At 50.2% G+C, this 70927-nt stretch overlaps 2 protein-coding genes and 2 pseudogenes across 4 annotated transcripts; 1 reads left to right on the forward strand and 3 right to left on the reverse strand.

Annotated features, from left to right (window-relative positions):
• Positions 1-1818: 1818 nt before the first annotated feature.
• Positions 1819-2751, forward strand: LOC311216543 (olfactory receptor 14J1-like; the record flags this gene model as incomplete). The annotated part of the gene is made up of 1 exon (XM_084298071.1): positions 1819-2751. One exon carries the CDS (start codon positions 1819-1821, stop codon positions 2749-2751), a length of 933 nt encoding a protein of 310 aa, XP_084154197.1.
• Positions 2752-10991: 8240 nt separating this feature from the next.
• On the reverse strand, positions 10992-11921 carry LOC311216544 (olfactory receptor 14C36-like; the record flags this gene model as incomplete). The annotated part of the gene is made up of 1 exon (XM_084298072.1): positions 10992-11921. The coding sequence occupies one exon, from the start codon at positions 11919-11921 to the stop codon at positions 10992-10994; it is 930 nt and encodes a 309-aa protein (XP_084154198.1).
• Positions 11922-17354: 5433 nt separating this feature from the next.
• Positions 17355-38513, reverse strand: LOC311216545 (olfactory receptor 14C36-like; annotated as a pseudogene). Its single transcript has 3 exons — positions 38435-38513; positions 37815-37876; positions 17355-18310 (listed from the first exon to the last, which is right to left on the reverse strand). The product of its transcript is annotated as an olfactory receptor 14C36-like (transcript).
• An 8507-nt stretch (positions 38514-47020) lies between these two features.
• On the reverse strand, positions 47021-47962 carry LOC311216546 (olfactory receptor 14C36-like; annotated as a pseudogene). The gene has a single exon. The product of its transcript is annotated as an olfactory receptor 14C36-like (transcript).
• Positions 47963-70927: the final 22965 nt, after the last annotated feature.

Below are 70927 nucleotides of genomic sequence, written 5' to 3' on the forward strand. Positions count from 1 at the left end.
CCTCCTTACCCCCACTCATGAAGCAGGCAGGGGTCGTACCATTCTCCTCACTTGGCCATGAACATCCCCATCTCCTACTGCCCCACAAAGAGACCCGAGTACTGCATGAAGGGAAAGGATCTCCCTTCCCAAGCGCTTGAGGTGAAGGCCTGGCCCTTGTGCTTGATGACACACATCCAGTTTGTCTACACATCAGTGTCACCTTTACATTGCCTTTGTCTCCTTGTCCTCACTGCCTCCAGGGTTCTGCACTAACGAGCTCTAAGGGAGGCTGTATCAGTGCTGGCCCTCAGGGGGACACTGCAGGAAACTTGCCTCTGACTTGGACTTCTGGAGAGATGTCTTCAATTGTCTCTGAGTGCCTGAGGTTCGTGGGCTCATCAGCAAAGCCCCCAGAGGGGTGATTGCAGTGCCTTGGGCTGGTGCTGTGCTGCTGAGCTGGGCCGGGCTCGTGGGACAGAGACAGCTCATGGCAAGAGGTCCGTGGTGCAGAGAGACAGCTGTGCCCAGGAGCAGCTCCTCTGCACAGCGCAGCAGGGCTGGGGACTCTGACCACAGCACAGAGAGAGGAGACAGAGAGGAGAGAGGCACACAGAGAGGAGAGGAGAGAGGGCTTGGAGGCAGTTGGGAGTGGGAGGATGCTGAGAGCTGCCTGCAGGAGAAATCTGCACAGCCCTTGACAAGGTAAGTGTCTGGCTGCAGGGCCATGCAGCTGCAGGTCCTGGAAGGGTCTCGTGCTGGGTCTTGTTTCTGGGAGGGCAGTGGGCAATGCAGTAGGCTTTGAGAGTCCTGCTGGGTTGCCCTGCGAGGTGAGGAAGTCTGGCAGAAGCCCCTTGGAGTGCCCTAAGCCAGCTGCCCTGTCAGCCCAGAACACCCTGCCCTGGCTGGCCATGCCGGGCTCTCTGTCAGCTGCCCCGTAGCTCCTGCAGCCATGGAGATGCCCCTTGGCAGGTCCCTGTTGGTGGCAGGGTGCTGCAGGGCAGCGCTGAGCACAGCCGAGTGGGATGGAGTTTGTGAGCACGGGCAGGGGGAAAGAAGAGGTGGGCGCAGTGCAGCAGCTCCTGGCAGGGACAGCTGCAGGCAGCACAGAGGGGCAGGCGGCCAGAAGGAGCTGTTGGCAGAAACGCCGTGGCAGGGGGGATTCGGGCACCTCGTGGCCATGCCCTGCAGTGCAGACACCTTCCCCTGGAGCAGCCCCTCCCTGGCCTCTTCTTCCCCTGCAGCCCATGGGCTGTGGGGCAGGTGGGGGTAGAAGAGAAGGTAGAGCTCAGAGAAGGAGATGCTCCCAAGCTCTGTCTGTGTGAGAATTTCACTCAGAGACAAGGTGAGGTTTCTGTCCAGCTGCACTTGGACTGGGGATTCTCTGCTCTCAGTTCTCTACAGTTTCTTCTCAGGGACACTCCAGAGCTGGTTGGACCTGTGGCTCAAAGACAAGAAACACAGGGTAGATTAGAACACAACTTGTGGGCAGTGTCCTGTGTAACTCTGCATTCAGATGAGTTGTTTGAAATAACACTGAAAAGCTTATTGATCTGACCAGTGAACTGAACTTGAGCTTCCCCCATGTTCCTGATTCCTTCCTCCTGTATACCAGAGAGGACTCCTCTGCAGCCTACAGCAGCCCCTGCTCCCAGTGCCACTCTCAGCCAGCACCAACCACAGCTCAAGCAGGAGAGATGCCAAAAGATTTTTGTGCAAAGAGAGAGGCTCAGGTTACGGGGTGCTTTAAGAGACACAATAGGTTTTCCTCAGAGAACTCTGTTTTAACATTCTTCTGCATTTTGCTCTTTACCTGGAAAGCATGTGTAAGGACAGCAAATGCCCAACATCAGCTCTGTGAGTGAGTTCCTCCTGCTGGCATTCGCAGACACGCGAGAGCTTCAGCTCCTGCACTTCGCACTCTTCCTGGGCATCTACCTGGCTGCCCTCCTGGGCAACGGCCTCATCCTCAGCGCCATAGCCTGCGACCACCGCCTCCACACCCCCATGTACTTCTTCCTCCTCAACCTCGCCCTCCTTGACCTGGGCTGCGTCTCCACCACTCTGCCCAAAGCCATGGCCAATGCCATCAGGGACACCAGGGCCATCTCCTATCAAGGATGTGCTGCACAGGTCTTTTTCTTTTTGTTCTTTATATCAGCAGAATATTCCCTTCTCACTGTCATGGCCTACGACCGCTACATTGCCATCTGCAAGCCCCTGCACTACGGGAGCGTCCTGGGCAGCAGAGCTTGTGCCCAGATGGCAGCAGCTGCCTGGGGCAGTGGCCTTCTTTATAGTGTCCTGCACACAGCCACTACATTTTCCCTGCCCCTCTGCCAAGGCAATGCTGTGGACCAGTTCTTCTGTGAGATCCCCCAGATTCTCAAGCTCTCCTGCTCAAAGTCATTCCTCAGGGAGGTTGGGCTTATTGTAGTGAGTGTTTCTTTAGTCTTTCTTAGTTTTGTTTTCATTGTGCTATCCTACACGCAGATCTTCAGGGCAGTGCTGAGGATGCCCTCTGAACAGGGCCGGCACAAAGCCTTTTCCACATGCCTCCCTCACGTGGCCGTGGTTTCCCTGTTTCTCAGTACTGGTATGTTTGCCTACCTGAAGCCCCCCTCCATCTCTTCTCAATCCTTGGATCTGGTGGTGGCTGTTGTGTACGCAGTCTTTCCTGCAGCTCTGAACCCCCTCATCTACAGCATGAGGAACCAGCAGCTCAAGGATGCCTTGTGGAAACTCTTCAGATACATGCTTCTTCATCAGTAATATTGAAGCCACCAATCCAGTCAAGACTCATGTTTTTTCTATAAAATTGTTAGAATACTGTTTTTTTATACTTCTTTGTAATATATTATACCGCATCTTTAGATTTTCATTTAATAATGGTATCTTTATTTTCATATATCTTAATTACTCTTATTTATTTATTTATTTATTTTTCACACAAATATCTCATGTGCCTGTAGAACCATGCCTGCCTTGTAGATAATTGAGAATCTGTCAGAGCCTGATTGGTCTCAGTATTCCTCTCTTCCCACCTCCTCTAGAGCTGGGGAGCACCCCCAGCATGCAGGAGGGCCTCAGGGCCAAGAGCCCAGCTGATACATGCAGGAGCAGCCCCGGTAGCCCTCGGGGCTGCCCCTCCCTGCCCGCTGGGCTCTGCCTCTCTGCTGCCTTCCCCTCCCTGCCCGCTGGGCTCTGCCTCTCTGCTGCCTTCGGGTCGGGGCTGCTGCTTCCCTGGAGCTATGGCCATGACGAGCAGCAGGACGTGGCCTTTTCACTGCTGCTCTCTTTTGGCTTCCACATTTTGCTTCTTTTTTTCTGGGTAAGCCCTGATATCTTGTGTACCTTGGTGACAGACCTGTTTTCTCTGCAGTGACATCGCTGCGGCTGCAGGCAGCAGCAGGCACTGTGCAGCCCTGGGTCACAGCTGCCTCCCTTCTAGCACCACAGTAACAAATGGGGTTTTATTTGGGACATCCTGGAGTGAAGAACATATAGACTTAAATTCCAAGGACACTCTGTGAGGGACCAAGGGCTTGACCAAGAGCTTTATGGCAGCACCTGACAACAACTGGTCTTGGACTCATCTGCATGGCACTTCCCCCCTGCAGTGGGGCTCATGGCCACTGTCAGCATGGAGAGGAATCTGGAGCTGCCAGGAGATGTCAGGGGATCTGCAGGGAGAACATGCAACGCTGAGTTGGTAGGGATTAGAACCTCATAAAATTAATGGCCATCCAAAGAAGAGTTTGGTAAAGAAAAAGGGGAATATGAGGAGTCCATGGGCTAAGGACAGCTCTGCCATGCCAGGAGTGGTGGTGAAGAGCCAGCAGACAAAGGTCCCTAAGAGTGTAGAGTAATTGAGGATAACCTTTTTGAGGCCTCATGGACCAGATCTGGTGCAGCACTCGCCTGCCCTTTGTGCCCGCAGAGACACCCCATGGCCCTGCCCAGCACTGCCCTGTGCTGCTGAGCCATCACGGCAGATGGAAAGGGGGTCAGCAGCAGAGATCCCCATGGAGTTGGGTCTACTGCCCACCCTGAGCAGCACAGGCAGGGGGAGAGACCCCCGGGGATTCAAGGTCACCACAACCCCTGTCTCAGCACAGCAGCACTGCCAGCTCAGGGCCCTGCAGGGAGCACAGGGCAGGAAGCAGCAATGGCTGGCCAGGCCAGCACGGACACACTGCCCTGGGCAAGGCTCTCTTGGAGCAAGGATGGCCCTTGGGAAGAGCAGGGCAGCATTGCTGGGCCTGCACTGATGGGGAAAGGGCAAAGGGAAAGCTCTTTGTGCAGGCCCCTGCTCGGGGCAGGCTGCTCTGTGGCTGGGCCAGGCCTCTTGTGCTGGCCTGGGGAGCGGGGCTGGCCCTGCGGGGCACAGGCACTGTGTGCTGGGGATCTCCCAGGCAAGAGAGCAGGGCTCCTGCAGCTTCATGGACCTCCATCTATTTGCACCATGGACACCTCCTTGCTCAACGCATCCAGCAGATAAACACCTATCGGCCACCTGCTTTGTCTTCTTCTAGAGGAACTGGGGACAGAATAGCAAAACCAAGTAAAACTCACAAATTGTGAGCCACAGAAGGCCCTGATGCTGTGCAAGAAATGCTCAAAAACAGCAACCACAACTGTGGGTGACCATCACTGGTCACACAACCAAAACACGGTACCACAAGGGGCTGCTTTGCAGAGAGTAACTCCGTCCCACCAACAGCCAGTACAGGGCCCCTGATGGACAAGAAGACTCCCTCTGAGCTCTGGAAAGACCCAGGAAGGTGCTAATAAGCACCAGGACAATTGAGGAAGACTAAAAGCCCTTCTGAAGGGTCACTGAGTACCACCTGAGAGGCAGTGCTGGGCAGTGAGGAGGGCCAGGAGAAAGACTTGTGAGAAGGCTGTGAGAAACAAGGAAATCCATGGCTTTAGCAGATCCTTAAAGTCCTGCCTGAGTCCCCAAATGGAAAGCAATCTATGTTTGTGGGTTGACGAGAAGGAAGTGGTGAGTCCCGAATGGGGGACAGAGCTGAAGGGCCCTTCGTGAAGCTGTAATGATGGAGAAGTGTCCACCCTGCATGTGTGCCTCAGCCTGGGAGCAGGGGCCTGCCCATGTTTTGGGATGGCTGGGCTGTGCTCAGCCATGCCCCAGGAGATGACCTTGCTCTCTTCCTCCCCACCACTCCCCACACGGGGCAGGCCCTCAGGAAACACCCCTGAGCCTGGAGATGCACCAACCTGCTGCAGTGAGGTGCCACTACTGCAAGAGAAGAAGGGAGGGTTGGAGAGACACATGGGGCCTGCGGGCAAGAGTAGTGTGGTCTGGGGAACTGAGTGCCTGGGAAAAGTTACCCTGGAGCCATAGAAGCCATTCTGGAAAGAAAACTTGTAGGCAGGAACCACACTTTTGTGGCAGTGCTGAGCTGCTGGGCACATTATGCACAGTGCTCTGATGGACTTGTGTGTCCTTTTCCATCATGTCTTAAGTGACGCTTTTCTCAGGAATAGAGTAGCCAACAGAGCACTGACAGATACAAGGCTATTCCCCGGCTTCAACCTGTAAACTTAATTTCTAAACCTAAATGCTACTCAGCACCCTGACAGGAATTCACTACTCTAATGACTGACCTCAACGTATCCCTAGAAGACAAAACTCAGCCCATAGCCGCTTCCCCCAGCTCTTACTCTCTTAATCACTCTGATTTCTGCTCTTAATACTAGCATTAAAATGGCCTATTTAACACTAGAAAACTGCTTAAGAGACCTAAACAAAACCCTAACTCCAAATGAATGTGTTGGGCCATGGACCTGATCAGCTTGTGGGCCACAAGGAGGAGATGGGCGGGAATACTATGAGGAGCTCAGCTCTGCCTCAGGATCTCCTGCCCCAGCAGGAGGAATGTGACTGTGGCAGGGACTGTGAGGTCACTTCTGTCTCTGCACTTGATAGGGCAGCAGCAGGAACTTGTCACGGAAAGGGACTGTGAGGTCACGTGTCTGGAGGTGGCAGGTCACCCTTGAATTCTCCCTGGCATCTGCAGTTTTGGGCTGACATCTGGCAGTGGCCCTGCTAGGCCAGCAGAAGGCACCTGCTTGGCATGCTGACTGGGGGATCCCCTCTGCCTCCAGACCAGGAAGAAGGTCCCCATATGGGTTGTCCTGTCCCTTCTGCTTGAGTCCATGACTGCACAGCAGCAGGCACAAGGCTTGGCTGTGTCTAGCCAAGAAGCTGCAAGGCCAGCAGCAGGCCCATGGCTTGGAAGCTGCTGCTGAGGTGACTTGTGTCTGGTTGGCTGAGAGGCCGCAAGGAGCCTGCTGAGTTGGGATGCCTACTTCAGGAGTGGTTTCCACCCTGATGGAGCTTTCTGTGGTAGTAGTAATGAGCAGGAGAGAAAAAACTGCTACAAAATGCACCATGGAAGATTTGCACTGGTCACGAGGAGGAAGAAATGTCCCTCAAAGGTTCATGCTGTGGTTCCAGAGGTCACCCAAAGAGTGTCTGTGATCAGACCCTAGCTTTGTGCTTCAAGGTACAGCTGGTGAGTGTTGACAAGACATGGGTGAGATGATGGAAATGCTGGGATTAGATCAAGGTGGTAAACAGAGATGAGTGTCTGCAAACTTTAGGGAAATAGGACAAAGTGTGACACAGCATAGGAAATTCTTAAGAGGACAAAGAGTTGGGTGCTGGCAAGAATTGAAGAATTCAACAGCTCTGAAATCTTTGTCCCTTTGTCTATAGCTTATGAGGAGACACGTTATGCTCATTGCGATGGGCCATCATTACTTCCTTGCTACCCTGTGGAGAGGCTGGGAGGTGTCTTACCAGTGTTCCTCTCGTGGCATCACACTGGCCACCATATCCCACAGACCCCAGAAAAAACCCTGAACCAGATATGGGGGTGCAGGATCTCCCCTCTAGTAGCCTTGGCCCTTCTGCTTCATCGAAGCAAACCAAAACTTTCATCAGCACAGTGCTTTGCCTGTCTGTAATCATGGCCTCCAGTTACCTGCCCTAACAAGTCTCTGGGGAGGCTTTGTTAGTAACAGCCCCCAGTGGGGCCCATTAATACTCCAGGTCACTTCAACTTGTCCTTCTGACTTTACTTGCTCAAACAATTGCATCATTCTCCTCCCAATACCTGAGCTTCATAGACAGCTCCAAATTGCACCATGGAACTCATTAAAATGCAGAAACTCCTAACATCTCCTCTGTAGTTTTATTCAAGACTTCAAGACTTGTAGAGCAAATTGTAGAGCTTTCATGGTGTAGTTAAGGAGGAATAGCACATAACAGAATCACAGAATCACAGAATCACAGAATTTCTAGGTTGGAAGAGACCTCTGGATCATCGAGTCCAACCTCTACCTAACGCTAACAATCCCCACTAAACCATATCCCTAAGCTCTACGTCTAAACATCTTTTGAAGACTTCCAGGGATGGTGACTCCACCACTTCCCTGGGCAGCCTGTTCCAATGCCTAACAACCCTTTCAGTAAAGAAGTTCTTCCTAACATCTAACCTAAAACTCCCCTGGCACAACTTTAGCCCATTCCCCCTCGTCCTGTCACCAGGCACGTGGGAGAACAGACCAACCCCCACCTCGCTACAGCCTCCTTTAAGGTATCTGTAGAGAGCAATAAGGTTGCCCCTGAGCCTCCTCTTCTCAATATAATAAAAATATTTTCTCATCTTAAAGGTTGCATTGAGTTGACTTTTGTTTGGGAGCATTATTCCCTAATTGATATTGATCTGGGGTGTCTCCCTCGGAGATGTGCTTGGGGAGGAAAAGCAGACTCTGGAGGTCTGACACTGCATGGACAACCTTGCTCCTCACCACTCCAGCCCTGCCATTTCTCTCATTGGCCACCTGGTGCTTGCTTCTCATTTCCTTACACCAGACTTCACTCAAGACTGCAGCTGGATGTTACACCTCCTTTGCACCAGCTTGCACCTTCTTTCCTTAGAAACCTGGCTGCACATAGGTGCAGAAGGGATTTTCCTATTTCCAACCAAAGAAAATGAAATCATGCAGCAATTTTCAAACAAACAAACAAACAAACAAACAAACAAAAAACAGCAAGATCCTCATGTTGTATGCCTTCTGTGAGGTTGACCTTCCCAAAAGGATGACTGTACAAGAACTGTTTTATACTGATACATAGGACATTAAAAATAACAGTGTAAGTATTGATTCATATCATATGAATTCAATGAGTAATGATGAGGTTCTTGCTAAGGAAACAATTAGACAGACGGCTGACAGATGGACAAGCTGGGCTGCTTCTACCTGACACTCAGAGCAGCCACTGGGTCAGTGAGAGCAGTCTGACTGATCAAAGAGTAAGGGGAGGGCAAACCAGGAGAACCATGGGATGTACATGGGTCCAGACAGGCTGCTGGAAAGGGGGCATTCAGCAGGGTCTGTTTAGTCAAAACTTGTGGATGTGCCTGGAAGATGAGGGAGCACATCACGACAGGAAAAGAGATGACTGTGAATACAGGTGAACACCAGTAGTTCTTCTCCTGCAATGAACATACATCCTGAAAATTCACATTTCTTCATGGTAGAAACTACACTGTGTGACATTTCATGAAAGGGATTGAATCATTTGAAGTGATGAGTAGTTGCTCTATTAGTTAAGTACTAATGAAATTACTGGGTACTGAGGCAGAGCTTTGCTGTCTGACCATAAGCAATCAGGGAAAACCGCCAGAGACTCCGTTGTATTTGAGGTACTTCCCTGGATTTGCAACTATCAAAAAGGGCTTTCAGGAGACCAGAGCCCTCTGAGGGATTCAGGTGGAGCCAAGTGGAGATCCCAGGGTACCTCTACTTCTTGGTCTTTATCCCCGCTACTACAGTCCAGCCCAGCACACAAAACCTCTTCAAAGACAACACCCCTTCTGCAGTGAATTTCGGAGATTGACCTAAAGTTGAGATGACCATTGGGAACCCAAGATATTCTCCTTTCTTCCTAGTAGACAGCTGAGCATCCATTTACCATCTTGGGTCATCTGCAGCAAATTCAGTTTACAAGACTCAAGAACAGGAAACGTCAAATAGCCAGGATACAACCCATCAGCTTGCTGCACTTTGGGAATCCATCCCCTTCCAACTACGGGTATGAAAGTGCAAAATAAGAGATGACCCATCAGGTCAATGCACAGAGTAAGGGAAAGTCATAGGTATTGTGCTGGAGTGGCAGAAGGCAAAAGGCATTGCGTTGGGCCTCAGACTAATCAAGGAGACCTAATCCAGTTCATCTCTGAGATAAAGCAAACGCTTTAAAAATTGTGAAGGACACTGAATCATGACCTAACATGAAGAAGGATGTACATCACTGGTGAAGGAACATTTTGTGCCATCAAAAAAGCAAACAAAAACTACAACACCTAAGGGTAACGTGTCCCACCCATGGCTCTCTCATCCCATGGGGTAGGAGAGAGGGAATTGACAGCCAAGGGACGCATTTGGGTGTGGAAGGTGGGGCCCAGCAGAGACAAGGAGTCAAGGCATTGGGTTGGGGGAGGCCAGCAGAAGCAGCCCAAGGGGTGGTGCTGCTTGTGAGGACACGTTTGTGGCAGCAGCCTGAGTGGGCAGCAGCTGTGCGCAGGCGAGGGGAGGCCAGGAAGCGCATGCCGAGAGCGCTCCTGCCAGCAGAGCCAAGGCCAGGGCCGAGCCCAAGAGCAGAGGCAGGCCCAGGCCAGGGGGCTGCAAGGGCCCTGTACTTTTTGGTACAAACTAATACAGACGAAACATGGAGTCCCTCAGCCCCATCTCTTTCTGCTGACTGTGAGACATGGGTTTGCTCTCAGATCTTTTCCTCTGACAGTCTCAGCAATGCCCAGTGATTGGACAAGACATGGGAACTGCACACAGGAAAACACTTTTACTGTGAGCAATATCAAGAACTGGATCATGTTTCCAATACCAAGCACTCGATCAGGTTTCCCCAAAAGTGGGGGAGTCCTACTCAACTGGAGATACAACAAACCCAACTGGAAATGGGCCTGGGCTGCCTGGTGTAGGTGTCCATGCATGGCTAGTGGGGGTGGCTAGATGGGCTTTGGAGGTCCCCTCCAGTCTCAGTGAATGTATCACTCTGCAGAGCCTGGCACTGTTTCTGAGAACTTCTGTACAGTATCTTCAAACCATCTGGACACTGGGTGCTCATGGGCAGAGGATCTTCTGGGGATGAACTCGTTCATGATGTAACCCTGAGGACAACATGAAGCAGAGATTAGAAATGTCAGCAACACCTCTGCCCATAGCAGTGTTCCCTCCCCCTGCCTCCACTCTCCTGCCCCTTCTTTCCTTCAGGATTAGAGTCATAAAGGACCTCTGGAGGTTTCCAGTGCTAAGATCTGCACTGAGCAGGGAGAACTTTCACATCAGATCAGGCTGCTTCCTCAGTGCTTCCTCCACCTCACTTTTGAAAGCCATACTCCTAGGGGTGCTAGCTGGAAGGCCAGTTCTGATTAAGTGGTGCTACAAGACAGCAGTGTGGAAGAGAAGGGTGACCAGCACCAAAATGACCATGTCCTGCTGCTCTCAGTGTTCATGGGTCCAAGAAAGTGGTGACCCTGACTCAAAGGCTGCAGGGAGAGAGTGTCTGCCAGGGCAGAAAAGGGCAGCCCCAAAGGAGGACACCAGGGCTTTCCAGCATGTTGCAGCAGGGATCTTCATCCCACAACCACTGCTGTACCTGAGAAGAGTGTATGAGAAATGAGATCCACAGAAACTGACTACCTGCTGGTTCCTTTATTTAGTTAGTTACAAAGAACTTAGCAGCACCTCTACATGAGGTCTTTGGCTTAGAAGAAAAGGTAGAAGGAGATAGAAGAACAAAAATAACTTAAATTTATAAAATAAAATGATAAAAATAATATTTAGCATATTGGAATAATATTGAAAAGGATGAACTATTTTTGAAATATAGGAACAAAGATGTTTCTGCCTTCTCCAGCTATACTTCAGGGAATCACATGCAGAAGATGGCTTCTTCATCGAAATACTGAATATAGCAACAACATCCCCAGTGCCTCCTTGAGGTCTTTATTCCTCATGCTGTAGATGATGGGGTTCAATACGGGAGGCAACACTGAGTACAAAACAGCCACCACCAGGTCCAGAAATGGAAAGGAGATAAAGGGGGGCTTCAGGTAGGCAAACACGGCAGTACTGAGATACAAGGAGACCACGGCCAGGTGAGGGAGGCACGTGGAAAAAGCTTTGTGCCGGCCCTGCCCAGAGGGCATCCTCAGCACTGCCCTGAAGATCTGAGTATAGGAAAAAACAATAAAAACAAAACAACCAACACCTAAACAGGCACTAACCAGAAGAAACTTGACTTCTGTGAGGTAGGCATCTGAGCAGGAGAGCTTGAGGATATGGGGGATTTCACAGAAGAACTGGTCCACAGCATTGCCTTGGCAGAGGGGCAGGGAAAATGTGTTGGCCGTGTGCAGGACAGCAATGAGAAAGCCACTGCCCCAGGCAGCTGCTGCCATCTGGGCACAAGCTCTGCTGCCCACGAGGCTCCTGTAGTGCAGGGGCTTGCAGATGGCAATGTAGCGGTCGTACGCCATGACGGTGAGAAGAAAAAACTCTGCACCAATAAGGAAGATTAAAAAGAGCACCTGAGCAGCACATCCTTGATAGGAGATGGCCCTGGTGTCCCAGAGGGCATTGGCCATGGCTTTGGGCAGAGTGGTGGAGATGCAGCCCAGGTCGAGGAGGGCGAGGTTGAGGAGGAAGAAGTACATGGGGGTGTGGAGGCGGTGGTCGCAGGCTATGGCGCTGAGGATGAGGCCATTGCCCAGGAGGGCAGCCAGGTAGATGCCCAGGAAGAGCGCGAAGTGCAGGAGCTGAAGCTCTCGCGTGTCTGAGAATGCCAGCAGGAGGAACTCACTGACAGAGCTGACATTGGGCATTTCCTGCCCTTCATCAAGGACACTGCACAGAAGGAAAAATAAAGACTGTTAGGGGAAATTTCCCCGAACAATACTCATTTCTTTTCTCATTAGAGCCTTCATATTATCTTTCTTTCAAGGTGACCTTTGTGTGTCTCCCTGGTTGTAGCCCTGCTTTGTGATTGCTGAATGTCCTGTACACAGCACACAACCACACAGCTCCACTGCAGTGGTAAATGTCGTTGCTATGGGCAAAAACCTCAGCCAGAAGTCACTTCCAGGAAGGCTGCTCTGTCCATCCCCTAGTGCCCAGCTGCTGGCTGCTTGAGGCACTCAGCTGGGGGATGGATGCACACAGAGGTTGTGCTGAAAAACCACATCTCCTTGTCTGCAGATCATGAAGAACAGCTCAGAAAAGCCGTGGTGCAGTCTGTAAGCAGAGTGAAAAGAAGGGATATTCTCAGGTTCGTCACTAAACTGTTTATGTCTCAGTTCAATGCAATAGGAAGCTCAGTCACCAGTGCAAATCCAACTACCCCATTAACATCGAGCCTGCCCCACAATCAGAGCAGGAAGAGGCAGGCAGAGAGTGCAGAAAGTGCCTTCTCTTTGCAGGCACCTCCTGCCCTTCCCTTCCCCTGCCCAAGCCCCTGGGCTCCCCAGGCAGGCTGAGTGCAGGGACCCTGCTCTGCACCACAGCCATGGGAAGCCCTTCCTGCACCCCCAGCTTCTCCTTCCTCCAGGACCAAAAGTTGCATTGCCCTCCAGCCAGAGACTTACCGTGTTCAGGGCTGGGAAGTGCTCTCCCCTAGTGAGCTCTGTGCATCCTGCCACTTCTGCTTGCCTTTAAGCACTCTGTCTCTGCAGGCAGTGCCCCCAGCCCTGCTGTGCTGTGCAGAGGAGCTGCTCCTGGGCACAGCTGTCTCTCTGCTTCATGGGACTTTTTAAAAAGTGTTTTCTCTGTCCCAGGAGCCCGGCCCAGCTCAGCAGCACAGCACCAGACCAAGGCACTGCAATCACCCCTCCGGGGGCTTTGCTGATGAGCCCACGAACCTCAGGCACACAGAGACAATTGAAGACATCTCTCCAGAAGTCCAAGTCAGAGGCAAGTTTCCTTCAGTGTCCCCCTGAGGGCCAGCACTGACACAGCCTTCCTTGGAGCTCGTTAGAGCAGAACCCTGGAGGCAGTGAGGACAAGGAGACAAAGGCAATGTCGTGAGGAATGTTTTAACAATTCGTGTCCATAAAGAACAATTCTGTTTGAATCCTGTCTGCCTCTGGGCCCTGCACTGGCAATTTAATTCTTGAACCACAGATGCAGTGTGTCCCAGTCTCCCCCTCATTCTAGTCAATTTATCAAGTCTTCAGAAAATACTCCTTAAATTTATGAACCTGTTTGCTTTTGTTATTCTGGACTTCTATTTCTAAAAGTTACAGCCTTTTTTCCTGTCTTCTTCGAGATTAACTTAACACTGCTATAGATGTGTCTGTAAATGGCTGGGGAAGAATGTTTTAATTACTTGTGAGGCGTCAAATAAGAAAGCTGCTTGTGTTTGATGTCTGGGAGTTTCAGAACAACTGATAACAACTAGTGACTGTTATGGGATACTATGCGGATCTTTGGTATCTGGTTAGGGGGGGCGAGAGATTAAGAGGAAGGAAAAAGAAGCTGAAGGACGGCTGGGAGACAAGACCGGCAGAGAATGTTCTATAAACTTGGAATGGTGCCAAGTAAGTACAAAGGTGGAGAGGAAGACTACGAGCCTTCAGCATGAAAGACCCCTAGAGACCCCCAGAAGAGACCCCCAGAGGAGACTGCGCATGCTCTAGTAGGAGGGACTGGACCCCGGAAGCTAATTATAATAATCTATTTTTTTGGAAGTAGTAATGAATATGTATTAGTCTAGGAGCATAAAAATCATCTGCTTGATGTAACTGGTGTGCGTCCTGGTGGAGCAGAGACTCCCGGTGCACCCAGCGCTGTTTGCTTACCTCTATTGCTTTATATTCTTTTAATAAATCCTATTTTTTTATTTAATCCTAATTTGAATCCTGAGCCATTTATAACAATATGAAGGTGATAGTGATGTGTAGGAAAACTGGATGTGTTTCACCAAGCACAAGGGTCAGGCCTTGTTCCGTGGCCCATAGGAAGGGAGATCCCTTCCCTTGACAGGTTGCTCAGGGCTCTTTGTGGGGCAGTAGGAGATGGGGATGTGCATTGCCAAGTGCAGGAGAATGGTATGACCCCTGCCTGCTTCATGGGTGCGGGCGAGGAGGCAATGAGGCCCTGGTGCTTTAACGATAAGCTGTCTCTTCATAGGCCTCAGTGGCAGAGACAACAGCCATAGCCATGGACACAAAGACCTGGGTCCTGTTGGGACTTTCAGCCTTTCCACAGCCCTCTATCCTGTCTAAACCTGGCTCTTAAAAGGACTCCCATACCTGCACATCGTTCACTGCCGGCTGCATACCCTTGTCCGTGTGGTGTCACACCAAGTCTGAGCTGAGTCTGGGAACTCAGATCTTCTTGGTGGCCATGCTCCTCATAAGGAGCTCTGTAGGAAGCTGACCTGGTTCCTGCTGAGCAGGCACCACTGCTCATATGACATCCCTCGTGGTGCCCAGGCCCTCCTCCTGCTGGACACTGCTCACTCAGCAGTGTCCCAGGCTGCCCTGATGTGTGGGGTTTCTCTTCCTCTGGTACAGGATTGGGCTCTTCTCCATGTGAAAGTCAAGAGTTTTCTGAAGTCAAAATCCTGCAATTTCTCAAGGTTCACCCACAGTGATGCTCCATTCTATCAGCTGTTAATGTCAGCAGGTTGACAGTTCAACCTTCCTGTGATTGTGTTATCTATGACTTGACAGCAACAGCAGCAAGAGCTGTAGGGAAATTTGGATAATTCAGGAGTAAGCACCTAAATGGAATTGCAGCATAGAATCACAGGAGAGTAGGTGATGGAAGGCTACCAGGTTCCATCTCTTCTGTGCTTCCTTCTCATGCATGCTGTCAGTTTATCTGCAGCTGTGTCCTGAATGTTATGGGGCTGTGCAGGTCAAAATTAGAAGGGCCAAAGCCCAGCTGGAGCTCAATCCATCAATTACTGTCAAAGACAATTAAAAAAAAATAAAATAAAATGAGATAAAAAATACATAATTAGTTTAAATGAAGGAGGATTAGGGAGAATCATAATGCTTTATTGGATTTTGGGGGGAAAACCTAGTGACAAGGGATGAGGTAAAGGCTGAGACACTTAAAGCCTTCTTTGCCTCTGTTTCTAGCAGCAAGACCAGTTGTTCCCCTGGACATTTCTTCCTCCTCATGGCCAGTTCCAACCTTCCAAGGCACACTTTGTGGCAAGTTATTCTCTCCTGCTCTTTCCTACCAACAAAGAAAGCTCCATCAGGGTAGAAACCACTCCTGAAGTAGGCATCCCAACCCAGCAGGCTCCTTGCGGCCTGGCAGCCAACCAGACACAAGTGACCTCAGCAGCATCTTCCAAACCAGGGGCCTCCTGATGGCCTTGCAGCTTCTTGTGGAGACACAGCCAAGCCTTGTGCCTGCTGCTGTGCAGTCATGGACTCAAGCAGAAGGGACTGGACAACCCTTCTGGGGGCCTTCTTTCTGCCTGGGTCCTCCTGGGTATGTAGGCAGAGGGGATCCCCCAGTCAGCATGCCAAGCAGGTGCCTTCTGCTGGCCTAGCAGGGCCACTGGCAGATGTTAGCCCAAAAGTGCAGATCCAAGGCAGAAGGCAAGGGTGAACTGCCACCTCCAGACAGAATTGACCTCACAGTCCCTTTCTGTGACACGTTCCTGCTGCTGCCCTATCAAGTGCAGAGACAGCAGTGACCTCACAGTGACATTCCTGCTGCTGGGGCAGGAGGTCCTGAGACAGAGCTGACTACTTTGTAGTTCCCACTGGACTGGGGCTCACCTTTCTGGGTTAGAGAGTAAACAAAGGTTTAATGGGAAGGTTTGGTGTTCTTCTATGTTTAGGGTATGGGCAGGCTCTGTGGTTTAGTTCATTTTTACATCTGCCTAGACGACAAGGTTTAAATAGAGCATTTTAATACTAATGATAAGGGAAGGGATTAGGGTGAGCAAGAGAGTAAAGGTAAGGGAAAGGGGCTATAGGCTGAGCTTTGCTTCAAGGGATACTTTGTGTTCAAGCATTAGAGAAGTGGATTCCTGTCAGAGTGTTGGAGGAGCATTTAGATTTAGGGATTAAAACTACAGGTTAAAATAGTGTTAGGGCCATATATGGCTGTACAAGTCAGTGTTACTGCACGATCTACATTGCATGATGCCTCTTCCCTCTACGAAATCATTATTTTCTGCTGCCCATGCTCCTCTTACCACCCCCAAAGATCAAAACTTTCATGTCCAGGTGTTGTGGTTTAATCCAACCACAGCTAAACACCACTCAACCATTCACTCATCCTCCCCTCTCCCTCTCTGGGATGGGGGAGAGAAACGGGAAAGTGAAGCCTGTGAGTTGAGATAAAGACAGTTTAGTAAGACAGGAAAATAATAATAACAATTACAATAATAACAGTAATGATGATAATAGTGCTACTAATAATAATGTGTACAAACAAGTGATGAACAATGCAATTGCTCACCACCCGCTGACCGATGCCCAGCCTAACCCCGAGCAGTCCGGCCCCCCTCCCCCTGCTAGCCACCCCTATATATTGTTTAGCATGACGTCAGATGGTATGGAATACCCCTTTGACCAGTTGGGTCAGGTGTACTGCGTCTGTCCCCTCTCAGCTCCTGCTGCACCCCCAGCCTGCCCATTGACAGGACAGAGTGAGAAGCTGAAACATCCTTGGCTTGGTGTAAGCACTGCTCTGCAACAAGTAGACATCAGCGTCTTACCAGCACTCTTCTCATCCTAAGCCAAAACATAGCACCCTACCAGCTACTAGAAAGAAAATTACCTCTGTCCTAATTGAAACCAGGATATCTATCCACCCCTTACTCCATACCATTTATTTCATGCTCAGGTTCCATTCCTGTCAAGACTACATCCTGCTGCTGGCCATGGCCATGGCTCCAGGCAAGCAGCAGCCCCAACCCCAAGGCAGCAGAGAGGCAGAACCCAGCGGGCAGTGAGGGGCAGCCCCGAGGGCCACCCAAGGGCCACCGGGGCTGTTTCTCCATGTGGCAGCTGGGCTCTTGGCCCTGAGCCCCTCCTGCGTGCTGGGGCTGCTCCCCCAACTCCAGAGAAGAGGGATACTGAGATCAGTGAATTTCTGATTCTGGCTTCTTTATTGTCTTTATTTACACTGGAAAACTAGTCCTATGTGTAGATTAGATGATTTGGTCAAAGTAAATAAATTAATTAACAGGCAGGATGCTAAGAATAACATTACCGAAATAATGATAAAAATTAAATGACATGAATCACAGTAATTTCACATAATTACGAGTATATATTATAAACTCATTATTGATGTTTAAGAAGCATGTATATGAGCAGTCTCCTCACTCCATACTTTAAGTCCTTGTTTCTCATGCTGTAGATGAGGGGGTTCAGTGCTGGAGGTACCACTGAGTACAGAAATGACACGACCAGGTCCAGGGATGGTGAGGAAATGGAGGGGGGCTTCAGGTAGGCAAACATGGCAGTGCTGACCATCAGGGAAACCACAGCCAGGTGAGGGAGACACGTGGAAAAGGCTTTGTGTCGGCCCTGCTCAGAAGGCATCCTCAGCACTGCCCTGAAGATCTGCACATAAGAAAATGAAATGAAAATAAAACATGCAAAGGTTAAACATAGATTAATTTCAAGAAGGACAACCTCCCTGAGGCATGTCTCTGAGCAAGATAGCTTGAGGGTGTGGGGGATTTCACAGAAGAACTGGTCCACAGCATTGCCTTGGCAGAGGGGCAGGGAAAATGTGTTGGCCGTGTGCAGGGTACTATACAGAAAGCCACTGGCCCAGGCAGCTGCTGCCATCTGGACACAAGCTCTGCTGCCCAGGAGGCTCCCGTAGTGCAGGGGCTTGCAGATGGCAATGTAGTGGTCGTAGGCCATGATGGTGAGAACATAAAATTCTGATGCAATCAAGAAGACAAACAGAAAGACCTGTGCAGCACAGCCTTGATAGGAGATGGCCCTGGTGTCCCAGAGGGCATTGGCCATGGCTTTGGGCAGAGTGGTGCAGATGCAGCCCAGGTCGAGGAGGGCGAGGTTGAGGAGGAAGAGGTACATGGGAGTGTGGAGGTGGTGGTCGCAGGCTACGGCGCTGAGGAAAGGCCGTTGCCCAGGAGGGCAGCCAGATAGACGCCCAGGAAGAGCGCGAAGTGCAGGAGCTGCAGCTGGCGCGTGTCTGAGAATGCCAGCAGGAGGAACTCACTCGCAGAGCTGATGTTGGGCGTTCTCTGACCGCACAAAGTTGTCTGTTGAAGAGGAGAAGGCAGAGCAATGTTAGAACAGACTTCTCTCAGGCAAACCTGTTGTAAGTCTTAGAACATCCCCAGCCCGAGCCTCTCTCTTTGCAGGAGAACCTTTCTGCATTTCTCTTGCTTGAGCTGTGGCTGGTGCTGGCTGAGAGTGGCACTGGGAGCAGGGCTGCTGTGGGCTCCAGAGGAGTCCTTCCTGCTGTGCGTAGGAGGGAAGGGCAAGCAAGGGGAACTCAACTTCAATGCACTGGTCAGACCATAAGCTTTGCAGTGTTGCTTCAAAGAAAGCATCCAACTACAGTGTAGAGCAAGGGGCATTTATTTGCTTTATTTTCTGGTAGCTACACCTGTACTGTTTCGAAGGAACAATCCACTTGGTGCTTTCCCTAAGAAGAAGCTACAGAAAGCTGAGAGCAGAGAAGCCCCAGTCCAGTGCAGATGGACAGAATCCTTGTGTGCAGGTGCATGAGCAGGATCTCAGCTCTTTCCTTCTAACCAAGGGTGCAGAGGCCTCACTCCAGCTGCCCACAGACAGCCATCCAGCTGTATGGACATGGCCTTAGTGTGGAGGTGTCTTCTCCTTGGGGCACCTGGATAACACAAGGATGCCACAGGAGAGCTGCATCCTGCTGGAGAGCAGCCTGCAGCCCAGGAGGACACCGCTCAGACAGAGCTCGATATTCGCAAGCTGGGGTGTGCCAATATTCAATCTGTATCCCATACAGTATCTTTAGAAGTTTGGCCAACCCTGTCTTATCTGACCAGGGGTAGCTAGGTTATGACACTCCAAGTGGCTACTGCCAGACTTCCTCACCTCGCAGGGCAACCCAACAGGACTCTCAAAGCCTACTGCATTGCCCACTGCCCTCCCAGAAACAAGACCCAGCAGGAGATCCTTCCAGGAGCTGCAGCTGCATGGCCCTGCAGCCAGACACTCACCTTGTCAAGGGCTGTGCACATTTCTCCTGCAGGCAGCTCTCAGCATCCTCCCACTGCCAACTGCATTCAGCCCTTCTCTCCTGTTCTTCTCTCTGTGTCTGTGCCTCTGTGTCTCTTTCCTGCTGCGCTGTGCAGAGGAGCTGCTCCTGGGCACAGCTGTCTCTCTGCACCACGGCCCTCTTGCCACGAGCTCTCTCTGTCCCACGAGCCTGGCCCAGCTCAGCAGCACAGCACCAGCCCAAGGCACTGCAGTCACCCCTCTTGGGGCTTTGCTGATGAGCCCACGAACCTCAGGCACTCAGAGACAATTGAAGACATCTCTCCAGAAGTCCAAGTCAGAGGCAAGTTTCCTGCAGTGTCCCCCTGAGGGCCAGCACTGATACAGCCTCCCTTGGAGCTCATTAGAGCAGAACCCTGGAGGCAGTGAGGACAAGGAGACAAAAGCTGTGTGAAGGTGACACTGATGTGTAGACAAACTGGATGTTTGTCACCAAGCACAAGGGCCTGGCCTTGTGTCCCAACTCAAGGAAGGGAGATTTTTCCATTGTCAGGTTGCTCAGGGCTCTTTGTGGGGCAGTAGGAGATGGGGATGTGCATGGCCAAGTGCAGGAGAATGGTACGACCCCTGCCTGCTACATGGGTTGGTGAGGAGTTAATTAGACTCCATTGCTTTAGTGATTAGGTGTCTCCTCAAAGGCCTCGGTGTCAGAGACAACAGCCACAGCCATGGACACAAATATCTCATAAGGCATCTCTGTAGGAAGCTGGCCTGGTTCCTGCTGAGCAGGCACCACTGCTCCTATGGCATCCCTCGTGATGCCTAAGACACTACTCAACCTGCGCACTGCTCACTCAGCAGGGTCCCAGTCTTCCCCATGTGTGGAGTTCCTCTCCCTCTGGTGCAGGACTGCGCTCTTCTCCTTGTAAATGTCAAGAGGTTTCTCTAGGCAAAATCCTGCAGTTTCCTGAGGTTCACCCACACTGATGCTCCATTCTCTAAGCTGTTCTGCAAGCAGATGGTTCATCCTTTTTGTGACAGTGCTATCTTTGGCAAGACAGCAGCATCAGGAGCTTCAGGAAAGTTTGGATAATACAGAAGTAACCAGCTGAATGGAATTACAGCACAGAGTCACGGAAGGGTAGGGGATGGAAGGCTGCCAGATTCCACTTCTTCTGTGCTTCGTTCTCATGCATGCTGTCAGTTTGTCTGGAGCTGTGTCCTGAATTTTATGGGGCTGTGCAGGTCAAAGTTAGAAGGGCCAAAGCCAAGCTGGAGCTCCATCTGCATGTTAGTGTCAAAGACAATAAAAAACTCTTTATATAAATACTTTCATTAAAGGAGGATTAAGGAGATTCGTCATCCTTTATTGGATGTGGTGGAAATCTGGTGAAGATCTTGAGATAAGATAAAGGCTGAGGTACACAATGTCTTCTTTTCCTCAGGCTCCAGCACCAAGACATGTTTGTTCCTCCTCATGGACAGTGCCAACATTCCAGGGGACATTTTGTGGCAGTTTTATCTCTCCTGCTTTTTCATACCAACAAAGAAAGCTCTATCAGGGTGGAAACCACTCCTGAAGTAGGCATCCCAACCCAGCAGGCTCCTTGCGGCCTGTCAGCCAAGCAGACACAAATCACCTCAGCAGCAGCTTCCAAGCCAGGGGCCTGCTGCTGCCCCCTCATGGACTCAAGCAGAAGGGACAGGACAACCCATATGGGGGCCTTCTTTCTGCCTGGGTCCTCCTGGGTCTGGAGGCAGAGGGGATCCCCCAGTCAGCATGCCAAGCAGGTGCCTTCTGCTGGCCTAGCAGGGCCACTGCCAGATATCACCCCAAAAGTGCAGATTCCAGGGAGAAGGCAAGGCTGACCTGCCACGTACACACACGAGTGACCTCACAGTCCCTTTGCGTGACACGTTCCTGCTGCTGCCCTATCAAGTGCAGAGACAGAAGTGACCTCACAGTCCCTGCCACAGTCACATTGCTCCTGCTGGGGCAGGAGATTCTGAGGCAGAGATGAGCTCCTCAGAGCATTCCCACCCATCTCCTCCTTGTGGCCCACAAGCTGATCAGATCCATGACCCCTTACATTCATTTGGAGTTAGGGTTTTGTTTAGGTCTCTTAAGCAGTTTTCTAGTGTTAAATAGACCATTTTAGTTCCAGTATTAAGTGCAGAAATCAGATTGATTAAGAGAGTAACAGCTAGGGGAAGTGACTATGGGCTGAGTTTTGTCTTCTAGGGATACTTTGAGGTCAGTCATTAGAGTAGTGGATTCCTGTCAGGGTGCTGAGTAGCATTTAGGTGTAGGAATTAAGTTTACAGGTTGAAGCCGGGGAATAGCCTCATATAACTCTTTTAAGTCACTGCTACAGCAGTATCAGCAGAACCTGAACCCTCTTACCTCTACAAAATCCTTGATTTCTGCTGGCCAAGCCCCTATTCCCTCCCCCAAATCTCACATTTCTCCTGTTCATTCTTCTCCTGATCTCTCCATTTCAGTTATCGCATTGGTATCAGCTTTCTGATGGCTTTCATGATCTTAGAGTATCCATCACACCTCTGTTGGCTACTCTATTTCTGAGAAAAGTGTCACTTAAGACATGATGGAAAAGGACACACAAGTCCATCAGAGCACCCTGCACAGTGTGCCCAGCAGTTCTGCACCATCACAAAAGTGCAGTTCCTGCCTACAAGTTTTCTTTCCAGAATGGCTTCTATGGCTCCAGGGTAACTTTTCCCAGGCACTCAGTTCCCCAGACCACACTACTCTTGCCCGCAGGCCCCATGTGTCTCTCCAACCCTCCCTTCTTCTCTTGCAGTAGTGGTACCTCAGTGCAGCAGGTTGGTGCATCTCCAGGCTCAGGGGTGTTTCCTGAGGGCCTGCCCCGTGTGGGGAGTGGTGGGGAGGAAGAGAGCAAGGTCATCTCCTGGGGCATAGCTGAGCACAGCCCAGCCATCCCGCACCACAGGCAGGCAGGCCCCTGCTCCCAGGCTGAGACACCATGCAAGGTGAACACTTCTCCATCAGACCAGATTCACGCAGGGACCTTCAGCGCTGTCCTAGTCCCAGGAGTGACCTCATCCTCCTACTCCATCCATAGACAGCTGCTAAAGCCCTGAATTTCCTATTCCTCACAGCCTTCACACAAGTCTTTCTCCTGGCCCTCCCCACTGCCCAGCACTGCCTCTCAGGTGGCACTCAGTGACCCTTCAGAAGGGCCTTTGGGCTTCCTCAATTGTCCTGGTGCTTATTAGCACCTTCCTGGCTCCTTCCAGAGCTTCTTGTCCATTGTGGGGACACTGGTTCTGTCTGGGACAGAGTTCCTCTGCAGAGCAGCCCCTGCGGTACTGTGTTTTTGATATGTGACCAGAGCAGTGTTGGTCACCCACGGCTGTAGTCGCTGTTCCTGTGCAGTGTTTGCACAGCATCAAGGCCTTCTCTACTTCTCACTCTGCCCCACCGTCGAGTCAGCTTCCACTAGACAAGGTTGCTCAAAGCCCCATCCAACCTAGTCTTGAATACTTCCAGGGATAGGGCATCCACGGCTTCCCTGGGCAGCCTTTTCCACTGCCTTACCACCCTCTAAGTCAAGAACTTCTTTCTAAAAGCTAATCTAAATCTACTCTCTTTCAGTTTAAAACCATTACCGCTCGTCCTATCATGACACTGATGAAGAGTCCCTCCCCAGCTTTCCTGTAGGCCCCCTATTGGTACTGGAAGGGCTCTTCAAGGTCTCCCCAGAGCCTTCTCTTGTCCAGGCCGAACAAACCCATCTTCCTCAACATGTGCCTAGGAAAAGTGCTGCAGCCCATTGATCATCCTCATGGCCCTCCTCTGGACTCCTTCTAATAGATACACATCCTTATTGGGGTCCCAGAGCTGAGCACAGTACTCCAGTTGTGGCCTCACAAGCCCTCCTAACAGATCAACATTCACTCCAAACTCGGTGTCATCTGCACACTTACTGAGGGTGCACTCGATCCCCTCATCCACATCATTGGTGGAGATATTGAAGAGACCTGGCCGCAGTACTGGGCCCTGGGGGACACTAAGGACAGGCCTCCATCTGCATTTATTTGCATTTACCATGACTTTGGGCCAGTTTTTAACCCCACAAAGCGTACACCCGTCCAAACCTTGAGCAGCCAGTTTCTCTGGAGAATGTTGTGGGAAAAGATGGAAAAGCCTTACTGCGGCCTAGGTAGACCACATCCACAGCCTTTCCCTCATCCACTGCGAGCATCACCTTGTCACACCTTGAGATCTGATTTGCCAAGCGGGACCTGCCTTTGACAAACCCATGCTGTCTGGGCCTGATCACCTAGTTGTTCTGGAAGCGCTGTGTGATGGAATTCAAGATAATCTGCTCCAAGAGCTTCCCCAGTACCAAGTTCAGACTGACAGGCTTGTAGTTCCACGATTCTCCTTCCAGCCATTTTGTAGGTGAGCATCACATTCGCTAGTCACCAGGTGACTGGGAACACCCCTGATAGCCAGGACTGCTGATAAATGATGTAAGGCAGCTTGGTGAGCACTTCTGCCAGCTCCCTCAGTACCCTCGGCTATCTCTCATCTAGCTCCATAGACTTGTGAACACCCTCCATGAGGGATGCCATACGAGCAGTGGTGCCTGCTCACCAGGAACCAGGCCAGCTTCCTACAAAGCTGCCTTACGAGGGGCATGGCCACCAAGAAAATCTGAGTTATCCGACTCAGCTCAGATGCGGTGTGACACCACATGGACAAGTGTCTACAAATAGCCAATAAAGAGGTACAGGTCTGGGATTCTCTAGGCAATCCTGGTTTGGAGAGGATCAAGGGCTATGACAAGGCTGAAAGTCCCAGCAGGACCCAGGTCTTTGTGTCCATGGCTATGGTTGCTGTCTCTGTCACTGAGCCCTATGAGGACACAGCTTATCGTTAAAGCACCAGGGCCTCTTTGCCTCCTTGCCCGCACCCATGAAGCAGGCAGGAGTTGTACCATTCTTCTGCATCTGGCAATGCACATCCCCATCTCCTACTGCCCTATGAGGATCCCTGAGAAAGTTGTAAAGGTGTGAAGGGAAAGGATCTCCCTTCCCAAAGGTTCAGGGTCAAGGCCTGGCCCTTGTGCTGGTGACACACATCCAGTTTTCCTACACCTCAGTGTCACCTTCACACTGCCTTTGTCTCCTTGTCCTCACTGCCTCCAGGGTTCTGCTCTAACAAGCTCCAAGGGAGGCTGTGTCAGTGCTGGCCCTCAGGGGGACACTGCAGTCTGACTTGGACTTCTGGAGAGATGTCTTCAATTGTCTCTGAGTGCCTGAGGTATGTGGGCTCATCAACAAAGCCCCCGGAGGGGTGATTGCAGTGCCTTGGGCTGGTGCTGTGCTGCTGAGCTGGGCTGGGCTCGTGGGACAGAGAGAGCTCGTGGCAAGAGGGCCGTGGTGCAGAGAGACAGCTGTGCCCAGGAGCAGCTCCTCTGCACAGCGCAGCAGGGCTGGGGGCTCTGACCGCAGCTGGCACACAGAGAGGAGAGAAGGAGAGAGGGCTTGGAGGCACTGAGGAGCACAACAACAGAGGGCAGCGTGTGTCAGGACACAGCTGCAGGCTCTTGACAGAGTCTCTGGCAATAGGGCACTGCACGTGGTGTTGCCAGAGGGGTCTTCTACAGCTAGCACATCTGATGGCCGATAGTATCTGTCTGGATGGCTCTTATTCTACCTGTAATGTGGAATAAAAGATGTTTTAGAGAATGGTATTTTTGAGGGGGCATTTTAACAGGAAGACCGAGGTTTGGTTTATTTGAAATGGAAGACTTCCTTGGATTCTGTACTTTTAGATTCTTGGTGTGGAGGGGATTCAGGTTTCATGACAATGAATTTTCCGGATTGTAGAGGATATGGAGACTCTAAGATTATTCCAGTGAGAGATCAATATGGCAGCAATTAAACTTCAGGCACCTCAGCCTAAAGACTGAAACAGCAACGTTTGTTGTCTCCTCAGGACTTATCAGGTCTTTAGGAGCTGCAACCCCTGTGATGTCCTGTACTCAGAAAGCACACAGCTTGTGGGATGGGGTCTGTGAGCAAGGACATGGAAGATACGTGGGGACAGAGATCCTGTTTCCAGCAGGGACATAGGAAGGCAGTAGAAATATGGGCAGGGCAGGCGGTGAGAGGGAGCTGCTGCCAGAAATGCTGTGCGGGGGAGGGCTCAGGCACCTCCCTGCCATCCCCTGCAGGGCAGGCGCCTTCCCTGGGACACCCCCTGCTCTCCTCTCCCACCAGCACAGCCTCTGCCCTCAAGCCCCCGGTGTCCCCAGCAGGAGCTGCCTCGTCTGCAGGCAGAGCTGCAGCACAGGAGGGTGTGCTGAGTGTCCGTCTGTCCCTCCCTGGCCTTGCCTCCCCTGGCAGCAGCACGCTGGCATTTCTCCTGGCTTCTCCAGCTGGCCATGCTGCTGCTGGTCTTGTTTGCAGGCTGGCTGGGGATGGGGGTTTCACATGCCCATGGGGTGAGCACTCAGTCTGCTTGGGGGAAGTTTGTATGGGGACAGAGTGAGGGGACTGGAGATGGGCACTTTGAGCCTGGATGCCTCTGCTCTCAGCAGTGTTCAGGTTCTTTTCAGATGAACAACTGAGTACAACTTTCCTGCATCTCTCACAGGGCAGCTGAGACCAGCACTGATGGACGGATTGTCTGTCCTCACTAAAGGATACTTTGCACTATAGGGTCAGGCCCTTTTCCTCTGAGGATCCACATAGTTTCCCATCAAGTGCAGGAGAAATGCCCAGGATTTATGTTTTAGAAACACTCAGGAGGTGTGCTAGATTAATAAAAACAAAAAATCTGACCCCAAAAAAGAAAAATTAAAAAAATCTGTATATATATATGTATATATATCTGCTCTGAAGTTTGGTGACCTTGGAGCAACATTGGGGTAAAGTTCTTTGATATCAGGAGTGAAGTGAGTCTGAGATTACCCCATGTTCAACCTTACATCTGGCTTTAGGGCATAACTAACTCTTCTTTTTCCCACAGAGGAGTCCCCTGCTCCCAGGGATACCCTTAGAAAGCATCAGCAAGAATTTATGAAAGGGACCTGCCAAATGTCTTCCTGCAAGTGGACAATTTTTGGTGATTTTAAATGAGAAATGGGATGAGTTTTTCTCTGATAAGTCTGTTGTAGATTATTACTGTTCTTTCTCTTCTATGTGCAGGATCATATCCCCAAAAAAGCAGATGTCCAACAGCAGCTCCATCACTGAGTTCCTACTGCTGGCATTCGAAAACACGCGCGAGCTGCAGCTCCTGCACTTCACACTCTTCCTGGGCATCTACCTGGCTGCCCTCCTGGGCAACGGCCTCATCCTCAGTGCCATAGCCTGCCACCACTGCCTCCACACCCCCATGTACTTCTTCCTCCTCAACCTCACCCTCCTCGACCTGGGCTGCATCTCCACCACTCATACAGGAGGGGCTCGGGTCCAAGAGCCCACCTGCCACATGGAGGAGCAGATGATGAGGTCAGGTGTGCCTCAGGATCTGCTACGCCTGCAGAAGGCACATGGCTGTGAAGGAGGCTGGGAGGTCACTTCTGTCTCTGGAGCTGACGGACCAGTAGGAGGAATGTGGCACAGAAAGGGACCATAAAGGACAGAAGCATGCACGAGGTATTGAAGATGATGGTGAGGCACCTTCTGTCAGGTGAGAGACCCCAGGAAGGCTGATGGCATAGGAGTCATGCTTGAGGTATAGCTCGTGAGACCATAGAAGCAGAGAATGGCTCTTGTTGGAAGGGACCTTAAAGGTCATCTGGTTCAAACCTCCCAGCCATAAGCAGGGATACCCGCCATGAGATCAGGTGGCCCAGGGCCTCATCTTAACCTGCTCTTGAACAGTTCCAGGGATGGGGCATCTCTAAGGTCACTTGGCAACCTTTTCCAGTACATCACTACTCACTAATTGAAGAATTTTTCTCCTAACCTGTAATCTAAATCTCCTCTCTTTTAGCTTAAAAACATTCCCCCTTGTCTTCTCATTATCTGACTGAGCAAAGAGTCACTCTCCATCTTTTTTATAAGTTCCCTTTAAGTACTGAAATGCTGCAAAGAGGTCACCCTGGAGCCTTCTTTTCTCCAGGCTGAACAGCCCCAGCTCTTTCTTCATAGGAGAGGTGCTCCAGCCCCTTGATCATCTTCGTGGCTCTCCTCTGGACTTGTTCTAACAGACGCACACCCTTCTCATGCTGGGGGCCCCAGTCCTGGATGCAGGACACCCAGTCCTGGATGCAGGCCTCACAAGGCCAGAGTACAAGGAGTAGAAGTAGAAGTGACCTCCCTCCACCTGCTGGCCACTCCTCTTCTTATGGAGCCCAGGATGCAGTTGGCCTTCTGGGCTACAAGCGCAGAATGTACTATCTCATTGTCAATCTCACTGTCTATGTCATAGATAAAGATATTAAACTGTAGCAGTCCCAGGACAGACCCCTGAGGTACAACACTTGTCACCAGCCTCCACTTGGACATAGAGCCATTGAGCACCATGCTCTGGGTGTGACCTTCAAGCTAACTCCTTATACACTGAATGGTTCAACCATCAAATGTGTATCTCTCCAATTTGGAGACCAGGATGTCATGTGGGACAGTGTCAATGGTCTTACAGAAGTCCAAGTAGATGACATCGGTCGGTGTTCCAAAGCCATCACATTGGTTTAGGCACGATTTGGCCTTTGGTGAAGCCATGCTGGCTGTCTGAGATCACTTCTTTGTCTTGCATGTGCCTTGACATTGATTCCAGGAGGATCTTTTCCATGATCTTGTCAGGCACAGAGGTGAGGCTCACCATTCGGTAGTTCCATGGGTTCTCATTTCTATCCTTTTTAAAAATGGGAGTGCTGTTTCCCTTTTCCATTCACCAGGGACTTCATCTGACTGCCAGGACTCTTCAAATATGATGGAGAGAGGCTTGGCAACTACATCAGCCAGTTCCCTCAGGATCCTGGAATGCAAGTCATCAGGCCCAATAGACTTGTACTTGTTGAGTTTCTTCAGGTGGTCTCAAACCTCCTCTTCACTTACAGTGGGTGGGACTTTGCCCCCCAGCCTCCATCTATAGCTTCAGGGAATGAAAGTCTTGGGAAGCCTGACTGGGAGTGAAGACTGAAGAAAAAAAGTTGTTGAGTCCCTCAGCCTTTTCCATGTCTGTCATTACGAGTTCACCCTTCTCATCCATCAGAAGAGGGTACGCTCTCCTTGGCCTTTCTTTTCTGAGCGATGTATCTACAGAATCTTGTCCTGTTATTGTTTTCATCCCCTGCTAAGCTCAGTTCCATCTGTGCCTTAGCTTTCCTTATCCTATCCCTCCACATCTGAAACTGAATCTTGTGAGAGAGCTTGGGAAAAGTAACGCTGGATGCATAGAAGCCACTTGGGAAACAAAACTTGTAGGTAGGAAGCACAGTTTTGTGGAGGTGCAGAGCTGATGGGCACATTGTGCACGATGCGCCTACAGACCTTTGTGTCCTTTTCCCTCCTGACTATGCCACTTCCTTCTCAGGAATAGAGGAGCAAACAGAGGTGAGACAGATACACTGAGATGTTAAATGTCATCAGAAAGCTGATCCCAACAAGATATGGGGAGGTGAGGAGCAGCCTGAACAAGAGATGTGAGATTTTGGGGTGGGAAGAGGAGCATGGCCAGAAGAAATTAATGATTTCATAGATGTTAGAGAATTCAGGCAATGCCGATGCTGCAGTAACATTGACTTAAAACAGTAATGTATGTCCCTTACCTTACTGGGAACAGCGATTTTAATCCCTAAACCTAAATGCTACTACAACACGCTGAAAGGAATCAATTTTCTCTCTTGATAACTGTAATCCCTTCACTTAACACTAACATTAAAATACTCTATTTAACCCTAAACTCCTTGGCAGACGTAAAACACCCGTAAACCACAGAGCTTATCCATATCTCAGCCACAGACGTGACAGCACAAGCAGAACACCAAACAATCCCACTAAAACTTTGCTTAATCTCTAACCGAGAAAGTAAAAAGAGATACCGAGGGGGCTAGAGAAAGCTCAGCTCTGCCTCAGGATCTCCTGCCCCATTAGCAGGAATGTGACTGTGGCAGGGACTGTGAGGTCACTTCTGTCTCTGCACTTGATAGGGCAGCTGCAGGAACATGTCACAGAAAGGGACTGTGAGGTCACTTGTGTCTGGAGGTGGCAGGTCAGCCTTGGCTTCTCCCTGGCATCTGCACTTTTGGGCTGACATCTGGCAGTGGCCCTGCTAGGCCAGCAGAAGGCACCTGCTTGGCATGCTGACTGGGGGATCCCCTCTGCCTCCAGAGCCAGGAGGACCCAGGCAGAAAGAGGTCAGGGGTTGAACTCGATGATCTACAGGTCTCTTCCAACCTAGAAATTCTCTGTGTGTGTGTGTGTCTGTGTGTCTGTGCATGAAGGCCCCAAGATGGGTTGTCCTGTCCCATCTGCTTGAGTCCATGACTGGGCAGCAGCAGGCACAAGGCTTGGCTGTGTCTAGCCAAGAAGCTGCAAGGCCAGCAGCAGGCCCATGGCTTGGAAGATGCTGGTGAGTGTCTATGATCAGACCCTGGCTTCGTTTTTCAAGGAACAGCTGGTGAGGGTTGATGAGACATTGGTGAAATGATGGAAATGCTGGGACGAGAGCAAGGTGGTGAACAGAGATGGGTGTCTGCAGACTTTCAGGAAATAGGACAAAGTGTGGGACAGCATATTAAAACGTGCAGAGGAGAAGGCAGAGTGCTGGCAAGAATGGAAGGACCCAACAGCCCTGTCACTTTGGATAGAGCTTATGAGAAGATGACATATAGTCATTGCAGTGCAGCCTTTTTGCTTCCTTGCAACCCTGTGCAGAGGCAGGGTGGTGTCATACCACTGTTCTTCTCAGGCATCACACTGCCCACCACATTCCTCAGACCCCCAAGAAAAGTCCTGAGCCAGACAGGGCGGTGCAGGATCTCTCCTCACAGTGACTGGGGTCAGGCCTTGGACCTTGTCTTTACCAAAACCAACCAAGACTTTTCTCAGCACAGTGCTTTGCCTGTCTGTAATCATGGCCTCCGATTATCTGCCCTAACATGTCCCTGGGGAGACCTTGTTAGTAACAGCCCTCAGTGGGGCCCATTAATACTCCAAGTCACTTCAGCTTTTCCTTTTGAGTTTGCTTTTTGGCACAGTTGCATCATCCTCCACTCAGTACTCAAGTTTCATTGACTCAGCACCAAAATACTCCATGGAACTCATTAAAACACAGAAACTCCTAAGCAGCCATATCTCTCCCAACATTTTCTTCAAGTCTTCAAGACTTGATCAGCTAACTGGAGACCTTTCATGTTGTAGTTAAGGGGGAAGATTTCAAGGAGCATCTAATAAAAATCTTTCTTAATTTTAAAGGCTGAATTTTGTTGTGTTTTAGTTTAGAGCATCATTCTCCTGGTTATATTGGTCTAGGGTTTCTCTTTGAAGCCCTGCATAGGTAGGAAGAACAGGAGTTTTCCTATTTCAAAACAAACAACAGGAAATCATGCTGCAATTTGCAAAAAACAAAAAACAAAGAAACAAAAAAGGTTCAAGTTCCTTATTTTGTTGCCTCCAGTGATGTTTACCTTCCCAAAAGGATGACTGTACATGATGTATTTTACAGTGATTAATAGGAAATTTCAGATAATTGTGTTAATATTAATCCATATCATACAAATTCAATGATAAACGATGAGGGTCTTACTAAGGAAACCATTAGACAGACTGCTGAGAGATGGGCGACCTTGAACTGACTGAAACTCCAAGCAGCAACTGGGTCACTGAGAGTGGTCTGAATGATTAAACGGTAAGAGAAGGGCAAACCAGGAGAATGATGGGAAGTGCATAAGTCCAGACAGGCAGCTGGAAAGGGGACATTCAGCAGGGTCTATGTAATCAAGATGAGTTTTGTGCCTGGAAGATGAGGGAGGGAGCACACCATGATTGAAAAGCAATGACAATGCAACTACAGGTGAACACCAGTATTTCTTCTCCCGGAATGAATATGTATCCTGAAAAATCACATTTCTTCATGATAGAAATTACACTTCACATGAGACATTTTACAGAAAGGATTGAGTCTTTTGAGCTGATGAGTTGTTGCTTTATTATTCAAGTACTGAAAAAAATACTGGGCATTCTGGCAGAGCTTTGCTGTCTGACCATAAGCAACCAGGGAAAACCTCCAGTGACCCCGTTGTGTTTGAGGCACTTTCTTGGACCGGCAGATGTCAGAAAAGACCTGCAGGAGGCCAGAGCCCTTTGGGAAAATCAGGTGGAGCCAGGTGGAGTTCCCAGGGCACCTCCACTGCCAGCAGTGGTCTTTGTCCCTGTAACTTCAGCCCAGCCCAGCATAGGAAACCCCTTCCAAGACAAACCTCGTCTTCAGTGGGTTCCTTGGATTGACCTAGATCTGAAATGGCCACTGGAAACCTGAGATACTCTCTCTTACTTAAACTAGACACTTGAACATCTGTTGATGACCTTCCTGGGTCATCTTTAGCAAACTCAGGCTGAAAAACTCAAGTATAGCATGTTTCAAATGGCTGAGGCAGAACATATCAGCTTGCCCCGCTTTGGAAATGGCCCCCGTCCAACTAAGGTTTGAAAGCAAAAAGTGTGGAATGACCCTGCAGGTCAATGTGCAGAGTAAGGGAAAGTCACACATATTGTGCCTGAGTAGCAGAAGGCAAAAAGCATTGCATTGTGCCTCAGACTAATCAAGGAGACCTAATCCAGTTCATTCATGAGGAAAAGCAGAGAGAGAAGGACATTGAGTTTGGCCTAACATGAAGAAGGATGTACATCACTGGTGAAGGAACCGTCATTTGTGCCATCACCCATGTGAATTACACAAACACCACCACATCTAATGGTAACCTGTCCGCCCCGGATTGGTATTCCCACAGGGCAGGGGAAAGGGAGCCGACAGCCCAGGGACACATTTGGGTGTGGAAGGTGGGGCTCAGCAGAGAAAAGTAGTCAAGGCTGTGGGTTGGGGGAGGCCAGGAGAACCAGCCCAAGGGGTGGTGCTGCTGGTGAGGACATGTTTGTGGCAGCAGCCTGAGTGGGCAGCAGCTGTGCGCAGGCGAGGGGAGGCCAGGAAGTGCATGCCAAGAGCGCTCCTGCCAGCAGAGCCAAGGCCGGGGCCGAGCCCAAGGGCAGAGGCAGGCCCAGGGCAGGGGGCTGCAAGGGCCATGCTGAGCTCCCTGCCCCTGCAGCAGCCGCCCTGGCCCTAAGCAGATGTGCTGGCAGGCTGCGGGGAGGGGACGAATGCCCTGGGCCCCCTTCCTGCTCTGCCCAGGCCAGCAAGGGCCCAGAGCGGTCTCCTCTCCCCTGCCCCTGCAGGTCTGGGCTCCCTTCATGCAGCCCTGCCTCTGCAGCACCAAGCCCTGCTGGGAGCCCTCCCCTGCATGCTGCCACCACTCCCTGAAAAAGCTGGAATTTCTAATTATAGCCATATTATTATAGGTTAATATGTTGAAGATGTGTGTATTCAAGCAGAGTTCTCACTGAATCCCTTAGTTCCTTGTTCCTCATACTGTAGATGAGAGGGTTCACTGCTGAAGGCACCACTGAGTACAGAAATGACACCACCATGTCCAGGGTTGGGAAAGAGATGTAGAGGGGCTTCAGGTAGGCAAAAATGCCAGTGCTGACCATCAGGGAGACAACAACCAGGTGAGGGAGGCACATGGAAAAGGCTTTGTGTTGCCCCTGCTTAAAGGGCGTTCTCAGCACTGCCCTGAGGGTCTGAATATAAGAAATAACAATGAAAATGGAACGACCAAATAATACAGAAATACTTATTACAACTGCACCAAACTCCCTTTGATAGGCATCTGAGCAGGAGAGCTTGAGAATATGGGGGATTTCACAGAAGAACTGGTCCACAGCATTGCCTCGGCAGAGGGGCAGGGAAAGTGTATTGGCTGTGTGCAGAAGAGAACACCACTGCCCCAGGCAGCTGCTGCCATCTGGGCACAAGCTCTGCTGCCCACGAGGCTCCCGTAGTGCAGGGGCTTGCAGATGGCAATGTAGCAGTCGTAGGCCATGATAGTGAGGAGGCAATACTCAGCTACAACAAAGAAGAGTGAAAAGAGTATTTGTGCAATACATCCTTGATAGGAGGTGGCCCTGGTGTCCCAGAGGGCATTGGCCATGGCTTTGGGCAGAGTGGTGGAGATGCAGCCCAGGTCGAGGAGGGCGATGTTGAGGAGGAAGAAGTACATGGGGGTGTGGAGGTGGTGGTCGCAGGCTACAGCAATGAGGCCGTTGCCCAGGAGGGCAGCCAGGTAGATGCCCAGGAAGAGCGCGAAGTGCAGGAGCTGCAGCTCATGCGTCTGCGAGTGCCAGCTGGAGGAACTCGGTGATGGTGCTTCTGTTGGACATCTGCATTTTTGGGATGTGGTCTTGCACATAGAAGAGAAAGAACAGTAGTAATGTACTACAGACTTATCAGGGATAAAACTCATCCCATTTCTCATTTAGAATCTCCAGAAAATTGCCCACTTCCAGGAAGACATTTGGCAGGTCCCTTTCATGAGTTCTTCCTAATGCTGCCTAAGGGAAGGGTATCCCTTGGAGCAGGGGACTCCTCCGTGGGCAATGGAAGAGTCAGTTTTGCCCAATAGCCAGAGGAAAGGCGGAACATGGGGTAATCTCAGGCTCACTTCACTCCTGATATCAAAGAACCTTGCCCCAGTGTTGCTCCCGGGTTACCCAACTTCAGAGCAGATATATATATACAGATTTCTTTAATTTTTATTGTATAGGGTCAGATTTTTTGTTGTTGCTAACCTACCACACTCGTTGAGATTTTCTAAAACAGAATTCCTGAGCATTGCTCCTGCACTTGATGGGAAACTTTGTGCATCCTCAGAGTAAAAGGGACTGTCCCTACAGCGCAGAGTGTCCTTTTGTGCGGACAGACAATCTGTCCATCAGTGCTGGTCTCAGCTGCCCTGTGAGAGCTGCAGGAAAGTTCTACTCAGAGGTTGACCTGAGAAGAATCTGAACACGGCCGAGAGCAGAGGCATCCAGGCTCAAAGTGCACATCTCCACACCCCTCACCCTGTCCCTGTACTCCCCTTCCCCCAAGCACATCGAGGACTCACTCCATGGGCATGTGAAACCCCCATCCCCAGCCAGCCTGGGAACAAGACCAGTAGCAGCACGGCCAGCTGGAGAAGCCAGGAGGAATGCCAGTGTGCTGCTGCCAGGGGAGGCAAGGCCAGGGAGGGACAGATGGACCCTCCAGTGCTGCAGCTCTGCCTGCAGAGGAGGAAGCTCACTCTCTTTGCAAACAATCTCTGCTCTGCCTTGGCCTGCAGACACCTCCCAAAGACAGGGGGTATCAGGGCTTTTGAAGCTCCCCAAGATCAGCTAGGATAAAATCTGAGAAGACCACAATATGATGTTGGTGCAGTCTGTGAGATGAGATTTGGGAAGGTAGTTTTCAAATTTCATTACTGATACATTAATTTATCCGTACGATGCTCCAGGAGTCTCAGTCTCCTGTACAACCCTGAAAATTCATTACCATGAAACCTTCATCCACTCCACTGCAGGAATATGACTACAATGACTGAAAAACAAAGTCTTGCTTTTCAGGTAGTCCCTGCCCTGGTCTTTTTCTTGAAAAACCCAATTTTAAATGCCATTTAAAATTGCCATTTAAATTAAATTATAATTGCTATTTAAATGCCATTTAAAATTTAAAAAAGCATCATCTACTCCAACCTGGAGAACCAGACAGACCCACCCTGGCAGATGCTATCAGCCATCAGATGTGCCAGCTGTAGAAGACCCCTCTGGCAACCCCACCTGCATGGCCCTGCTGCCAGAGCCTCACGGTGTCAGGAGCCTGCAGATGTGTCCTGCCACACGCTGCCCTCTGTTGTTGTGTTTCTCAGTGCCTCCAAGCCCTCTCTCCTTCTCTCCTCTCTGTGTGCCAGCTGCGGTCAGAGCCCCCAGCCCTGCTGCACTGTGCAGAGGAGCTGCTCCTGGGCAGAGCTGTCTCTCTGCAGCACTGTCCTCTTTCCAGGAGCTCTGCTTGGGCCCAAGAGCCCAGCCCAGCTCAGCAGCACAGCACCCGACCATGGCATCACTTGCTCTGTGCCCTTGGGCTCCCTCTAGGTGTCCCCAAGGCCTCAGGGCTGACAGCTCCTGAAGGCAGAAGGGTCTCTGCTGGGGTGTGGTGCCTGAATTAGACTGAAGTCTTCGCTGACTGCTCCTTGCTGAACTTGGGAGAGACTGATTTTAGAAGTGTGATTTATGCTATTTAAGTTTGATTGTCCATCGTGAGTAAAATGATTCCCTCCCTTAACTCCTATTGTGTTCCCACTGCATGGCAGGATACCTCAGCCACAACTACCAGGGATCATTTCAACCCTCTGAATGTTTCCTAACAAGAGAGGGGGGACCAGAATGCTCTAAAAGGTTTTCCATGCAGGGAACTGGACACTAAGACAGCATTTGTTGAGTTTTCCCAGCAATCCAAATGGAAGATCCTCTACCCATACACAAATTTCTTCTTCCTCTCTCACATGACCAGCACGGTGACTGGGATGTGGAACACCCTCAACAATGTGCTTGTGCCTGCCAACAAACACCTGCAGATGCCGTGCTTCCTTCTGGGGACCCTGCTCTACGGCCAGCCCTGGGCTGTATGCCACCCCTGTTCTCTGCAAGGCTCAAGTAGTGTAAGGTCTGGCTCCAGAAGGCAGCTGTACCTGAACCAGGGGAATTTCTCTCATGTACAGGAATTCTTTCTTCTCCTCTCAGCTGTTGTTCTGTGACTGCAGTGTCATGGACACCTTCTGTGGTTTTGCCCCATTGCTGGAGCTGTCCTGCAGTGCCACGGTGATACTCATGGTCTTTGATTTCATAATCCACATTTTGGATCCAATCTTCCTCTTCCCTCTCATGCAGTTTTCAGGTGTGTGTGTGTCCTGTATTGGCAGGCCAAGGCCTTATCCACCTGCTCTTCTGTCCTCACGAGTGTCACTGTTTTCTAAGATACTGCCATCACTGTCTGTGAGAAGCTCAAATACAGCCCTCCTCAGAGATCTTAATGAAGCCCTTTCTTAAACCACCATCCTCCCAGTCAGTCCTCAGGTTGCCTAGAGGTGGTATGGGAAGGGTGAGAGAGGTTCAAGTGGATCTGCAGATGTCATCATAAGACCTATCTCAAAGACCTTGGAAAGGACAGATGGATCAAAGACATTCCTAAGAACTTGGAAATGACAGATGTCAAACTCATCTGCTAATAGGAGGGCAAGCAGAAGGATGATAAAGCCTAATCAAGGAATAAAAAGCCAGCCTTAGCCTTAACCCCCAAACCAGACCTAAACTGAAGTCCTCAAAGCTTGCCCTTATCCTAAACCTTGAGCAGGATCCTTAAGCACAACACCAATCTCTCCCTCGATGCTTTGCCATTCCTTTGACCCTAGAGGGAAACCTCTAATTCCTAAACATTAACCTGATCATCTAACCCTCAAAGCCCTCCACCATGCACACAGCATATCTCAGCTTCAACCCCACTCCTATCCCTAACTTCATCTGTTTGTCCCCTTGGGGTAGGGCAGGGACAGTGAGGTCCTGCAGCAGTCCCATGGCATTGGAAGAGGCATGTGAGGTGACAGGTATGTGATCAGATCCGAGGCCACAAGGAGGAGCTGGCTGGGAATGCTGGGATGTGGTCAGGTGTGCCTCAGGATGTGCTGGGCCTGCAGGAGGCAATGGCTGTGACGGAGGCTGGGAGGTCACTTCTGTCTGTGGAGCTGATAGACCAGCAGGAGGAATGTGGCACAGATAGGGACCGTAAAGGGCAGAAGCATGCATATGGCATTGAAGATGATGGCGAGGCATCTTCTGTTTTGGTCATGTGATAGACCACAGGAAGGCTGATGGGATGGGAGTCATGCTTGAGGTATAGCTAGTGAGACCATAGACTTAGAGAATGGCTCCTGTTGGAAGGGACCTTAAAGGCCACCTAGTTCCAACCCCCAGCCATTAGCAGGGATGGCTCCCATGAGATCAGGTTGCCCAGGGCCTCATCTATCCTGCCCTTGATTAGCTCCAGGGATGGGGCACCTCTAAGGTCTCTTGGCAACCTGTTCCAGTGTCTCACCTCCCTCTGAGTGAAGAATTTCTTCCTAACCTCTAATCTAAATCTCCCCTCATTTAGCTTAGAACCATTGTCCCTTGTGCTGTCATTACCTGATTGAGCAAAGCGTCACTCTCCATCAATGTTACAATCCTCCTTCAAGTACTGAAAGGCCACAGAGAGGTCACCCTTGAGCCTTCTTTTCTCCAGGCTGAATAGTCCCAGCTCTCTTAGCCTTTCTTCATAGGAGATGTGCTCCAGTCCCTTGATCATCTTTATGGCCCTCTTCTTGACCTGTTCTAACAGATGCACATCCTTCTTTTGCTGGGAGCCCCAGTCCTGGATGCATCACTCCAAGTGGGGCCTCAGAAGGGCAGAGTAGAAGAAGTAGAAGTAGAAGTTACCTCTCTCCACCTGCTGGCCACTCCTCTTCTTATGGAGCCCAGGATGCAGTTGGCCTTCTGGGCTACAAGCGCAAAATGTACTGTCTCATTGTCTCACTGTCGATCTCACTGTCTATGTCACAGATAAAGATATTAAACAGCACCAGTCCCAGGACAGACCCCTGAGGTACAACACTTGTCACCAGCCTCCACTTGGACATAGAGTCGTTTACCACCACTCTCTGCATGTGACCTTCAAGCCAACTCCTTATACACTGAATGGTGCACCCATCAAATGTGTATCTCTCCAATTTGGAGATCAGGATGTCATGTGGGACAGTGTCAATGGTCTTACAGAAGTCCAAGTAGATGATGTAGGTCAGTCTTCTGTTGTTGTCTGATGTGGTCACTCCATTGTAGAAAGCCATCACATTGGTTTAGGCACGATTTGGCCTTTGGTGAAGCCATGCTGGCTATCTGAGATCACCTCTTTCTCTTGCATGTGCCTTGACATTGATTCCAGGAGGATGTTTTCCATGATCTTGTCAGGCGAAGAGGTGAGGCTGACCATTCGGTAGTCCCATGAGTTATCATTTCTACCCTTTTTAAAAATGGGAGTGATGTTTTCCTTTTCAGGTCACCAGGGACTTTGCCCGACTGCCAGGACTCTTCAAATATGATGGAGAGAGGCTTGACAACTATATCAGCCAGTTCCCTCATGACGCTGGGTTGCATGTCATCAAGCCCCATAGACTTGTACTTGTTGGGTTTCTGCAGGTGGTCTCAAACATACTCTTCACTTACAGCAGGTGGGAATTTGCACCCCCAGCCACCAACTATGGGTTCAGGGAAACAAAAGACTTGTGAAGCCTGACTGGCAGGGAAGACTGAAGAAAAGAAGTTGTTGAGTCCCTCAGCCTTTTCCATGTCTGTCATTACCAGTTCACCCGTCTCATTCATCACAGGGGGTACAATATCCTTGGCCTTCCTTTTCTGAGCAAGGTACCTACAGAATCTCTTCCTGTTATTCTTTTCATCCCTTGCCAAGATCAGTTCCATCCATGCATTGCTTTCCTTTTCCCATCCCTCCACATCCGAAACTGAAACATGCTTGAGGGCTTGGGAAAAGTAACGCTGGATGCATAGAAGCCACTTGGGAAACAAAACTTGTAGGTAGGAAGCACAGTTTTGTGGAGGTGCAGAGCTGATGGGCACATTGTGCACGATGCTCCTAAAGACCTTTGTGCCCTTTTCCCTCCTGACTATGATGCCACTACCTTCTCAGGAATGGAGAAGCCAACAGAGGTGAAACAGATACACTGAGATGGTAAATGTCATCAGAAAGCTGATCCCAACAAGATATGGGGAGGTCAGGAGCAGCCTGGACAAGAGAGATGTGAGATTTTGGGGTGGGAAGAGGAGCATGGCCAGCAGAAATTAACGATTCTGTAAGGTAAGAGGGGTCATTTAAAGTAGATGCTACAGTAACACTGACTTAAAACAGTCATGTATTGCCCTTTCCTCATTTGAACCGGTAATTTTAATCTTTAAACCTAGATGTTACTCCACCACTCTGAGAGGAATCCACTACTGTAATGCCTGAACTCAAAGTATCCATTGAAGCAAAACTCAGCCCCTTTCCCTTACCTTTACTCTCCTCCTTACCCTATTCCCTTCCCTCAACACTAGCATTAAAATGCACTCTTTAGCCCTAGAGAAGTTGTTGGCAGGCCTAAAAAAAGGCATATACCCTTATGACAGACCTGATAGCCACAGAAGAACACCAAAGATTCCCATTATACCTGTGTTTATCCTCTAACCTAGAATGGTGAGCTCTAGTCCCTAAAGGACTAGAGAGAGGTCAACCCTACCTCAGGATGTCCTGACCCAGCAGGAGGAATGTGACTGTGAGGCGACTTCTGCCTCTGCAGTTGATAGGGCAGCAGCAGGAACGTGTCACGGAAAGGGACTGGGAGGTCACTTGTGTCTGGAGGTGGCAGGTCACCCTTGACATACACCTGGGACTTTCTGACCCAGACAGAAAGAAGGCCCCCATATGGGTTGTCCAGTCCCTTCTGCTTGAGTCCATGACTGCACAGCAGCAGGCACAAGGCTTGGCTGTGTGTAGCCAAGAAGCTGCAAGGCCAGCAGCAGGCCCATGGCTTGGGAGATGCTGCTGAGGTGACTTGTGTCTGGTTTGCTGAGAGGCCGCAAGGAGCCTGCTGGGTTGGGATGCCTACTTCAGGAGTGGTTTCCATCCTGGTGGAGCTTTCTTTGGTAGTAGGTAAGAGCAGGAAAGAAAAGAAAGCTACAAAGTGCACCTTAGAAATATTGCACTGGCCATGTCATGGAAGAAATGTCCAGGGGAACAACTGGTCTTCCTGCTAGAGACTGAGGCAAAGAAGGCATTAAGGACCTCAGCCTTTACCTAATGTCTAGATCGTCACCAGATTTCCACCACATCTAATAAATGATGATGATTCTCCTTAATCCTCCTTTATTTAAAGTATTTATATAAGAAGTGTTTATTGTCTTTGACAGTCATAGCCGGATTGAGCTCCAGCTGGGTTTTGGCCCTTCTAACTTTGACCTGCACAGCCCCATAACATTCAGGACACAGGTCCAGAAAAACCGACAGCATGCATGGGAATGAAGAACAGAAAAAGTAGAATCTGGCAGCTTTCCACCCACTGTTTTTTCTGTGACTCTGTGTTGCAGTTCCATTCAAGTGATTACTCCTGTATTATCCAAACTTTCCTGAAGTCCTGATGCTACTATCCTGTCAGAGAGAGCACAATCACATGAAGGTTGAACCGTCTGCCTGCAGCCATGAATGGCTGACAGAATGGAGCATCAGTGTCGAGGAACCCTGAGAAAATGCAGGATTTTGCCTATAGAAATCTCTTGTCATTTACAAGGAGACGAGCCTCGTCCTTCACCATAAGAATAGAAACCCTACACATCAGGGCAGACTGGGATGCTGCTGAGTGAGCAGTGCCCAGGAGGAGGAGGGCCTGGACACCACGAGGGATGCCACACAAGCAGTGGTGCCTACTCAGCAGGAACCAGGCCAGCTTTCTACAGAGTTGCCTTACGAGGAGCATGGCCACCAAGAAAGCCTGAGTTATCCGAATCAACTCAGATCCAGTGTGGCACCACAGAGAAGAGTGTTTGCAGCCTTCAGGAAAAGAGGCACAGGTCTAGGAGACCCTAGGACAGCCTGGTGTGGAGAGGATAAAGGGCTATGGCAAGGCTCAAAGTCCCAGCAGGACCCAGGTCTTTGTGTCCATGGCTATGGCTGTTGTCTCTGTCACTGAGGCCTTTGAGGAGACAGCTGATCGTTAAAGCACCAAGACCTCATTGCCTCCTCGCCCCCATCAATGAACCAGGCAGGGGTTGTACCATTGTCCTGCACTTGGCCATGCACATCCCCATCTCCTACGGCCCCACCAAGAGCACTGAGCAAGGTGTCAAGGAAAGGATCTCCCTTCCTTGAGTAGGGAGTCAAGGCCTGGCCCTTGTGCTTGTTACACACATCCATTATTCCTACACATCAGTGTCACCTTCACATTGCCTTAGTCTCCTTGTCCTCACTGCCTCCAGGGTTCTGCTCTAATGAGTTCCAAGGGAGGCTGTGTCAGTGCTGGCCCTCAGGGGGACACTGAAGGAAACTTGACTCTTACTTGGACTTCTGGAGAGATGTCTTCAATTGTCTCTGTGTGCCTGAGGTTCGTGGGCTCATCAGCAAAGCCCCCGGAGGGGTGACTGCAGTGCCTTGGGCTGGTGCTGTGCTGCTGAGCTGGGCCAGGCTCGTGGGACGGAGAGAGCTCGTGGCAAGAGGGCCCTGGTGCAGAGAGACAGCTGTGCCCAGGAGCAGCTCCTCAGCACAGCACAGAGCAGCTCCTCGGCACAGCTTCCCTCCTTGGGAGAACCCTATGGCCAGAACCACCAAATGCCCAACATCAGCTCTGTGAGCGAGTTCCTCCTGCTGGCATTCGCAGACACGCGCCAGCTGCAGCTCCTGCACTTCGCACTCTTCCTGGACATCTACCTGGCTGCCCTCCTGGGCAACGGCCTCATCCTCAGCGCCATAGCCTGCGACCACCGCCTCCACACCCCCATGTACTTCTTCCTCCTCAACCTTGCCCTCCTCGACCTGGGCTGCATCTCCACCACTCTGCCCAAAGCCATGGCCAATGCCCTCTGGGACACCAGGATCATCTCCTGTCAAGGATGTGCTGCACAGGTTTTTCTCTTTGTCTTGTTGATGTCATCGGAGTATATCCTTCTCACTGCCATGGCCTACGACCGCTACGTTGCCATCTGCAAGCCCCTGCACTACGGGAGCCTCGTGGGCAGCAGAGCTTGTGCCCAGATGGCAGCAGCTGCCTGGGCCAGTGGCTTTCTCAATGCTGTCCTGCACACGGCCACTACATTTTCCCTGCCCCTCTGCCAAGACAATGCTGTGGACCAGTTCTTCTGTGAAATCCCCCAGATCCTCAAGCTCTCCTGCTCAGATGCCTACCTCAGGGAAGTTGGGGCACTTCTGTTTAGTTTTTCTTTCAGCTTTGTTTGTTTGTTTTCATTGTGTTGTCCTATGTGGAGATCTTCAGGGCAGTGCTGCGGATGCCCTCTGAGCAGGGCCGGCACAAAGCTTTTTCCACGTGCCTCCCTCACCTGGCTGTGGTCTCCCTGTTTGTCAGCACTGCCACAGTTGCCTACCTAAAGTCCCCCTCCATTTCCTCCCCATCCCTGGACCTGGTGCTCACAGTTCTGTACTTAGTGGTGCCTCCAGCACTGAACCCCCTCATCTACAGCTTGAGGAACCTGGAACTAAGGGATTCCATCAGGACTCTACTAGAATAAAAACATCTTCAGCAAATTCACCTATCATACTATGCCTAATATTAGAAATCCCAGCTATTCTCAGAAAGAAAATAATATGATGTCTTCTATTAGTAAATGTCTGTATTATTATTTTCTCTCATTATTTCACATTTGATTAAATATTATTCCTAGCCCCCTACAAGTCAATTATTTTTCTGTAGAAGATGGCTTCCTGTGTAGATAAACCCAAAAAGAAAGCCATCAGAAATTCATTGGTGTCAGCTGCCATCTCTTCCCATCTCCTCTGGAGCTGGGGGAGCAGCCCCAGCACGCAGGAGGGGCTCAGGGCCAAGAGCCCAGCTGCCACATGGAGAAACAGCCCCGGTAGCCCTTGGGTGGCCTTCAGGGCTGCCCCTCACTGCCCACTGGGCTCTGCCTCTCTGCTGCCTTCAGGTCGGGGCTGCTGCTTCCCTGGAGCCATGGCCATGGCCAGCAGCAGGACGTGGCCTTGTCACTGCTGCTCTCTTTTGGCTTCTGCATTGTGGTTTTTCTATCTGTGTAAGCCCTGATATCTTGTGTATGTTGGTGACAGTCCTGTTGTCTCTGCAGTGATATCCCTGTGTCTGCAGGCAGCAGTAGGCACTGTGCAGCCCTGGGTCACATCTGCCTCCCTGCTAGCACCACAGTAACAGGAGGGTCTTGCTCAGGGCAAACCCAGAAGCCTGAACGCCTCTGCCAAATGCGCTATCAGGAATGGAGCCAAGGGGTTGCTCTCTGCTCTTCTGATTTCTGGGGCTCTTCAGAGAGTGAAGGACACAGGATGAAAGTCCCAGGGTGGTCTGTGAGCGACCAAGCGCAGGACTAAGTACTCCCTTTGGGGCAGCACTTGCCTAAGGAGATGAGAACTGGTCTTGGACTCATCTGCATGGGACTGCAACCTGCAGTGGGGTTGATAGCCAATGCCAACCTTTGAGAGGAATCTGGAGCTTCCAGGAGATGTCAGGGGATCTCCAGGAACAGGGTGCTCAGTGGGTAGTGATTAGAACCTCATAAAATGACTGTGCAAGGCCATTTCAGGTAACAAACAAGGTGAATCTGAGGAGTGCTTGGGCTGCTCAGACTGGTCAGGCTGGGTCAGCTGTCACTGCAGGTTCTCCTCCCAGCCTCTTGCCCACCTGCAGCCAACTGACTCCTGGGGCATAGTGAGAAGCAGAGAAGGCCTTGATGCTGTGCCAGCACTGCTCAGGAACAGCGACTACAGCCATGGGTGATCAACATTGCTCTGGTCGCATATCAGAAACACAGCACCACAGGGGGCTGATCTGCTGAGAGAAACTCTGTCCCAGCCAGGAGCCAGTATCCCCACAATGGACAAGAAGCTCTGGAAGGAGTCAGGAAAGTGATTATGAGCACCAGGGCAACTGAGGAAGCCCAAAGGCCCTTCTGAAGGGTCACTGAGTGCCACCTGAGAGGCAGTGCTGGGCAGTGGGGAGGGCCAGGAGAAAGACTTGTGTGAAGGCTGTGAGAAACAGAGACACTCAGGGCTTTAGCAGCTGTCTATGGATGGAGTAGGAGGATGAGGTCACTCCTGGGACTAGGACAGCACTGAAGGTCCCTGTGTGAATCTGGTCTGATGGAGAAGTGTTCACCTTGCATGGTGTCTCAGCCTGGGAGCAGGGGCCTGCCTGCCTGCGGTGCGGGATGGCTGGGCTGTGCTCAGCCATGCCCCAGGAGATGACCTTGCTCTCTTCCTCCCCACCACCCCCCACACAGGGCAGGCCCTCAGGAAACACCCCTGAGCCTGGAGATGCACCAACTTGCTGCGCTGAGGTGCCACTACTGCAAGAGAAGAAGGGAGGGTTGGAGAGACACATGGGGCCTGCGGGCAAGAGTAGTGTGGCCTGGGGAACTGAGTGCCTGGGAAAAGTTACCCTGGAGCCATAGAAGCCATTCTCGAAACAAAACTTGTAGGCAGGAACCACACTTTTGTGGCAGTGCAGAGCTGCTGGGCACATTATGCACAGTGCTCTGATGGACTTTTGTGTCCTTTTCCATTGTGTCTTAAGTGACGCTTTTCTCAGGAATAGAGTAGCCAACAGAGCAGTGACAGATAGTCTAAGATCATGAAAGGCATCATAAGCATGCCCCTAAAAAGATAGCTGATATGGGGAAATCAGGAGAAACCTGGCCAGGAGAAATGTGAGACTGAGAGGAGGGAACAGGGGCTTGGCCAGCCATAATTAAGGATTTTGTAGAGGTAAGAGGGTTCAGGTTATGCTGATGCAGTTGTAACTGTGACTTAAAATAGTCATACAAGGCTATTCCCCAGCTTCAACCTGTAAACTTATTTCCTAAACCTAAATGCTACTCAGCACCCTGACAGGAATCCACTACTCTAATGACTGACCTCAACGTATCCCTAGAAGACAAAACTCAGCCCATAGCCGCTTCCCCTAGCTCTTACTCTCTTAATCACTCTGATCTCAGCCCTTAATACTAGCATTAAAATGGTCTATTTAACACTAGAAAACTGCTTAAGAGACCTAAACAAAACCCTAACTCCAAATGAATATGAGGGGCTCTGGATCTGATCAGCTTGTGGGCCACAAGGAGGAGACGGGTGGGGATGCTCCAAGGATCTCAGCTCTGCCCCAGGATCTCCTGCCCCAGCAGGAGGAATGTGACTGTGGCAGGGACTGCGAGATCACTTCTGTCTCTGCACTTGATAGGGCAGCAGCAGGAACGTGTCACAGAAAGAGACTGTGAGGTCACTTGTGTCTGGAGGTGGCAGGTCACCTTGCCTTCTCCCTGGAATCTGCACTTTTGGGCTGACATCTGGCAGTGGCCCTGCTAGGCCAGCAGAAAGCACCTGCTTGGCATGCTGACTGGGGGATCCCCTCTGCCTCCAGACCCAGGAGGACCCAGGCAGAAAGAAGACCTCCAAGATGGGTTGTCCTGTCCCTTCTGCTTGAGTCCATGACTGCACAGCAGCAGGCACAAGGCTTGGCTGTGTGTAGCCAAGAAGCTGCAAGGCCAGCAGCAGGCCCCTGGCTTGGAAGCTGCTGCTGAGGTGACTTGTGTCTGCTTGGCTGAGAGGCCGCAAGGAGCCTGCTGGGTTGGGATGCCTACTTCAGGAGTGGTTTCCACCCTGATGGAGCTTCCTTTGGCAGTAGGAAAGAGCAGAAGAAAAAACTTCCCTCTCTGGGACGGGGGAGAGAAATGGAAAGTGAAGCCTGTGAGTTGAGATAAAGACAGTTTAATAAGACAGGAAAATAACAATAACAATAACACAATGATGATAATAATAATTATTATTCAATGATGATAATAGTACTACTACTAATAATGTGTACAAACAAGTGATGCACAATGCAATTGCTCACCACCCGCTGACCGATACCCAGCCTAACCCCGAGCAGTCCGGCCCCCTCCCCCCGGCTAGCCACCCCTATATATTGTTTAGCATGACGTCAGATGGTATGGAATACCCCTTTGGCTAGTTTGGGTCACCTGTCCTGGGTCTGTCCCCTCCCAGCTCTTACTGCACCCCCAGCCTGCCTGTTGGCAGGACAGAGCAAGAAGCTGAGGCGTCCTTGGCTTTGTATAAGCACTGCTCTGCAGCAATTAAAACATCGGGGTGTTATCAGCACTCTTCTCATCCTAAGCCAAAACATAGCATTCTTCCAGTTACTAGGAAGAAAATTAACTCTGTTCTAACACCTGGACATCCAAGGATCTCCTTGAGTGTATTTCTGACACTAGTTTTAGAAGAGGTGTACAGAGATGTAGTAGAGATGCCACTGTAGGAACATCAGGAAAATCACCAAGGTGCATGAGATCTGATGGCTAACCCACGTACAAGAGCACAAGAGAACAATGTGGAGACCAAAATAGAGCAGCAGTGAAAAGGCCACGTCCTGCTGCTGGCCATGCTCATGGCTCCAGGGAAGCAGCAGCCCCGACCCGAAGGCAGCAGAGAGGCAGAGCCCAGCGGGCAGTGAGGGGCAGCCCCAAGGGCCACCGGGGCTGCTCCTGGATGTGGCAGCTGGACTCTTGGTCCTGAGCCCCTCCTGCATGCTGCGGCTGCTCCCCCATCTCCAGAGCAGATGGGAAGAAATGGCAGCTCAGTTCAGTGAAGTTATGCTCTTTTCTTAATTGACTATACCTACAGAGGAAGCTTAGTTCAATTGGTTGATTAGAAGATGTATTCAAAGTAAATAAATTACTAAATAAATTAAATCAATACAAAAAATTATTTAAAAAATAAAAAAGAAAAATAATATTAAAATCTGTCATGTCCGTTTCTAAATACAAGGTAGTCTTCAGAGGATTATTATTAATGATTACAATATGATAATACTACTAAAGATAAAAATGATATGATACAAATCAAAATACTATTAACAACATTGCTGCTTAAGAAGCACATATAGAAGCATTATCCTCACTGCAACTTTGAGCTCCTGGTTCCTCATGCTGTAGATGAGTGGGTTCACTGCTGGAGGTACCACTGAGTACAAAAGTGACACCACCACGTCCAGAGATGGGGAAGAGATGAAAGCGGGCTTCAGGTAGGCAAATATGGCAGTGCTGACAAACAGGGAAACCACTGCCAGGTGAGGGAGGCACGTGGAAAAGGCTTTGTGCTAGCTCTGCTCAGAGGACATCCTCAGCACTGCCCTGAAGATCTGTAAATAGGACACTACAATGAAAACAAAACAACCAAAGACTAAAGAAACAGTAAACACAAGTGCCCCGACTTCCCTGAGGTGGGCATCTGAGCAGGAGAGCTTGAGGATGTGGGGGATTTCACAGAAGAACTGGTCCACAGCATTGTCTTGGCAGAGGGGCAGGGAAAATGTAGTGGCCGTGTGCAGGACAGCATTGAGAAAGCCACTGGCCCAGGCAGCTGCTGCCATCTGGGCACAAGCTCTGCTGCCCACGAGGCTCCCGTAGTGCAGGGGCTTGCAGATGGCAACGTAGCGGTCGTAGGCCATGGCAGTGAGAAGGATATACTCCGATGATATCAACAAGACAAAGAGAAAAACCTGTGCAGCACATCCTTGACAGGAGATGATCCTGGTGTCCCAGAGGGCATTGGCCATGGCTTTGGGCAGAGTGGTGGAGATGCAGCCCAGGTCGAGGAGGGCAAGGTTGAGGAGGAAGAAGTACATGGGGGTGTGGAGGCGGTGGTCGCAGGCTATGGCGCTGAGGATGAGGCCGTTGCCCAGGAGGGCAGCCAGGTAGATGTCCAGGAAGAGCGCGAAGTGCAGGAGCTGCAGCTGGCGCGTGTCTGCGAATGCCAGCAGGAGGAACTCGCTCACAGAGCTGATGTTGGGCATTTGGTGGTTCTGGCCATAGGGTTCTCCCAAGGAGGGAAGCTGTGCCGAGGAGCTGCTCTGTGCTGTGCTGAGGAGCTGCTCCTGGGCACAGCTGTCTCTCTGCACCAGGGCCCTCTTGCCACGAGCTCTCTCCGTCCCACGAGCCCGGCCCAGCTCAGCAGCACAGCACCAGCCCAAGGCACTGCAGTCACCCCTCCGGGGGCTTTGCTGATGAGCCCACGAACCTCAGGCACACAGAGACAATTGAAGACATCTCTCCAGAAGTCCAAGTAAGAGTCAAGTTTCCTTCAGTGTCCCCCTGAGGGCCAGCACTGACACAGCCTCCCTTGGAACTCATTAGAGCAGAACCCTGGAGGCAGTGAGGACAAGGAGACTAAGGCAATGTGAAGGTGACACTGATGTGTAGGAATAATGGATGTGTGTAACAAGCACAAGGGCCAGGCCTTGACTCCCTACTCAAGGAAGGGAGATCCTTTCCTTGACACCTTGCTCAGTGCTCTTGGTGGGGCCGTAGGAGATGGGGATGTGCATGGCCAAGTGCAGGACAATGGTACAACCCCTGCCTGGTTCATTGATGGGGGCGAGGAGGCAATGAGGTCTTGGTGCTTTAACGATCAGCTGTCTCCTCAAAGGCCTCAGTGACAGAGACAACAGCCATAGCCATGGACACAAAGACCTGGGTCCTGCTGGGACTTTGAGCCTTGCCATAGCCCTTTATCCTCTCCACACCAGGCTGTCCTAGGGTCTCCTAGACCTGTGCCTCTTTTCCTGAGGGCTGCAAACACTCTTCTCTGTGGTGCCACACTGGATCTGAGTTGATTCGGATAACTCAGGCTTTCTTGGTGGCCATGCTCCTCGTAAGGCAACTCTGTAGAAAGCTGGCCTGGTTCCTGCTGAGTAGGCACCACTGCTTGTGTGGCATCCCTCGTGGTGTCCAGGCCCTCCTCCTCCTGGGCACTGCTCACTCAGCAGCATCCCAGTCTGCCCTGATGTGTAGGGTTTCTATTCTTATGGTGAAGGACGAGGCTCGTCTCCTTGTAAATGACAAGAGATTTCTATAGGCAAAATCCTGCATTTTCTCAGGGTTCCTCGACACTGATGCTCCATTCTGTCAGCCATTCATGGCTGCAGGCAGACGGTTCAACCTTCATGTGATTGTGCTCTCTCTGACAGGATAGTAGCATCAGGACTTCAGGAAAGTTTGGATAATACAGGAGTAATCACTTGAATGGAACTGCAACACAGAGTCACAGAAAAAACAGTGGGTGGAAAGCTGCCAGATTCTACTTTTTCTGTTCTTCATTCCCATGCATGCTGTCGGTTTTTCTGGACCTGTGTCCTGAATGTTATGGGGCTGTGCAGGTCAAAGTTAGAAGGGCCAAAACCCAGCTGGAGCTCAATCCGGCTATGACTGTCAAAGACAATAAACACTTCTTATATAAATACTTTAAATAAAGGAGGATTAAGGAGAATCATCATCATTTATTAGATGTGGTGGAAATCTGGTGACGATCTAGACATTAGGTAAAGGCTGAGGTCCTTAATGCCTTCTTTGCCTCAGTCTCTAGCAGGAAGACCAGTTGTTCCCCTGGACATTTCTTCCATGACATGGCCAGTGCAATATTTCTAAGGTGCACTTTGTAGCTTTCTTTTCTTTCCTGCTCTTACCTACTACCAAAGAAAGCTCCACCAGGATGGAAACCACTCCTGAAGTAGGCATCCCAACCCAGCAGGCTCCTTGCGGCCTCTCAGCAAACCAGACACAAGTCACCTCAGCAGCATCTCCCAAGCCATGGGCCTGCTGCTGGCCTTGCAGCTTCTTGGCTACACACAGCCAAGCCTTGTGCCTGCTGCTGTGCAGTCATGGACTCAAGCAGAAGGGACTGGACAACCCATATGGGGGCCTTCTTTCTGTCTGGGTCAGAAAGTCCCAGGTGTATGTCAAGGGTGACCTGCCACCTCCAGACACAAGTGACCTCCCAGTCCCTTTCCGTGACACGTTCCTGCTGCTGCCCTATCAACTGCAGAGGCAGAAGTCTCCTCACAGTCACATTCCTCCTGCTGGGTCAGGACATCCTGAGGTAGGGTTGACCTCTCTCTAGTCCTTTAGGGACTAGAGCTCACCATTCTAGGTTAGAGGATAAACACAGGTATAATGGGAATCTTTGGTGTTCTTCTGTGGCTATCAGGTCTGTCATAAGGGTATATGCCTTTTTTTAGGCCTGCCAACAACTTCTCTAGGGCTAAAGAGTGCATTTTAATGCTAGTGTTGAGGGAAGGGAATAGGGTAAGGAGGAGAGTAAAGGTAAGGGAAAGGGGCTGAGTTTTGCTTCAATGGATACTTTGAGTTCAGGCATTACAGTAGTGGATTCCTCTCAGAGTGGTGGAGTAACATCTAGGTTTAAAGATTAAAATTACCGGTTCAAATGAGGAAAGGGCAATACATGACTGTTTTAAGTCAGTGTTACTGTAGCATCTACTTTAAATGACCCCTCTTACCTCTACAGAATCGTTAATTTCTGCTGGCCATGCTCCTCTTCCCACCCCAAAATCTCACATCTCTCTTGTCCAGGCTGCTCCTGACCTCCCCATATCTTGTTGGGATCAGCTTTCTGATGACATTTACCATCTCAGTGTATCTGTTTCACCTCTGTTGGCTTCTCCATTCCTGAGAAGGTAGTGGCATCGTAGTCAGGAGGGAAAAGGGCACAAAGGTCTTCAGGAGCATCGTGCACAATGTGCCCATCAGCTCTGCACCTCCACAAAACTGTGCTTCCTACCTACAAGTTTTGTTTCCCAAGTGGCTTCTATGCATCCAGCGTTACTTTTCCCAAGCCCTCAAGCATGTTTCAGTTTCGGATGTGGAGGGATGGGAAAAGGAAAGCAATGCATGGATGGAACTGATCTTGGCAAGGGATGAAAAGAATAACAGGAAGAGATTCTGTAGGTACCTTGCTCAGAAAAGGAAGGCCAAGGATATTGTACCCCCTGTGATGAATGAGACGGGTGAACTGGTAATGACAGACATGGAAAAGGCTGAGGGACTCAACAACTTCTTTTCTTCAGTCTTCCCTGCCAGTCAGGCTTCACAAGTCTTTTGTTTCCCTGAACCCGTAGTTGGTGGCTGGGGGTGCAAATTCCCACCTGCTGTAAGTGAAGAGTATGTTTGAGACCACCTGCAGAAACCTAACAAGTACAAGTCTATGGGGCTTGATGACATGCAACCCAGGGTCATGAGGGAACTGGCTGATGTAATTGCCAAGCATATCTCCATCATATTTGAAGAGTCCTGGCAGTCGGGTGAAGTCCCTGGTGACCTGAAAAAGGAAAACATCACTCCCATTTTTAAAAAAGGGTAGAATTGAATGCTGGTCAAGTAAGAGAGGAAGAAGAGATTTGTGTATGGGTAGAGGATCTCCCACATAGGAAATTGATGAGCTGGTTCATTGACTGGAGAACCAAGGTGTAAATGTAGAGCTTAGGAGCGTGGTATAGTGATGGACTTGTCAGCACTAAGGTAAAGTTGCCTGACCTGGGTTACACATCCCAGAGTAGTGTCAGGCACAATGCAATTCTTTTTGCCTTCTGCATCTATAGCACAGGAAGTAGGACTTTGCCCTACTCCATTGACTGGGCAGGTCTTTTCACTTTACTCAATTTAGGTTTCCGTGGCTGGAAGAGGCAATTTCCCAAAAGAGGCCAAGCTCATGGGTATAGCTAGAGAAACTTGAAGATACATTTTCTTTAGTTTTCATCCTGAGTTTTGCACAGAAGATCCAAGAGATACCATGGATATCTAGGTGTCTACTGCGATTCAAGCAGAATTTCTCAGATTCAAAAAGTCATTTCAATTTTATTTTATTTTATTTTATTTTATTTTATTTTATTTTATTTTATTTTAGGTTTCATTATATTTTATTTTATTTTAGGTTTTATTTTATTTTATTTTATTTTATTTTATTTTATTTTATTTTATTTTATTTTATTTTATTTTATTTTATTTTATTTTATTTTATTTTATTTTTATTTGTTCTCAAGGAACCCGAGTTGTCTTAGAAAGGGTTTCATGTGCGGGCTGGGCTGCAGTTACAGGGACAAAGACCACTGCTGGCAGTGGAGATGTCAGACCTCCAGACTCTGCTTTTCTTCCTGATGTAGTTCTCCAAAGAAGTCACCCTGGATAAATAGCAATAGGAGAATGATGCTCCAAACTGAAATGCAACAACATTCAGCCTTTGAAACAAGAAAATATTTTTATTCTGTGCTTTGTAAAATCTTTTCCCTTAACCACGTCATGCAAACTCTGCAATTTGCTGCACAAGGCGTGAAACCTTGAAGAAAACTATGGAAGAGATGTTAGGAATTTCTGCATTTTAATGAGTTCCATGGTGCATTGTGGTGCGGAGTCTATGAAGCTCAGGCACTGAGTGGAGAATGATGCAACTGCTAGGGAAAGTAAAGTCAGAATGAAAAGTTGAAGTGACTTAGATTATTAATGGGCCCCACTGAGAGCTGTTACTAACAAAGACTCCCCAGGGCCTTGTTAGGGCAGATAATTGGAGGCCATGGTTACAGACAGGCAAAGCACTGTGCTGAGAAAAGTCTTGGCTGGCTTTTGTGAAGCAAAAGAGCCAAGGCCTGACCCCTGGAACTGGGAAAGGAGATCCTGCACCCCCAAGTCCAGCTCAAGGCTCTTGCTGGGGTCTGTGGGCTGTGGTGGGCAGTGTGATGCCGTGAGAAGAACACTGGTATGACATCTTCGAGGAGCTTCACAATGTTGCAAGGAATCTATGGGGCCTCATCACAATGAATATAGCATATCTGCTCCTAAGCTCTAGCCAAGGGGACAGAAACACCAGTGCTATTGGGCCTGCCATTTTTACCAGCACCCTCTGCCTTCTCCTCTGCAGACTCTATCATATTCTGACTTTTTTCCTTGAAGTCTGCAGAAACCCATCTCTGTCCACAACCTTCCTCTCATCCTTTGTTTCACCTATGTCTCGTCAACCCTCACCAGCTGTTCTTTGAAACACAAAGCCAGGGTCTGATCAGAAGGTTACCTCTGGCACCACAGTGCGACACTTTGAGGGACATTTCTTATTCTATTGTGCTAATGTGTAACTTCCAAGGTATACTCCAAAGAAGTTTTTTCTCTCCTGCTCTTTCCTACTACCAAAGGAAGTTCCATCAGGGTGGAAACCACTCCTGAAGTAGGCATCCCAACCCAGCAGGCTCCTTGCGGCCTCTCAGCCAAGCAGACACAAGTCACCTCAGCAGCAGCTTCCAAGCCAGGGGCCTGCTGCTGGCCTTGCAGCTTCTTGGCTACACACAGCCAAGCCTTGTGCCTCCTGCTGCCCACTCATGCACTCAAGCAGAAGGGACAGGACAACCCATATGGGGGCCCTCTTTCTGTCTGGGTCCTCCTGGGTCTGGAGGCAGAGGGGATCCCCCAGTCAGCATGCCAAGCAGGTGCCTTCTGCTGGCCTAGCAGGGCCACTGCCAGATATCACCCCAAAAGTCCACATCCCAGATCTATGTCAAGGGTGTCCTGCCACCTCCAGACACAAGTGACCTCACAGTCCCTTTCTGTGACACGTTCCTGCTGCTGCCCTATCAAGTGCAGAGACAGAAGTGACCTCACAGTCCCTGCCACAGTCACATTCCTCCTGCTGGGGCAGTAGATCCTGAGGCAGAGCTGAGCTCTTCAGAGCACTCCCATCCATCTCCTCTTTGTGGCCCACAAGCTGATCAGATCCATGGCCCCTCACATTCATCTTTGTATGCCACGTGACTGCAGAGCAATCTCATGGTTCCTACCCTTCCTTATGGGCCAAGCACCTTAAGTGCTTGGGATAAGGGCCAAGCACCTTAAGTGCTTAAGATAAGGGTTAGGAAAAGTGCTGAATGTGAATAAGTGAATGCAAAGAAATCAGGGCTTTGGGTGTTAGGCATTCATGTATGGGGTTAGGGACTAGGGCTCAACTTTCTGTGATAGAGATTCATCAAATATTTAGTGGGAGGGTTTGATGTTTGGCTTGTAGTGTCAGGTCTGTGGTTAGGGTATGTACAAGTTCTTTGGTTTAGGATTTTGTTTAGGTCTTCAAGAAATCTAGGGCTAAATAGAGTGTGTTAGTTGTAGCGTTAAGGGCAGGGATCAGGGTGAGCAAGAGAGTAAGGGTGATGTTATGAGACTATGGAGTAGTTTTGGCTTCAAGGGATCTTGTGGTCAAATATTAGAGCAGTGGATTCCTGTCAGGGTGTGGAGTAGCATTTAGCTTTATGGATTAACGTTACAGGTTAAAATAGGGCAAGGGTCTCACATGACTGCTTTAAGTCTGCTTTATGGTAGGATCAACATTACCTGAACATTCTTACCTCTGCAAAATCATTAGCTTCTGCTGTCCACGTTCCTCTGCCCTCCCACAAATCTCACATCTCTGTTGGCAAGGCTTCTCCTGACTTCCCCATATCAGTCATCTTCTTAGGGGAAGTTTGGAGAATCAGCATGGAGAAGGAGAGACACGTCTGTAAGAGCACACTGCACAATGTGCCCAGCAGTTCTGCAACACCACAAAAGCAGGCCTGAAGGATGAGTTTAGGCAAAAGCTGACACCTCTGACATGACAACCCATATCCAAGACCTCTTCCACTATGGGGCCTACCAGGTACTTAGAAAGAGGGGATCTCACAAACTGTTTGCAGAGCAGGTGCATCTGCTGGCCTGTCATGGAGACCAGCAGATGTGAACCTAAAGGCACAGATCCCAGCCAGAAGTCAAGGGTTGAGCAGTCGGCTACTTCAGAAAGAAGTCAACTCACAGCCACTTAACAGCCATTCGCTTCCTACTAGGCTGACAGCTTCTGAGGCGTCTCTGCCCTCATAATACCAGACCTACAAAACATCCCCTTTTTGGCCCAGGACCTGTCCAGGTAGAAATGAGCTGTTTTTCATCCTTCAAGCCTGCTGGCCTCCCAGCCCCTCTGACACACAGGAGCCAGTCCTGTGCCAGTCCTGTGAGGTGCTAGGGCAGGAGGGACCTTGCAGGCAATGTTCCATGCCTGTTGGCGATCTCTCAGCTCCTTGTGCACAGTGAAGATCACGCTCATATCCAGAAGTCTGAAGCTGGCCTAGATGACACTCAGGGGAAGCGTCCTCGCAGCCCCAGCCTCAGCCCCAGCCCCAGCCCCAGCCCAAGCCCCAGCCCCAGCTGGTGGTGCTGCTCTGCAGAGAGAGGGGGCTGTGGTGCCCGGGGCACGGGGGCACACTGCAGGGCTGTGCTGGGCAGGCTGGGAGGCAGACCCAGCTCATGGGGTCACTGCCATTGCCCCGGGGCTGCAAGGAATCACTCACCAGGCTCCTTTGCTGGGGCTGCTGCGTGCCCTGGGGCTGCCGAGTTCTCCTCTGCCTGCTCACACCAGACTGAGCACTTCAGCTCTGCTCAGTCCACTTCAGACAGGCTCACGCTCTGCAGGCTCCATTCACTGCTGTCCCCTGGGCTCACAAATCCCCATCAAAGGAGTCTTGCGAGAGATCTGTTGCAGCCCTGGGGCAATGGCAGTGACATTTCCTTGTTTCTCACATCCTTCTCACAAGTCTTTCTCCTGGCCCTCCCCACTGCCCAGCACTGCCTCTCAAGTGGCACTCAGTGACCCTTCAGAAGGGCCTTTGGGCTTCCTCAATTGTCCTGGTGCTTATTAGCACCTTCCTGGCTCCTTCCCGAGCTTAGAGGGAGCCTTCTTGTCCATCAGGGGCACTGCACTGGTTCTGGCTTGGGCAAAATTACTGTCTGCAGACCACCCCCTGTGGTGCTGTGTTTCTGATATGTGACCAGAGCAGTGTTGGTCACCCATTGGTCTGATCGCTGTTCCTGAGCAGTGCTGGCACAGCGTCAAGGCCTTCTGTGCTTCTCACTCTGCCCCAGGAGTCAGTTGGCTGCAGGTGGGCAAGAGGCTGGGAGAAGAACCTGCAGTGACAGCTGACCCAGCCTGACCAGTCTGAGCAGCCCAAGCACTCCTCAGATTCACCTTGTTTGTTACCTGAAATGGCCTTGCACAGTCATTTTATGAGGTTCTAATCACTACCCACTGAGCACCCTGTTCCTGGAGATCCCCTGACATCTCCTGGAAGCTCCAGATTCCTCTCAAAGGCTGGCATCAGCCATCAGCCCAACTGCAGGGGGTGCAGTCTCATGCTGATGAGTCCAACACCAGTTGTCATCTGCTTGGGCAAGTGCCCCCATAAAGGGAACTCTTAGTCCTGCCCTTGTTTCCCCACAAACCACCCTGGGACTTTCATCCTGTGTCCTTCACTCCCTGAAGTTCCCCAGAAAACAGAAGAGCAGGGAGCAACCCCTTGGCTCCATTCCTGATAGCGCATTTGAAAGAGGTGTCCCGGCTTCTGGGTTTGCCCTGAGCAAGACCCTCCTGTTACTGTGGTGCTAGCAGGGAGGCAGATGTGACCCAGGGCTGCACAGTGCCTACTGCTGCCTGCAGCCACAGGGAAGCCACTGCAGAGACAACAGGACTGTCACCAAGGTACACAAGATCTGATGGCTTATCCATATAAAAGAGCACAGGATAAAAATGTGGAGACCTAAAGAGAGCAGCAGTGACAAGGCCATGTCCTGCTGCTGGCCATGGCCATGGCTCCAGGGAAGCAGCAGCCCCGACCTGAAGGCAGCAGAGAGGCAGAGCCCAGCGGGCAGTGAGGGGCAGTCCCGAGGACCACTGGAGATGCTCCTGCATGTGTCAGCTGGGTTCTTGATCCTGAGCCCCTCCTGCGTGCTGAGGTTGCTCCCCCAGCTCCAGAGGAGATGGGAAGAGACTGACACCAATGAATTTCTGATGGATTTCTTTTTGGGTTTATCTACACAGGAAGCCATCTTCTATAGGAAAATAATTGACTTATAGGGCGCTAGGAAAAATATTATTTGAACAAAAGTGAAATAATGAGAGAAAATAAAAATACAGACATTTAATAATTGAAGATATCACGTTATTTTCTTTCTTAGAAAAGCCTGGATTTCTAATATTAGGCATAGTATTATAGGTGAATTTGCTGAAGATGTGTGTATTCAAATAGAGTCCTGATGGAATACCTTAGTTCCAGGTTCCTCGTGCTGTAGATGAGGGTGTTCGCTGCTGGAGGAACCACAGTGTGCACAACTGTGACCACCAGGTCCAGGGATGGGGAGGAGATGGAGGGGGGCTTCAGGTAGGCAAACAAGGCAGTGCTGAGAAACAGGAAGACCACGGCCAGGTGAGGGAGGCACGTGGAAAAGGCTTTGTGCTGGCCCTGCTCAGAGGGCATCCTCACCACTGTCCTAAAGATATGCACATAGGACACCACAATGAAAACAAAACAATCAAAGCCTAAAAAAACACTAAACACAAGTGGCCCAACTTCCCTGAGGTAGGCATCTGAGCAGGACAGCTTGAGGATGTGGGGGATTTCACAGAAGAACTGGTCCAGAGCATTGCCTTGGCAGAGGGGCAGGGAAAATGTAGTGGCCGTGTGCAGGACAGCATTGAGAAAGTCACTGCCCCAGGCAGCTGCTGCCATCTGGGCACAAGCTCTGCTGCCCACGAGGCTCCCGTAGTGCAGGGGCTTGCAGATGGCAACGTAGCAGTCGTAGGCCATGACGGTGAGAAGAAAAAACTCTGCTCCAACTAAGGAGGGAAACAGGAAAACCTGTGCAGCACATCCTTGATAGGAGATGGCCCTGGTGTCCCAGAGGGCATTGGCCATGGCTTTGGGCAAGGTGGTGGAGATGCAGCCCAGGTCGAGGAGGGTGAGGTTGAGGAGGAAGAAGTACATGGGGGTGTGGAGGCAGTGGTCGCAGGCTACGGCGCTGAGGATGAGGCCATTGCCCAGGAGGGCAGCCAGGTAGACGCCCAGGAAGAGCGCGAAGTGCAGGATCTGCAGCTCGCACATGTCTGTGAATGGCAGTAGGAGGAACTCGGTGATGGAGCTGCTGTTAGACATTTTTTGCCCCTGGGCAAGGTAGTCTGTCCACAAGAAGAAATGACATTGTAAAATTTAAGGACTTCTCTGACCAAAATACATTGCATGTCTCATAGAACAGTCACACACAACACATTCTTTCATGTTCCTTTCATGTGAAGAGCTTTCTGTATCTGCCTGGCTTACCTCTGGTTTGTAACTCGCTCACAGAGCTGCTGTTGGGCATTTGCTGTCTCTGGACTGTTGAAGAGGAGAAGGCAGACAAATTTTAGATGACACTTACCTAAGAAAAACCTACTGCAAGCCTTAAAGAACACCTAGCCTGAGCCTCTCTCTCTTTGCAGGAGAACCTTTCTGCCGCTGTCTTGCTTGAACTGTGGCTGGTGCTGGCAGGGAGTGGCACTGGTAGAAGGGGCTGCTGTGGCTCCAGAGGAGTCCTTCCTGCTGTGCAGCAGGAGGGAAGCAGGAACGCAATGAAAACTCAACTTCAGACCATTTTTCAAATCCATGAGCTTTCTTGTGTTGTTGGAAACAACTCGTCTGAGTGCTGAGTTCAACAGGTCACTGCCCACTAGCCTTGTTTTAAACTGTCTCTTTATCTCCCCTCTCTGAGGATCATCCCAATCAGGTCTTTCCATGAGAAGAATCTGGAGTCAGCTGAGAGCAGAGAAACCCACTTCAAGTGCAGCTGGATGGAAACCTCACCTTGTCTCTGGAGGACTGAGAAGAACCTCAGCTCTTCCCTCTTTGCCTTACTCCAGCTGCCAACAGACAGCCATCCAGCTGTATGGACAGGGCCTTAGTGTGGAGGTGTCTTCTCCTTGGGTCACCTGGATAACACAAGGATGCCTCAAGAGAGCTGCATCCTGCTGGAGAGCAGCCTGCAGCCCAGGAAGACACCTCATAAGTAATGGATATCCACAAGAAGGGATGTTGCAACATCACAGCTGCACACCTGCAGTGTCTGAAGGAGGCTTGGCCACTCTACCTATAGCTGTCCAGGGGCACTTGGCATAGGGCACTGCAAGGGGCTTCTGCCAGACTTCCTCACCTCGCAGGGCAACCCAGCAGGACTCTAAAAGCCTACTGCATTGCCTACTGCCCTCCCAGAAACAAGACCCAGCACGAGACCCTTCCAGGACCTGCAGCTGCATGGCCCTGCAGCCAGACACTTACCTTGTCAAGGGCTGTGCAGGTTTCTCCTGCAGGCAGCTCTCAGCATCTTCCCACTGCCAACTGCCTCCAAGCCCTCTCTCCTTCTCTCCTCTCTGTGTGCCAGCTGCAGTCAGAGCCCCCAGCTCTGCTGCGCTGTGCAGAGGAACTGCTCCTAGACACAGCTGTCTCTCTGCTTCATGGGACTTTTTAAAAAGTGTTTTCTCTGTCCCATGAGCCCGGCCCAGCTCAGCAGCACAGCACCAGCCCAAGGCACTGCAGTCACCCCTCTGGGGGCTTTGCTGATGAGCCCACGAACCTCAGGCACTCAGAGACAATTGAAGACATCTCTCCAGAAGTCCAAGTCAGAGGCAAGTTTCCTACAGTGTCCCCCTGAGGGCCAGCACTGACACAGCCTCCCTTGGAGCTCGTTAGAGCAGAACCCTGGAGGCAGTGAGGACAAGGAGACAAAGGCAATGTGAAGGTGACACTGATGTGTGGACAAACTGGATGTGTGTCAGCAAGCACAAGGGCCAGGCCTTGACCCATGTCCCCTGGGAAGGGAGATCCTTGGCAGTCACACCTTGCTCAGTGCTCTTGGTGGGGCAGTAGGAGATGGGGATGTGCATGGCCAAGTGCAGGAGAATGGTACGACCCCTGCCTGGTACATGGGTGGGGGCGAGGAGGCAATGAGGTCTTGGTGCTTTAACGATCAGCTGTCTCCTCAAAGGCCTCAGTGACAGAGACAACAGCCATAGCCATGGACACAAAGACCTGTTTTGGGTTCTTTTTGGACTTTGAGCCTTGCCACAGCACTTGATCCTCTCCACACCTGGCTGCACTAGGGAATCCCAGATCTGTACCTCTTTCCCTGTACCTGTATACAATTTTGGGGGGGTTGTCTCACTGAATATGAACTGAGTCTGACAACTCAGATCTTCTTGGTGGCCATGCTTTTCATAAGGCAGCTCTCTAGGAAGCTGGCCTTGCTTCTGGTGAGCAGACACCACTGCTTGTGTGGCATCCCTCGTGGTGCCCAGGCCCTCCTCCTCCTGGGCACTGCTCACTCAACAGGGTCCCAGTCTGCCCTGATGTGTGGGGTTCCTCTTCTTCTGGTGCAGTACTGGGCTCTTCTCCTCGTAAATGTCAGGAGGTTTCTGTAGGCAAATTCCTGCAGTTTCTCGAGGTTCCCCTGGACAGATGCTCCATTCTGTTAGCTGTTAATGTCTCCAGGCAGACGGCTCACTGTGATTGTGCTGTCTCTCACAAAGCAATGGCAGCAGGAGTTTGCAGGACAGTTTGGATAATACACGAGTAACTCGTTGAATGGAATTACAGCACAGAACCACTGAAGGGTGTGGGATAGAAGGCTGCCAGATTCCTCTTTTTCTGTTCTTCCTTCTCATGCATGCTGTTACTTACAAAACACTGCACTGTACATTTTAATAGGAAGGAAATTAAGTCTATCCCAGCCAACACATGGACAATATCCGGCCCATATTCCATACCATCTGCATCATGCTCAGCTCCAGTACTTTCTAATTAATCACCAGCACCATTTCTCTGTTGATATACGCAGAGGGATATCTTGCCCTTAGTCTGTGGGTGTCCTGGGGCTGCCTAGGATCGAGGTAATTTTTCTCCTAGTAGCTGGTATGATGCTGTGTTTTGGATTTAGCATGAGAAGAATGCTGATTACACACTGATGGCTTAGTTGTTGCCAAGTAGTGGAGGGCTGGGGGTGCCTGCAAAGCTGGTGGGGACAGAAGCAGGACAGCTGACCCCAAGAAGCCAAAGGGATGTTCCAGACCACACGACGTCGTGCTGAACAATCAATATAGGGTGGCTGTCCAGGGTAGGGAGTACCATTGCTGCAGGACAGGCAATCACCATCATGATCGTCATCATCATTGCTCGTATTATTTGTCTTCCCTTTCTGTCCTAGTAAACTGTCTTTATCTCAATCCAAGACTTATTTATTTATTTATTTATTTATCTTAACTTTTTTTCCCCTCCTCATTCTCTCCTGCATCTGCTCGGGGTGTAGCAGGGTGTGTGTGTGAGGGAATGGCTGTGTGGTGCTGTGCTGCCTGCTGGGTCAAACCACACCCTTTTGGTGCCCAACATGGAGCACAAATTTTGAGAAAGAAAACCATTCAGATATCTGTCTGGTGGCAGGAGATTTTGGAGTGGCAGGGAGTGTGGAAGGATCTGGGCAGGCACCTACAGCAGTGGGAACCTCCAGAACTTTGGAACTTCACCCTGAGCAAATGCAGAATCCTAAAAAAAAATGGTTAAATGCTTGAAAAGGAGGTGTTATCACCCTGGCATTTCCAAAGAGACACATGCCACTGCAGTGTGCTGGGTCTTGGCCTGTGCTTACAGAGCCACAATCAAAGCCACTCCAACCTTTGTGAAAAGCCCTGCAGTCACTCCAACCCCTCTGACAGACCCTGCAGCTACTACAGCATCTGCAAAATGCCCTGCAGCAACTCCAGCTCTTTTTCTGGGCCCTGTGTCTGAGCCAGAAAACTAACCTGTGTCTGTATCACTTGCTCCTATATGCAAGAAAAAACAATGGATGTGAAAGTCAGTTAGTCAGAAGACGAGGCAGGTTTCAGAAAAGCTGGGCCATCATGTGAGTAGGAGGACGAAGAGAAAGAAGTCATAAGAGCATCGGTAATCACGCGATCCCTATCCCTCTGCTGCTGTGGTGCTGGGAGAAACAGGGCCCCTCCCTGGAATTAGAGGGCAGGAAAAGAGATATGGTGGGCACACACTATGTGCCACCCTGTGGTTTTACCGGTGTGACCATGGAGAGCACATGAGAAAGTGGGATGGAAAATCTAGAGGCATGGGTATGTGAATGGCAAGGAAAAACAATCACTAAAAGGGGTTCTTAGAGAACTGCTGCTCCGATTTCCAGCGGGCTGTCCTGCAGAAACAGTACTGAATACTATGAGCAGGACTAGAGGGGCTGTGCCTCCAGCCAGGGGGAGGAAGGGGACAGTCGGGTTTATTAGACTGTGTGGATTCCATGGCCTTGCAAATCAGACCCACAGAAGTATCAGGAGTAGTGGGCACCACATGCACAGTGTACCCTAATGCCATCAAGCAACAGAGGGTCGAACCCATTTGTATGTCTGGAGTGACAGGGGGATCCCAACACTGAACTGTACTGGAGGCTGAAGTGTGTCTAAGTGGGAAGGAGTGGCAAAAGCACCCCATTGGCACTAGCCTAGAGACTCTGTGCATCCTTGGAAGAGACTGCTTCAGGAGAGGATAGATATTTCAGGGACCCAAAAGGGTATCGGTGGGCTTTAGGCATAGCTGCCTTGGAGACAGAGGACATTATACTGTTGTCTGCCTTGCCTTGGTCTCTCACAGGACCCTTCTGTTGTGGGGTTGATGAGGGCTGAAGGACAGCTGGTGCCAATCCCTACCACAGCCATGCACCTGAGTCAGTATAGCAGCAACCAAGTGCACTAACAGAGGCCTATAGTGGCCTGGATGAAGTCACGCAATGCTGAGTGCTGCCATGCCAGCAGCATGATTCAGACTGCCCTGGAAGAAGAGGAAGCTCCTGAGCACCTGCACTACATCGATGGCATCACTGGGTGGGGTGACACAGCAGAGGGAGTATTTGAGAAAGGGAAGAAAATACTCCAACTTCCTCTGAAAGCTGATTTTGCACGAAAAGGAATTAAGGTCAAGGGACATGCACAAGAGATCCCGATGCCGGCTCGCAAGGGTCAGTGGGACCAAAGCTCAGGGACAGGTTGAGCATCGGTGAGGGGCTTCTCAGCAATTGCATGGTGCATCACTTGCCTTGTACGTATTATTATTGTTATTATTATTGCTATTGTTATTGTTAATATTAATTACTATTTTATCTTCCTTTTCTGTATTTTCAAATTTTAAATCATTCATTATTGTCTGTACCCTGGTACTTAGTGAAACAAATCCACCTTATGTACATTTCAGTGTCACCTTCACATTGCCTTTGTCTCCTTGTCCTCACTGCCTCCAGGGTTCTGCTCTAACGAGCTCCAAGGGAGGCTGTGTCAGTGCTGGCCCTCAGGGGGACACTGCAGGAAACTTGCCTCTGACTTGGACTTCTGGAGAGATGTCTTCAATTGTCTCTGAGTGCCTGAGGTTCGTGGGCTCATCAGCAAAGCCCCCAGAGGGGTGACTGCAGTGCCTTGGGCTGGTGCTGTGCTGCTGAGCTGGGCCAGGCTCGTGGGACGGAGAGAGCTCGTGGCAAGAGGGCCCTGGTGCAGAGAGACACCTCTGCCCAGGAGCAGCTCTTCTGCACAGCGCAGCAGGAAAGAGACACAGAGGCAGACACAGAGAGGAGAGAAGGAGAGAGGGGCTGAAGGCACTTGGCAGTAGGAGGATTCTGAGAGCTGCCTGCAGGAGAAACCTGCACAGCCCTTGACAAGGTAAGTGTCTGGCTGCAGGGCCATGCAGCTGCAGGTCCTGGAAGGGTCTCGTGCTGGGTCTTGTTTCTGGGAGGGCAGTAGGCAATGCAGTAGGCTTTTAGAGTCCTGCTGGGTTGCCCTGCGAGGTGAGGAAGTCTGGCAGAAGCTCCTTGGAGTGCCCTAAAGCAGGTGCCCCTGGGCAGCAACGAGCAGAGTGGCCAAGCCTCCTCCAGACTCCGCAATGCTGCAGCTGGGATATGGGACACTCCAGCTTTCAGATATCCATCTCTGTCTGTGGGGCATCCTCCTGGGCTGCAGGCTGCTCTCCAGCAGGATGCAGCTCTCTTGAGGCATCCTTGTGTTATCCAGATGCCCCACGGAGAAGACACCTCCTTGCTAAGACCATGTCCATGCCTCTGGATGGCTGTCTGTGGGCAGCTGCAATGAGGTGCAATAAGTGCAATGACCTCTACACCCCTTGCTAGGAGGGAAGAGCTGAGAACTTGCTCACAATGGACAGACAAGCTGAGGTTCCTGTCCAGCTGCACTTGGACTGCGGCTTCTTTGCTCTCAGCTTTCTCCAGTTCCATCTCAGGGAAACACCTAAGTGTTGTGGTCCTGCAGCTCACAGAGAGCTGACACAGGGCATCTGAGAAAGGGAGCGTTCAGCAGTGGCATCTGAATCCCTGTTCTGCATTGGGATGCATTGTTTGAAACAGCACTGTAAATTCCAGTGACCTGATCAGTGGACTGAACGAGTTTCCCCCATATTCCTGCTTCCCCCTGCTGAACAGCAGCATGGACTCCTCTGCAAGTTCAAGCAAGAGAGCTGTGGAAAGGTTATCCTGCAAAGAGAGGCTCAGGCAGGGGGGTGCTCCAAAACTTGCAATAGGTTTTCCTCAGAGAAGCCTCTTCTAACTTTGTTCTGTCTCCTTTCTTCAACAGACAACTGTGTCCAATGTCAGCAAATGCCCAACAGCAGCTCTGTGATCGAGTTCTTCCTGCTGGCATTCGCAGACACGCGGGAACTGCAGCTCCTGCACTTCGTGCTCTTCCTGGGCATCTACCTGGCTGCCCTCCTGGGCAACGGCCTCATCCTCAGTGCCGTAGCCTACGACCACCGCCTCCACACCCCCATGTACTTCTTCCTCCTCAACCTCACCCTCCTCGACCTGGGCTGCATCTCCACCACTCTGCCCAAAGCCATGGCCAATGCCCTCTGGGACACCAGGGCCATCTCCTATCAAGGATGTGCTGCACAGGTTTTTCTCTTTGTCTTGTTGATGTCATCGGAGTATATCCTTCTCACCATCATGGCCTACGACCACTACATTGCCATCTGCAAGCCCCTGCACTACGGGAGCCTCGTGGGCAGCAGAGCTTGTGCCCAGATGGCAGCAGCTGCCTGGGGCAGTGGCTTTCTCAATGCTGTCCTGCACACGGTCACTACATTTTCCCTGCCCCTCTGTCAAGACAATGCTGTGGACTAGTTCTTCTGTGAAATCCCCCACATCCTCAAGCTGTCCTGCTCACATGCCTACCTCAGGGAAGCTGGTCTTCTAGTCATTAGCGCATTTTTAGCATTTGGTTGTTTTGCTTTCATTGTGCTGTCCTATGTGCATATCTTCAGGACAGTGCTGAGGATGCCCTCTGAGCAGGGCTGGCACAAAGCCTTTTCCACGTGCCTCCCTCTCCTGGCCGTGGTCTCCCTGATGGTCAGCACTGGCATTTTTGCCTATCTGAAGCCCAACTCAATCTCTTCCCCATCCCTGGATCTACTGGTGTCACTTCTGTACTCAGTGGTACCTCCAGCAGTGAACCCACTCATCTACAGCATGAGGAACCAGGAGCTCAAGGATGCAGTGAGGAAACTGTTTTTGTATGTGCTTATTAAACATCAATATTGTTAATATTATTGTGATTTTTATCATATTATTTTTATTCTTAGTATTATTATCATATTTTAAACATTAATAATAATCCTGTCAGGACTACTATTGTATTTGAGAAACAAACATGACAGATTTTCATATCATTTTTCTTTTCTTTTTATTATTTTCATGACTTCTGATATTGGTTTAATTTATTTAGTAATTTTTTACTTTGAGTACATCTTCTAATCAACCTATTGAACTAGGCATCCTCTGTAGGTATAGACAATAAAGCATAAATTCACTGGTCTCAGCTGCCATCTCTTCCCATCTACTCTGGAGATGGGGGAGCAGCCCCAACACACAGGAGGGGTTCACGGCCAAAAGCCCAGCTGCTACATGGAGGAGCAGCCCCAGTGGCCCTCGGGGCTGCCCCTCACTGCCCGCTGGGCTCTGCCTCTCTGCTGCCTTCGGGTCGGGGCTGCTGCTTCCCTGGAGCCATGGCCAGCAGCAGGACGTGGCCTTTTCACTGCCGCTCTATTTTGGTCTCCACATTGTTCTCTTGCGCTCTTGTACGTGGGTTAGCCATCAGATCTCATGCATCTTGGTGATTTTCCTGATGTCCCTATAGTGGCATCTCCTCCACATCTCTGTACAACTCTTCTAAACCTGGTGTCAGAAATACACCCAAGGAGATCCTCCCTGGACAGCCCTCTTGTTTTTCTGGGCTTCAGGATGGATCAGTCCCATAGTAATAGCTGAAGGACAAAGGGCTGGACTGGGATCTGACTTCTCAGTAGCACATGGCCCAGCAAACAGTAATAAGTGGCATGGCCTTGGCATGTCCTGCAGTTACTGGGTCTGATGGCAAATGGCATCCTGGAGAGGAATGTGGAGCTGCTCTGTGGCTGGGCCAGGCCTCTTGTTCTGGTCTGGGGAGCGGGGCTGGCCCTGCGGGGCACAGGCACTGTGTGCTGGGGATCTCCCAGGCAAGAGAGCAGGGCTCCTGCAGCTGCACCATAGCCAGCCTCCTCGTTTCTCTCCTCAACCAGAAACTACACATGCGTGAGCTGCCTGCTTCCTCCCCCTCTAGAGGGAGAGGAGGAAACACATCTAGAGAGAGAAGTGAAAGGACATAAAAATTCACAGAGAGATAGAAACATGATGAAGGGAAAGGAAAAGAAAACATAAAGAAAAAGGAATTGTAACTGCAACCATGAGGAATATTTAGTAACTCATCAGTTCCCACAAGCAGATTGCTGTGCTGCCAGTCTCTGAGAAACTGCTACCTTGTCTTGGAAAGATGACCCCAATATTTACTGCCGAGCACCATGTTATGTCTGAGGTGGACTGAGCAGAGCTGAAGTGCTCAGTCTGGTGTGAGCAGGCAGAGGAGAGCTCTGCAGCCCCAGGGCACGCAGCAGCCCCAGCAAAGGAGCCTGGTGAGTGATTCCTTGCAGCCCTGGGGCAATGGCAGTGACCCCATGAGCTGGGTCTGCCTCCCAGCCTGCCCAGCATGGCCCTGTAGAGTGCCCCCATGCCCCGGGCACCACAGCCCCCTCGCTCTGCAGAGCAGCACCTCTGGCTAACATGTCAGAGATCTCAGCTTTTGCCTAAAGTCATCCTCCACGGCTGCTTTCAGTTATCTACACAGAGGCAGCCAGTGCCTCCAAGATCCCTGGGGGAAAATGAAGCATGCATGAGGGCCTGGAAAGAATTAGCCTGAATCCATTCTGGAACCAAAACTTAACATCAGGAAGCTCACTTCTGTTATAAATTAGACCACACAATTTACTGGTCTATTGAAATTATTTTATTAATCAAGTAAGCAGACACAAGCAAAACAGCGCTGGGCGGCTGGGGAGTCTCCGCTCCACCACAGCACGCAACTTCCCCTTTCCAGTGTTGCTGTTTTATAGCATTGAAGTTCCGGCTTGTCGAGACTTGTCAAGACCTGTCAAGACCTGTCGACTTGTCGACTTGTTGAGACCTGTCCTGAGACTGTGCAGTCTGTTGTTGGGGGTCGTTATTCTTCCTCCAGTGATCATGCGTTGTGCTTGTGTTCAGGTGGGGGCAAAACAGGATGTCTTGCTTTGTCCCCTTGTTACAATGCCGTGAGTTGTGAAACCTTATCTCCTCAGTAGATTCTTTAAATTCTCAAGGACAATGAACAAACCCCTACTAATTTATCACAATCCCTCCTTTTTCTTTTTCTAACATATTTTGTTCATTGAATTTTTGCAATATCTGCTTGCTGAGCATCAAAGTTTCTGCGTTGTCTTCCTCCTGCTCAAGAGATTCATACTTAGCACGCACAAGCATAAGATGAGCAGCTTCTAATCGACTTTTCACAATTGCGATTACTTGATTGAATATACATGGTCCAAAAGTCAGTGTTAATATAAGTAACAACAAGGGGGCCCTGCTATGGCTGATAGCAGGGTAGTAAGCCAAGGTGAGTAATTAAACCAGGATTCATACCAATTCTGACGAGCCTCATTTTCCCTTTTGCATTTTTCTAATCCTTCCCGCAATTTAGTCATTGTATCCCTTACCACCCCAGTATGATCTTTACCAGATGGTATTCAGCCACTGTGTGATGGGTATACATATACTCTTCAGTGTGGTATAGAATCCATGGTATAATGACCACCTGTACACAAAAATCATGAGATGTGTTAAACAATTTTAAAGATAGGCAAGGAGTGTCTCCCAACAACGAACATACCCACCTAATGTTATTTGCAGGAAAACATCTACCTTTTCCCGTAACTTGGGTCAAAGTTATCCCGATTTCCTGTGAATATGGGGGCTTAACACTTACACATAGCCAGTACCCTTCAGTTATCTCCTCGGGTACAACCCCTTTCTTTTTTAAGCAGTGTGGGAAAGGATAACTCTGTCAACTTACTAGTAACCATTTGTGTGTTTGGTATTTTTTTTTTTTTTCAGTGGCATGGCACAGATCATTTTTATCTCTTGGAACTGTGCCGATAAAACACTGTAGTAGGTTGGGCAGTCCCAGGTATATTTACAGTCTGGACAACCAAACCTTCCCCTAGTAACTCTTTATTATGCCCGACTACCTTGGAAGTCTTGGGTTTTCCCTTCTTTATTAGTATGCGTCCTCCCCTATCTGTTCCGTGTTCGTAAAATCTGACATTTTTCCTAGTACCCAGCTAGTATCGTCCGAGTTTGTTATATTTATATATAGAACCTTGCAAATTTCTTTATTTCCATGGAAGGTTCCTGTATACCCTATACCATGCCCTCACCACCTGTAACGGGGATCCAATTGTCGGTTACAACTTTGCAGCCCATATCCCACTTGTAAGAATTTATCCCGACCAGCCCCGAGTGTCCACTCTGTAGCAATGGTTTCACACCCCCGGTATGCAAAATAATACACGTTCAGGCATTTACAGTACCCCCTTCCAAGGTTAGAACTTGGGCAGAAATAAAATCCCACATATTCCCAGCATCGGGGCCTCGAGCCCAGCTGACATAGTGTAGAAGTAAAGCTTGGCCCCCCCCGATGTTATCTGGGTTGCAATAACCTGTTGATCTTCGAATCGACTTAAAGTCCATTTAAAAGGTTGGTGGGGGTGGTGTTGAGTCGCTATGCAGGATGAAATCACTGCGAGAACCCCCAAATACCGATAGGAATGGCTGAGGCCCATGTCTTTCCCCACTTATTCACTCCTCTGCCTCACTCGTCAGTTGGGTTGCAGCCAACTACGAGGTTTTAGTTCTTCTCGGCAGCAGTAGTGTTCTTCAGGGGAGAGCCTCTACCTTAACCCACGGTACCTATCGAGTTCGTCGCAATGTGAGCTTCAGGTCTTTGTTTCCTGGAGCGATCTCCCACATCTTGTCACAGGTGGGTCCTTTAACACGGCTGGCTTGTGTCCATCCTTTCTCCGCAGTCCAAACGGCTGTTTCTGTAGTAAGCAAAACAACATAGGGGCCTTCCCCATCGTGGTGTTAAAGAGTCTCTTTCAAAGTCTTCATTAGAATTGAGGGTGATCAAGTGGCAATTCCAAGTCATAGGGCATACCATATAGCATTTCAAAAGGAGAAATTCCTACATCAGTTCTGGGCTGCATCCATATGTTTAACAGTGCAAGGGGTAAGCATTTTACCCAAGAAGCCTTAATTTCCAGCATAAGTTTTGTTAGTTGTTTCTTAATTTCACCATTCATTCGCTCTACCTTTCCAGAAGAGGAGGGGTGCCAGGGGCTGTGAAAATCCCACTCAATCTCTAAGGCCTGCTTTAATCCTTGCAGTAAAGCTTTACACTCATTCAGTCACATGGTCAATTAGGACAAACAAGTAACTCAGTAAAGTCTACCTGTATACTTTGGAAAGGTCAAAGCCCTGGCTCCCGTCCCCCTCTAGATAGGTTACAGAAGACCTTTTTTATTTACCTTTTGACATATAGTACATCCTCTGCATGTGTGCTTCCCTAAAGTATATATTTCTACACAGACATGCTTTCTTAGAACAACATCACACATTGCTTGCACCTCCCAATGACTCTTCTGATGTAAAACAGTTAATATTTGCCTCATTATCACTTTATTCAGCATTTCTCTCCCATTGGGGAGTATCCATTTTCCTTAAAATGATCCACATATTTGTAACATTAATACCTCCTTGGGAGGTTGTAATTGCTCCAAAACCTTTTTAGAATTTACCCAAATAGGTAGGTGGCCCCTGTAAACCCCTGAGGTAAAATTGTCCACCTATATTGTTGCTTCCACCCCCATTTCAGAGTCTTTCCAGTCAGAGGTGAATATACGTTTGCTCTCAGGGCCTGAGAGCACTCCATTAATAACACTGTTATTCCAGTCTAACAATTTACTAGTTGAATGCCCAATTTAATCATCAAATCCCTTCCCAACAAGTTAGTTTCCGCCTTGGATACATACAATAATTGCCCAGTGATCATTTTATCCCCTGGTCTCAGCTTAGTATTCCCCAAAAGTGGCACTGTTATCCCAGTACCTTCTACCCCCATCACATTTAGGGTTTCATTAGTTAATTTAATCCCTGAAGCTTTACAAGTCAGTAATGACTTAGCTGCCCCAGTGTATTGGGTTTGCTGGCAAGGTTCGGGCGGGGTGTGAGGGGTGTGAGAGTGGGAAACTGCAGTGGCAGCCCCCGTGAGAAAAACCCAGAAACCTCCCCGTGGTAGATAAGGGACAATTTCATCTGGCCCCAAAGAGGCCCACTGCTGCCCAGAGCCAAGCCATGAGCAACACAGTCCGTGCCTCTGTGAGAGCACATCCACGAAAACAAACAGACAAAGAAACGAACAAAACCCTGCTGCTCAACAGCAGTTGGGAGAGCGAGAAACCCCCCCGCAGACACCAAAGTCAGTGCAGAAGGAGGGGGAGGAGGCGCTCCAGGCGCTGGAGCTGAAGCCCCCCTGCGGCTGCTGGAGAGGCCCCTGGTGGAGCAGGCTGTTCCCCCCTCCCCGATGCTTGGGAAACTGAACAAACACCACAGCAAATATGCAAATATACCAAAACTTCTAGACTGTTACTTAGATAATGCCT

The sequence above is a fragment of the Netta rufina genome (genome assembly GCF_964035555.1).
Source record: "Netta rufina genome assembly, chromosome: 18".
Taxonomy (NCBI): Eukaryota; Metazoa; Chordata; class Aves; order Anseriformes; family Anatidae; genus Netta; species Netta rufina.